A 70,361-nucleotide genomic window follows, 5' to 3' on the forward strand; every position below is an offset into this window, starting at 1 on the left:
TGCAAGTTTGGAGAGAGAACCTTGCAGGCTGTCCTGCACACAGGTGACGAGGGTGTCCTCTGAGACACCTAAGAGGACTTGTAGCGAGTCAGAGTTGGTTGTCTTCTTCTGCACATCAGACAGAGAGGTTAGAGTCCTTGAAAACAGAAATCATCACAGTCAAACAAATAATATGTAAGGCTGTGATGCACATTCAGTGTGTCAAATACATCTGTACCATTGAAAACAATGAGGAAAACACTGCTGTTTCTCTGAGAAAAAACCTTAGTGTGATGTCAGCCTAACTGCTTAATTTCTAAAGCCCAATAAAATGTTTTTTTGTATAAGTCATTTGTATTGAAACTGGCCTGTAGATATCTATCTATCCTGGCAATATCTATCCTCTACAAAAATCCAAATTGCTATAAACTTCAAATACTGTAACTTCTAATAACTTCAAGGACAATCATAAATACAAGGCAGTTTGAAGAAATGTTAAAGGGAAATTTCTAAATGTTTCAACTTCATATTCATCATCTCCAGCACCACCCCAACATCAGCATATGTGAAAAACAGGCATTTTTATGTTTTGTCGTAAAAAAGAAAGAGGAAGATAAGTGTTTTCTATGACATCATCAACCAATTAGTAGGCAATGCCTACTCATAATTGGTTAAAATCACACGATGCACACTGATGATGTCATTAGAATCTAGAGCTGAGCATTTAACCAACATTTTTGTTATTTTTCGTTTTTTAAACAACTAATTGACCGACGTCGGCTCAATTATTTGAATTCCATATAGTAAATTTTTTTCTTCTTCTGTGAGCTCGATGCTCAGTTTCTGTAGAGATAAATCAGATCAACCACGAACTATGCAATGTAGTAGGGAGTTGTAGTTTCCAACAGGCCAATATTCTACATAGTTTAGCACAGAAAATATGGCAATTAATTCCCATAATCCATTGCACGCCCACTTACTTGTCCACTCTGTGTGGAGCAGATACGGAAACCTCATTGACTGAGACGGAGAGACGAGAGAATGCATGAGAGAGATAAAAAGCAGTTTTGTTGCGAGGATTCTCTACCTGGAAATACATGATCTAAGTGATTGACAGTTGGTGTTCAGTGGTCATAAAAGTAGGTCTTATTTACTTAGAAGAACTACTAAAATAGTGATTTTGTCAGGCAGGATAAGCAGCAGCTCTATAGAGATGAGTTGATGACTTGGAATGAAATAATAAAGTCATCAAAAAATATTTTATATGAGAAAGTAAATGATGGTTGATAAGTCATAAACAGTAATGGACAGTCACTACCATCATGGGACTTTTATTCATTGTTTTATTATGTGTTGTTACAGCATTCAACACACATAATCCATAGTGCATTCAATGTCTAAAAAAAGTATTGAAATCCAAAACCGTGATTCTTTTTTAAATATTTAAATCGAAAACAAACCAACCTCAAAAATCCCTAATTTCTCAGCACTATTGGAAACAGTTACGTCCCTCTATATTTTGTTTACTACAAAGCATGGAAATGTGTAATTTTCACATATGGTGATGCTGGAGATGAATATGAAGTTGTTAAATTTCCCTTTAAGAACATACCTCATGGCCCCATTGGGCAGGTAGCTTCCACTGCCCTTAGTCAGGTAAATCTCCTTGAACTTAAGTTGTGATTCCTGCTCTTCTTCCTCTTCCTGCTCCATACAGTTGGAGGAAGGGTAGGGAGTCGGGATGCGAAAGCTATTGTAAGACTTTCGACTGCCTGGCCTCTTAGGTACACCAGCCTCAGTAAATCTCACGCGGGTCTTGGTGTTAGTCTTATCGTCTAACAGACTGGTGAGTGACGCTGTGAGAGATCTCTGTGACAATGGAGAGGAGGCAGCATCTTGGATGCCCAGTAGTTCGTAAAGACCTGGGATGATGATCTGCATCAGCTTGTCCGATAAAAACTGGACAATCCTCAGACACAAGCCGGCAAGCTGTTGTTTTGTCAGCTGTATTCCAGAAACAGAAGAAGTGTTTTAAAATGTTGCATAGTGCGTCTTTCAAAAGCTTATGAACAAGGTTAAACATTAGGCAGAGTTTTCATGGTAATCTAATTAAATTGTCAGTAACATGATCTTACCGGGTCAAACATGCCCTCACGAATCCCCCTCCATTGCCTGAAAACAATATTGTTATAAATGTTGTCATATCAGGATGCGTGGCAGAATTGTTTTTATTTAATTATTTGCCTGATCGTGAAGTTATACTTGCTTTGTGTCAGTTGTTTTGGCAAAATTGCAATGTGACAACTTTTCTAGCAATGAATTTTTTTTTCCCGATTGATCAGTTTCTAATTTGATCTTATTTCCTTGAAGGTGTGATAGTACCAAAGAAAACAGAACATACTTCTCAGTTAGGTTTTGAAGGAAGTCCATAAGTGTCAGATGTTCCACATTGTTGAGCTTCCCCTCTTCTGTAGTTTCCATCACTGAGGTTGCTCTACTCCTGGTAGACTTGCTCTGCTCCTGGTAGAAATGTAATTATATTGCAAATAATACAACTTAATATACAACAAATATCATACTGAAATTATTATTAACTGTTAAAGAGTGGAGGAGCATTGGCAACGTTGGGCCAATTAAACAACTGCAACACAACAGAGATGGTTGTGGTACGTCAACATTGCCAATGATAGCATCACTATAACATTTTATTGGATTAATGTTGTACTATGAAATGACAAGGTCAACTTACCATCTCATTGACAGCTTCAGAGGTCAGGTGGTCATCCATCACACAGACAGGCAGGTCTAGAGACTGGGACAAGGCTCTATGGTCATAACCAGGAGAGAATGGAAACAACATCAGAGCAGTCCCAATGGCAGAATCTAACCACTGTCTTCATGTCAAAGACTCACTCACTCATTTGCTTTGTCAGACCTACCCCTTAGAATGACTTCGATATTAACACTGTTAGTAAGAGATCTCTCAATAATAATTCTCACAATAGCATATTGGTAGTAGTCAGTGACATATTAAAGCTAAGCAGGGCTGGGTGTAGTTAAAACCCTGAATGGGGTTCGATCCCGGGCTGAGGTGCTGCCTATTGTTTTTTTCTGAAAGTGTATATAATGTTGAAAATCTGACATGGTTTCAAAGGTACAAATTCAACCTATTTTATACAAGGTTTGGCTATGCTGAATTTAGTTTACAATGATGACATCATCCTGTGGTTGAAATTTCACCCTCAAAACAACAGTTAGGCCTATACCCCAATATATCCACTACCCCCCCCCCCCCCCCTACACACACACACACACACACTTTATATTTTACCAATATATATGGAGCCACCAGCCCTAAAGCATGAACATGTTTTTTTGGTAGAAAATGTGGATTAAGAGAAGCAAAATGATCTTTTCGCTAGTTTAATCTAAATGGAAGGGCAACATGACATTGACAAACTTTGACATATCTGCTTTCACCGGGATTTAAAAACCCAGGCTTTCCTAAAATGTTTACCTCAGCCAGTCTAGAACCCAGGTGTCTGCATATACCCCATTATCTCCACTACCGAGGTGTGTCTGCAAAACACATGCACTCCTCCATAAGGTTCATGGCTTGCCTATTGTTTTATCCCAGTACAAGAGGGGCAACTGGATTCAGGATTAAACACAAGCAGTCTTTAAGGTATATCTTATTACAGTTTAGGCCTACCTTATTATTTTCTTCCATCTGGCAATATCATTTTAAGGAATGAAATCTGTTTTGTTGCTAGTATTATTATTAACTGTAGGAAAATACAGCTGTAGAGTACAAGAATCAGCTACTTTCTGAAGGGCAGCCAAGCTCATAAGCAATTTAGAACCTACAGGCAATTATGACAAAATTGGAACGCATGAATGTGTCACAAACGCCTTGTGGTCACATGTTATTTTAGGGCGTGGCTCCGCATTCGTGACCGGGTCTCTTATTTCTATTTCCCGGTATCCGTTAGTGCTGGAATTTGCGATTAATACTTATTTATTTCCCGGTATCCGTTAGTGCTGGAATTTGCGATTAATACTTTTCTCATGCCGAAACCGGATTAAATACATACCGGTAGTCAAAAATTATGATATTCGCAATGTCATTAAGCAACAAAAAAAAAAAAAAAAAGCGTCTACAATTTCGAAACATGATTTTGTTATCAGTTCAGTACCATTTGTTTGATTTTGTGGACCCACGACTAGCCTTTATCCATGTTAGCTAGTTGCTAGCGATGCTAGTCAGCATAGGCTGCTACGTGATAAACAGTTCGCGTCAGCGAATTAGCTACCTAGCTAGCCAGCCTAACAAGCTGTCACATCCAGTGGAAACCGATGCAACCCTGCTGCCAAATAAGGGCTAGCTCGATGACCCGTGGCAACAGTGAGGTCCCCATGAGTTTCAAGGCTTTAATAAGTGCTGTCGTGCAGAAAAAGCGAATAAAATACTGGTTGATGAGCTAGCTAAATTAGCTAGCAAGACGGGTATGACCGTTAACAGCTTGCATGCACAAATGCATGACGACACATTGTATCTCAGTGAAGCAGGCATGCAGAACGAGATCGCCCCACCAAGCCAGATAGTAGAGGGGTACAACAACGCCGGGACACAGAGGCATAGCTCATACAATTATATTTTGTTCCAGACAATACATGTTGAAAAATAAATACCTGCGTCAAATACATGGAATCGCATGCTAGTGCAAAGATAGCTTGCATGAATTAAAAATAATAAAATCCGGTGACCACTAGATGGCCTCGTATACCCACATTTAGATCAACTATACTTGATTTTTCATCAGTACTGTGAATGACAAGCCCACTGAATCTAGTTTAATAATCTTTATACTCAGCAGGTAGAGGCCTAGGTACTTCAAATCAGTGCTTAATTTGAGCAGGATCATGCCAGAACAGGATCCGGCACCGTTCCGTTCTGGACTGTTTTGTTCCGGAACCTATTTGGCCGAATCCCGTGCCATGAAAAATAATTTTCACTTTTTTCTATGTAACAATTGTAATAAAAGCGATCAAAGTTCATTTGAGTTGCCTCTTCGTCAATTATCCTACCCACTCATCTCTCCAGAGTTGCACTTCATCATTTGTTTCCTTATAGAATCATAGCTGCATGAAGGGTTCTGGAGGAATTTTCTAAAGTTACGGAATTACTGTTCAGAAATAAATTGAATCATTCAGAATAGCCTAATACGTCATGAGAAACCCTCTAATTTAGCTACAGAGGACCAATGGTCCCTTTTTTAAAATAGCCTAGCTGCGGATTGTAACCCAATAACAAAGAATAGCCTACAGTCGGGAACGCGAGGCAAATCTGTCAGTGAAAAAACAGCACGCAGACAAAACAGGCCTTTTGCAATATTTCAAATACAATCGAGGGAAAACACAGGTTGAAAAGCAATGACTCTTGCTGAAAAGATAAGACTATGCTGTAGACTACCAAAATATTTGATCAACTCCCAAACATTGTTTTACAAAACAGGGAGAGGGAGAGATAGGCTTTTGACAGGAGCGCATCGATAATCTCCAGCGAGTGAACTGCGCATCATTGGGCGAGTCAGTGAAACTGGAAAGCATTTTTAGGACTAATTTCCTCCTCATATTGTAGCCTACTATATGTTTCTCCACAAACCTAGGCCTATAGGCTATTGATGGATTCAAGACAAGGTCGTTTTTATTGATCTCAGACACTAAGTTTGTCAGTGTCAAAGTAGCCTGCCATTTCGATAATTTCTGCGGATTAAAAAAAGATAATGCCAAAGTCTCCAGTCATGTAAAATTATGTAGAATTGCACGAAATGCGGTTTTAAAAAGGCCAACACTTTCCCGGACCCTAGGCTACTAAAAATGTTCTCCATGTTTGCATCTTCTATATGTGTGCACCCAAGTCCATAGGGGAGTTGTAGCAATGGGACAAGATTGTAACTACCAATTGGATACCACTAAATTGAAAAAAAAGAAGTCACCTTGGGGGTTTGTGGTATATGGCCAATATACCTCCGCGTTGCGTTGTGCCTAAGAACAGCCCTTGGCTGTGGTATATTGGCCATATACCACACCTCCTTGGGCCTTATTTCTTAATTGTACACAATTGGACACGTTTACAATTATTGTATGGTAAACATTGACATCTGTCTGGGTGGAACACCCTCCATTACGGCTCCATCAGTGTTGAGCCCCCTCAGTCTGATTGTATGGGACACTCAATTACGGCTACTTGTGTTTCCAATCTTCTTCCTCTGGCAGGATTACTTCCACGTGCAACTGTCAGACGACAAGTAGGTGAGGCACTTCCGGGAGCTGAGCTATGCTGGTGCCATCCTTCGGGACACCTGGGTCCTGACAGACGTTGGCATCACCCCTAGCAGTGCCATCTGCTGCCTGCTGAAGGTACCAGCCGAACACCTAGCTGTTTCTACCCGTGCTTGAAAATGCATATCAAAGTGAGCTGGCTATTGCTTGAAACAGCTTCATACTATCATTAACATAAAGTGTTTCAGATATAGTGTGGTGATATATAGTATGGTTATATATATTATGGTGATATAGAGTGGTAATATATAGCATGGTGATATATATAGTGTGGTGATATATTGTATGGTTAAATAGTATGGTTATATAGTATGATTATATATATTATGGTGATATAGAGTGTGGTAATATATAGTATGGTGATATAGTATGATTAGGTGATTTAGTTCATTCAAACAGATGCCATTAATACAGGTAACGAGTGGACGACAGAGGAGACTCTTAAAGAAGAAGTTACAGGTCTGTGAGAGCCAGAAATCTTGCTTGTTTGTAGGTGACCAAATACTTATTTTCCACCATAATTTGCAAATAAATTCATTAAAAATCCTACAATGTGATTTTTCTGGATTTAGTTTCTCATTTTGTCTGTCATAGTTGAAGTGTACCTATGATGAAAATTACAAGCCTCTCTCATCTTTTTAAGTGGGAGAACTTGCACAATTGGTGGCTGACTAAATACTTTTTTGCCCCACTGTATAGTGTGGTGGTATATAGTATGGTGATATATAGTATGTTGAGGTCACCCTGCTTGAGACATAAAGTAATATTGCCCTTGCTCAACCAAGACCATGGTTATGGTAGAGTGATTGGTTAGTAAGGACACTGCTTTATACTGAGACCATGGTTAAGGTAGAGTGATTGGTTAGTAAGGACACTGCTTCGTGAGTGTGAAGTGTTGTTGTACAGAGGTCCCTGGGTACATGTCCAGAGCCAGACAGGGACAGAACTCACTCTGTTCCACAAGGTTCTGTGGAAGATTTGCTAACAGAGGAGAGTGGTTATGTATCTAAGTACAAATTTAACCATCAGAATAATGTTTATTTGTGTTCCTTACTTACACATCCCTTCATTGACATAGTCAAAGCCAGACCTTCTGTCTGTCTCTCCTTCTTGCTGGTTGACTAGAGTGGAAATCTATAGTATTGTATGGTTGACCTGGGATAGAGCTGAAATGTGGCCCGATGTAGTGTTGCCTTTGTACCAAACACCCTTACAGTCATAAACCTTTTCCCCATGTAATCGCCTCGAGTCTGGTGTTCGCTAACAGTATCTGAAGAGTCTGTATACCCAGTGGTGTATAGTACAGCAGAGTAGAGTACAGCAGAGTAGAGTACAGCAGAGTAGAGTACAGCAGAGTAGAGTACAGCAGAGTAGAGTACAGCAGAGTACAGTAGAGCACAGCAGGCCGTATAGTAGGAGAAGAAGAGGCCCTTTGGGTTCATTGAAATACATATTCATAATATTTCTGTTAACAATTTAATCTGCACCCAGATTAGTCTTCAATTTAATTTTCACCCAGATTAGTGTTCAATTTAATCTGCACCCAGATTAGTGTTCAATGTGATAGAACAAAACTCAGTACAGCACATGAATTAGAAAATGTTGTTACAAATTTGAGCCACGAGATGGTGGTAGATTATAAGTTTAAATAGCATGGACCTTTGATTTGTCTCTGGATAGAAATTGCCCTTGGGCACAGATCTAGGATCAGTTTACTCTCACCAAATCCTAACATTTACCATTAGCAGTAAAAACACAAACCAGACCTAAGACCAGTGCAATGGAGCCACTTCATCTTACCCCTGTAATTATATGACTCCTAACTTATATATACTGAGTGTACCAAACATTAGAAACACCTTCCTAATATTGAGTTGCCTTCTGCCATCAGAACAGCCTCATTTCGTTGGGGCATGGACTCTACAAGGTGTTTGAAAGCGTTCCCCAGGGATGCTGGCCCATGTTGACTCCAATGCTTCCAACAGTTGTGCCAAGTTGGCTGGATGTTCTTTGGGTGGTGGACCATTCATGATACACACAGGAAACTGTTGAGTGTGAAAAACCCCAGCAGCATTGCAGTTCTTGACACAAACCGGTGCACCTGGCACCTACTACCCCGTTCAAAGGCACTTAAATATTTTGTCTTGCCCATTCACCCTCTGAATGACACACATACACAATCTATGCCTCAATTGTCTCAAGGCTTAAAAATCCTTCTTTAACCTGTCCGCTCCCCTTCATCTACACTGAAGTGGATTTAACAAGTGACATCATTCAGGAATCATAGCGTTCACCTGGATTCACCTGGTCAGTCTTTGTCATGGAAAGAACAGGTGTTCATAATGTTTTGTTTACTCGGTGTATAAACACAACATAGGTATTTATGTAAAACAAGTGAATTTACTGTATGTCCATGGTCTTATACTTCAGCGGGAGCCGGTGGTGCGTGTGTTCAGTGCCGTGACGGGGGAGACCCTCTCAGTCTCGGGCACTGTGTTTCTCCTGAGTACGTCTGTGGCCAGGCTCATGACCCTGGTGTCCCAGCAGTGTGGGCTTCCCGTCAGCTCCTTCAGACTGAGCTCTCCCACCGGCCTGCAACTCTACGACTGCAACCGGCTGCACGACTACGCCATTGACCTGGGTATGGCCTTCCTTGTGCAGTAGATCAATGGTCCTCTGGCTCAACACCTTATGGATGTAACACAGAGACAAATGGACTGTATGGAACACATTCTTGGTTCATGGCAACCAGGAGGACAACCTGCATGTGTCTCTGTCTCCCAGGGGCTACTCTACGGTTGGACACCTGGGATGGGTGGGCGGAGTTCCTCAGAGGCTGCTTCCTGGGACACAGACTGACCGTCCAACGACACCATTTCCAGAGACACCAATCTCAGACCTGTGTTTGCCTCACCAAACTCCGCCCAGATCCTCACCACCTCACTGGAGGCCTTTTCTCTCCACTGCGACCGCACACCCAGAGAAAACGCCATATACTGTTTGGCCTTGGCCAGGTTAGTCCAAGTTTAAATGACAGCTACGGTGAATATGAATATTTCTCTGGAGATTTCTTATGGAAGGTGTGAATACTGTCAGAAGAAGCCTCCTATAATCAGTGGTGGTGGGAACACATGTAAAAGCTGTTTACACACTTTTTATTTTATTTTGTTCAAGCATTTAACCACCTTTTGTGGAAGATGCATTGAAAGTAGAGGGAGCGTTACTTCTTTAATCCTGAACGGCAATCAGCATTTACCAGTCAATGGTTTTACCACTACATCACTGCCTATGATATACCCTTATCCTCCCTGAATAGATTTCAGTACAAACAAATCATGAGCCAACCATCATGCTTAGAAGGTACATAGTCAAATCAAATCAACTCAAACTTTATTTGTCACATGCGCTGAATACAACAAGTGTAGATCTTTCCGTGAAATACTTTACTTACAAGCCCTTAACAAACAGTGCAGTTCAAGAAGAGTTAAGAGAATATTTACCCAATAAACTAAAGTAACAAATAATAAAACAGTTGAACTTGTCCGGTGGCCATTTGATTAATTGTTCAGCAGTCTTATGACTTGGGGTTAGAAGCTGTTATTGGTTTACCCTAACAAGTCCTGAAACAAATCATCAGCCAACTATCATGCTTAGAAGGTATATAGTGTCTTATTGGTTCACCCTAACAAGTTGTTTCCGTATGGGGAGAGGATAGGATGTAAGGGCGCTTCATTAATGTATTGAGGCCATTACATATACAGTATTTCACAATGCTAGGACACAGATTTGGTCTCCTAACCTTGTTCTGGTTGATTGACTCTCTAACAGTGCCTTCACAAAGAGACCATGGTTGTAGCAGCTGAATGTAGCGCGGACTCTGGCCAGGAGGAGTGCTCAGCACATTGGGTAGACACCAGGATCCTGGTCATTAGACTGCTGAACAGCTTCTACCCCCAAGCCATACGACTGCTGAACAGCCCCAAGTCATTAGACTGCTGAATAGCTTCTACCCCCAAGTCATTAGACTGCTGAACAGCTTCTACCCCCAAGTCATTAGACTGCTGAACAGCTTCTACCCCCAAGTCATTAGACTGCTGAACAGCTTCTACCCCCAAGTCATCAGACTGCTGAATGTTAATTAAATGGCCACCTGCACTATTTGCATTGACCCCCTTTGTTACTGATGTATTTTTCGAATTGTTTTCCACTGACTCTCTTGAATTGGCTCGATGCACACTCACTACACTCTACCCACACATTCACTGTGACACTGACCGACTTTCACACTAGCTGCTGCTACTGTGTTTATTATCTATCCTGATTGCCTAGTCACTTTTACCCTTACCTACATGGACATACTGTATTACCTCAACTACCTCGCACCCATGCACATTGACTCGGTACTGGTACTCCTTGTATATAGCCTTGTTATTGTTATTGTGTTACTATTTAGAAAATATTTTCTTACTTTTTTAACTCTGCATTGTTGGGAATGTGCTCGTAATAAAGGATCTCACAGTTGTTTTCTGCGTATGTGACCAATACGATTAGATTCTCATCTGAACAAATGAATGCTCTCGTTGTTTATAATGAGGAATTTATTTAAATAATTTGGTTTTCCTTGAAGATTTGAATGGGCTGAGAAAGCCTTTCGTGATGATCTAGACAATCTGGTGAAAAGGGAGGGTTTGTGACTCTTCTCTTCAAGTGGGAAGGACGATGCGATATCATAAATTCCCTCTGGAGAAAAGGAGCCATGAGATGTTGTCATCGTCTCTGCAACGAAAGACCATCCAGCATGCCATCAATTTACATTTTAACTAATTTATCAGACACTGTTATCCAGAGAGACTTACAGGAGCAATTAGGATGAAGTGCCTAGCTCAAGAGCACATTGACAGATTTTGCCTCGTGAACTCAGGGATTCTGAACCAGCAACCTATCGGTTACTGGCCCAACCTCTTAACCCACTAGGCTACCACCCAGCCCACAGTACAGTATGTCATAGGTAACAACTCAGAGGAGTACAATGTCTTTCCAAATGAATTAGTGGAATGGTAAAGGGATAATGTCTCAGTCTTGACTGAGCAGCAGCCTAAACAGCAGCAGGGCTTACCTGTAAAGTACACAGTAGGGGAAATGTTCTGAGGCTGGTACTCCAGAGACTCTTGAGGACAGAGGTTCTTACTAACTTTCTTGGAACCCTGGTTGGTGGGAAAAGGCACATTAAAACAAACTGAAATTTTTGTCGATATCTTAAAGTACAGGATATCAATTGCAAAGAAGCAGTGCAATGCCATGACACAAAGAATCATATTTCTCATAAAAGGTCAACAGCAGTGTTATTCATGAAAGATGTATGTGTACTACACCTTTGTGTTAAAGGTGAGGACCTGCTCTCCAGTACTGCTGATGGTATCCCTTTCCAAATCAAACACGCCTTCTACAATGTCACTGGTGGCCACACTGGTAGTGGACTCAAAATAACATTTAGCAGTGGCTTTGGTGATCATTTGAAGAATGACCATGCAAGTAGTAGTCTTTGGATCGTTCTGGACTGAAACATCAAAGTTTATGTTTTCATACTCATCTGACCACTGTCTCAGGAAGCCCTTCACTGTCTCTTCAGCAAATATCTGGAGAAGCTGAGAGGAGAGCTCCTTGGATATGGCACATTGTTCCTTTCCCCATTTCAGCCTTGAAAGAATGGAGTCTGAAGCACTTTTGGCTGCTTCCAATGTTAAGACCTGTGGAGTGCTGTGGCTGTCCTGAAGGGCTATCACTTTATCCACCAATTCATGACTGAAAATGTGGATGGTCCAAGTGGAAATTATTTTTCTCAATTTCCTAACAGCAGATCGGAGGTCGTCAAGATGAGAAGCACCCTGTCCATCTTCCTGTGTGTTCTCAACACTTTCCACCATAATGTCCACTACCACCCCAGCAGCTTGCCTGACTTTGTCCACAAAGGTTACAGGAAGTAAGTCCTCTGTGTGAAAGAAGTCCTCAATGATTGTGTTTCTAACAATGGGAAAGTCAATCTGAGCAGGAAACTCAGTGGGGATGGGAGTCCCGGGTAAGGCAAAGTGCCATTTCGACTGCCTTAATTTTGAAGTAGGTGTTAGAGAGATGGAGGAGCGTGAAGAAGAGGTATTTCTTGTATTTTGGCTGTCAGCACTCCTACAACGGATCGTGTCAATATCCTCCAGCATGGATCCTGAGAGCTCAGAGGTTTTAGGTAGTAATTTGTGCGGAATGTCCACACAGGCAACGTTTCCTCCAGGTGTAACACTGCTCTGGTTGACCTCAAGATGGCCGAGACTTGCTCTTTGTGATGCAGGACTGCTTTGATATGTAAAGATTTGGATTGAACCAAGTGTTGTGTCTGATCTTTGAAGATCTTTTCTGAGAAACTCCGTAATCTTACTTTCTAGACTGTAGTAGATGTTACGAGCAACAGACCAGATCCTTTTCTCAAAAACCTGTCCAGTGGTGAGCAGGGAGGTTCCAGATACCATGTCAGATGATTGGGTGGTCTGGGTGAGCTCCTGCTGGTCTTTCACCATGGTTTGTATAATATCAGTAGATGTGGTGGATGTAGATACAGACTGGAGGTACTTATCTGTTGTGCCTTCCTCCACAATGTTAAATGATCTAGAGAGGACCTCACTCACTCCTTTCTCAGCTTTGGTTTGGAACTCATGACTAGAGTTTTTGGAGGCTCTTTGTTGAAAGACTGTGGGAAGATGCAATGCCTTTGGAGGCAGCCGTGCTGCAATCTAGACTTACTGGAGAGGTTCGCTCAGTAGAACCTTGGAGACGTTCAAACATGTCTTCACATGGTGTTGGGGACCTTGACAAGGAGATGTCCTTCAGCTGAGACAGAACACCACCTACCAACATGGTGACCTCAAGGGACATATCAGATATTTTCTTTCCTACTGTGGAGAAGCAAGGTGCATTTATTGTCTGATCCTCGCATGAGGTCAAGATTGTTGAAATGACCTGTTTGGTACTATTGTTCATTAGACCCTCGTCTGTTTCAGTCCAGAGAAGTTTTGAACTCTCGCTGACACCCATGTGTAGAGTCACTTCCTGGTTCAAACTGGGCAAGTGAGGCACACTCTTACTAGCTTGCGTCAAGTTCTGGCTTGCCAAACCAAGGTACTCCTCAGTCACAAGATGTCCAGAGTCCTCTGTGGGTGTATGGCTAGACATTCTTCTCTGCACGTCTGACCTCCGCCGGTGAATGGTGAAGCCCTTTAATGTCTTCTTAATATTTTTATATAAACTAGTGGTAGCAGACCAGATCCTGCTCTGTAGCTTTTGTGCATTTTCCTGGAGGTCAGGTTCTCTCTCCTCTACTTCTGCAGGTTGCGCCAAGCTCTGCAGGTCTTCCACAAATGTGTCAATGATGCCAAAGGCAGCAGAATCCGCACAAATATCCTTTGACAAGGTTCTCTGGTTTTGAACGGAACAAGACCTAGATGCTACAGAATAAGCAGGCTGTGCACTAGTTAAGCTACTGGTGGACTTTTTAACTAGGAACTCACTCACTGCTTGAGTGGTGTCACTCTTGAATTCCTCACTTGAGAGTTTTTTCATGCAATCTAACAGACTGGTCAAAGAAGCCGTGGCCTTACTTCTGCTGTCCTCAATTTGACAGGGGAACTCATATACTATTGGTGATGAGGCCCTGGAATGGGAGATATCCCCAAGCTGAGCCAGAACGCCCTCTACAAATTGTTGTCTCTCAATAGAGAAGTCTGATCCTTTTTCTCCAACAGTGTACAGGGGGTCCTCCTTTGACATCTCAGTCTTGTACAAGACCAGAAGCTCTGAGATAACTTCTTTGGTGCAAGTTGTCAGAAGGAGCTTGCTTTCTTCTGACTCAGTTTGTGCCCAAAGAAGTTTTGAGCACTCACTTAGGCCTCTTTGTAAAGTAACTTCACCAGTGGACTCTGGCAACTGAGGCTCACTCTTACTGGGCCTATATTTCATGTCTAAGCAAGGAAGTGGAACTGTCTCCTTAAACTCAGCATTTGTGATGTTGTCATCAGATGTGACCATGCTCTTTAGGGCAAATCTCTGAAGCTTGCCAAAATAATCTTTCAAGCTGTTTTGGATGCTGTGGTAAATGTGAACAGCAGCAGACCAGGCACTCTTCTGTTGGGGACTCTCTTCAGATTCAGCCAAGGACTTCATATCTGACATGAAAGTCTTAACAACTACTGACGCTGCTGAGCCCACAGGGCGAATTGACTCTGTCTTTAAAATGCCAGACAATGTTTGACCTGATACAGCACCTGTTAACTCAGACTGAATGACTGAACTAGGAAAGCTCAAACTACTGACTTTTTTGGCAAGAACTCCACTCACTGCTTGTATTGCTGATGTTTGAAACTCCCGGCTGGAGAGTTTTTGGATGCTCTTAGATGTGAGCGTGCAGGAGGAACCAGATTCTCCAATATTGTAGCTGCTCTCGTATTTCCTTATCAGGGCATCAAGATCCTCAATGAAGCCAACATGCGATGCCAAAAATGTGATCTTGTCCTTCAGATCTTCCAGCAAATTCTGTTCGTTCTCTTCAACAAAAGCTACCATTGTGTCAGAGATTGTGGTCATGACTTGCCCTGTTAGACTCTTGCTCTCTTGGTCAACTTTTTCAAGTTTTGCAGCCAGCTCTCTCACCATGCTCTCAGTCACCTTGGTCTGTGAGTCTCCCTTTACCGGTGTCACTTGAGAGGTTTGGCTAGCGGAGGCACTCTTAACGACCACTGATAAGGCCGACTTGACATCTTTAATCACTCAAGCCATTACAGCAGGGGTCATCTTTGGAGAGCCTGCACTTCCAGATGGAGAATTGGACATGCATGCAAGTTTGGAGAGAGAACCTTGCAGGCTGTCCTGCACACAGGTGACGAGGGTGTCCTCTGAGACACCTAAGAGGACTTGTAGCGTCTCAGAGTTGGTTGTTTTCTTCTGCACATCAGACAGAGAGGTTAGAGTCCTTGAAAACAGAAATCATCACAGTCAAACAAATAATATGTAAGGCTGTGATGCACATTCAGTGTGTCAAATACATCTGTACCATTGAAAACAATGAGGAAAACACTGCTGTTTCTCTGAGAAAAAACCTTAGTGTGATGTCAGCCTAACTGCTTAATTTCTAAAGCCCAATAAAATGTTTTTTTTGTATAAGTCATTTGTATTGAAACTGGCCTGTAGATATCTATCTATCCTGGCAATATCTATCCTCTACAAAAATCCAAATTGCTATAAGCTTCAAATACTGTAACTTCTAATAACTTCAAGGACAATTATAAATACAAGGCAGTTTGAAGAAATGTTAAAGGGAAATTTCTAAATGTTTCAACTTCATATTCACCATCTCCAGCACCACCCCAACATCAGCATATGTGAAAAACGGGCATTTCTATGTTTTGTAGTAAAAAAGAAAGAGGAAGATAAGTGTTTTCTATGACATCATCAACCAATTAGTAGGAAATGCCTACTCATAATTGGTTAAAATCACACGATGCACACTGATGATGTCATTACAATCTAGAGCTGAGCATTTAACCAACATTTTTGTTACACGTCGGTCAATTAGTTTTTAAACAACTAATTGACCGACGTCGGCTCAATTATTTGAATTCCATATAGTTAATTTTTTTCTTCTTCTGTAAGTGATTGACAGTCGGTGTTCAGCGGTCATAAAAGTAGGTCTTATTTACTTAGAAGAACTACTAAAATTGTGATTTTGTCAGACAGGATAAGCAGCAGCTCTATAGAGATGAGTTGATGACTTGGAATGAAATAATAAAGTCATCAAAAAATATTTTATATGAGAAAGTAAATGATGGTTGATAAGTCATAAACAGTAATGGACAGTCACTACCATCATGGGACTTTTATTCATTGTTTTATTATGTGTTGTTACAGCATTCAACACACATAATCCATAGTGCATTCAATGTCTAAAAAAAGTATTGAAATCCAAAACCGTGATTATTTTTTAAATATTTGAATCGAAACCAAACCAACCTCAAAAAGCACTAATTTCTCAGCACTATTGGAAACAGTTTACTACAAAGCATGGAAATGTGTAATTTTCACATATGGTGATGCTGGAGATGAATATGAAGTTGTTAAATTTCCCTTTAAGAACATACCTCATGGCCCCCTTGGGCAGGTAGCTTCCACTGCCCTTAGTCAGGTAAATCTCCTTGAACTTAAGTTGTGATTCCTGCTCTTCTTCCTCTTCCTGCTCCATACAGTTGGAGGAAGGGTAGGGAGTCGGGATGCGAAAGCTATTGTAAGACTTTCGACTGCCTGGCCTCTTAGGTACACCAGCCTCAGTAAATCTCACGCGGGACTTGGTGTTAGTCTTATCGTCTAACAGACTGGTGAGTGACGCTGTGAGAGATCTCTGTGACAATGGAGAGGAGGCAGCATCTTGGATGCCCAGTAGTTCGTAAAGACCTGGGATGATGATCTGCATCAGCTTGTCCGATAAAAACTGGACAATCCTCAGACACAAGCCGGCAAGCTGTTGTTTTGTCAGCTGTATTCCAGAAACAGAAGAAGTGTTTTAAAATGTTGCATAGTGCGTCTTTCAAAAGCTTATGAACAAGGTTAAACATTAGGCAGAGTTTTCATGGTAATCTGATTAAATTTTCAGTAACATGATCTTACCGGGTCAAACATGCCCTCACGAATCCCCCTCCATTGCCTGAAAACAATATTGTTATAAATGTTGTCATATCAGGATGCGTGGCAGAATTGTTTTTATTTAATTATTTGCCTGATCGTGAAGTTATACTTGCTTTGTGTCAGTTGTTTTGGCAAAATTGCAATGTGACAACTTTTCTAGCAATGAATTTTTTTTTCCCGATTGATCAGTTTCTAATTTGATCTTATTTCCTTGAAGGTGTGATAGTACCAAAGAAAACAGAACATACTTCTCAGTTAGGTTTTGAAGGAAGTCCATAAGTGTCAGATGTTCCACATTGTTGAGCTTCCCCTCTTCTGTGGTTTCCATCACTGAGGTTGCTCTACTCCTGGTAGAATTGCTCTGCTCCTGGTAGAAATGTAATTATATTGCAAATAATACAACTTAATATACAACAAATATCATACTGAAATTATTATTAACTGTTAAAGAGTGGAGGAGCATTGGCAACGTTGGGCCAATTAAACAACTGCAACACAACAGAGATGGTTGTGGTACGTCAACATTGCCAATGATAGCATCACTATAACATTTTATTGGATTAATGTTGTAATATGAAATGACATGGTCAACTTACCATCTCATTGACAGCTTCAGAGGTCAGGTGGTCATCCATCACACAGACAGGCAGGTCTAGAGACTGGGACAAGGCTCTATGGTCATAACCAGGAGAGAATGGAAACAACATCAGAGCAGGTCCCCATGGCAGAATCTAACCACTGTCTTCATGTCAAAGACTCACTTAGTAGTTAATACATGGCCACAAATAATGAGCGGTTCAAATAGATTGGCTGGGGACTTGACCCTACAAATGACTCCATGAATGACGCCTGACCTGCCCCATAACAAGTTCTCTCTTATTAGTCTCTCTCTCTTAATCTCCACACAAATATCTAACTGGACAGAGTGTAAGTGGCCTTACCTGACTCTCTCAGTGTCAGAAACATCATAGTCTTGTTGTTCTATGTCCTCCAGGGACATCTCAGCTACACCAGACGGGGCAAAGCCCGGGATGATCTCTCAAACTGAAAATAATGACTGTTTATGTGAACTGAACCATTTACAGTGGCTTGCGAAAGTATTCACCCCCCTTGGCATTTTCCCTATTTTGTTGCCTTATAACCTGGAATTAAAATAGATTTTTGCACTGTCAACTGTGGGACTGTAGGTATGTGCCTTTCCAATAGATGTCCAATCAATTGAATTTACCACAGGTGGACTCCAATCATGTTGTAGAAATACCTCAAGGATGATCAAGGGAAACAGGATGCACCGGTGCTCAATTTCGAGTCTCATAGCAAAGGTTTTGAATACTTATGTAAATAAGGTATTTCTGGTTTTTTCCGTTTTAAATTGCAAAAATGTCTAAACTGTTTTTGCTTTGTCATTATAGGATATTGTGTGTAGATTGATGAGGAAAATGTTGTATGTAATCCATTTTAGAATAAGGCTGTAACGTAAAAAATGAAATGTGTAAAAAGTAAAGGGGTCTGAATACTTTCCAAATGCACTGAAGCAGTCTATAAGATATATCTTATTACAGTTTAGGCCTACCTTGTTATTTTCTTCCATCTGGCAATATCATATTAATGGATTAAATCTATTTAGTTTGTTTTGTTGCTAGTATTTTTATTAATCGTTTGAAAATACAAGTATTATCTACTTTCTGAAGGACAGCCAAGTTGATAGGCAACATAGAACCTACAGACAATTATGACATCATTGGAACGCATGCACGTGTCACAAACACCTTTAGCCCAAAAAATCAGTGTAGCAGTGCTGCCCAAGCTGGGGGCGATACACTTTTATTAGGCTTTTATTCAGATTCATAAACAATGCTCTACTTGAAGTCAATGAGTAAACATGTAGCAACATGCCTGAGCTTTAACATTAAGTAGAAGTTGACACTAACCATATGTATAATCCTAAAATGCTTGCCCTAAATACCAGTCTAGAACCCAGGTATGTCTCCTGCTATTTATAGTATCTTTCAAGTACATCTTATTACAGTTTAGGCCTATCTTATTATTTTCTTCCATCTAGCAATATCATTTTAAGGGCAAATACACACACATATGTTGTAGGCCAATGAACTCCATAGTTTTAATCAGAGTTTATAATAAGGAAGGGGAATTCTGTAACAGTTTATGACATCAAAGGTATGGCAGCTATGGAGAATCATTTTCAAAACAATGTCCAAAACGGGAAATCATTGGATGTGATTCATTCGATTCTATGCAATTTCATCTTTGAGGACTGACATGGAAGCAACCATTACACAACCCTGAACTCAATAACCCCACCCCAGTTTCAGAAGAGATATCAAACCATATCTTGTCATTCTGTATTACTACATCCATCAGCCTGGACAGTGATGGATGGCTATATGGAGCATCCTTGTCCATCATGTTCAGTGTGTTAGTGCTCTCACCACAGCGAGGCAGCAGAGTACCAGTTGAGGTAGGTGCAGGCAGAGCGTAGTAATTAAAGGCAGTGGTAGCCTATCCATCCCCATATCAACACCTGCAGCATCTCATGACACGCGCTCACACTCCCCCATTTACCACAACTTCCAAACTAACTGGACCATAAACAACGTGTAACTTCGTGGCCATTCCAAGTCAGGATCACACCTAATAACAAATAGCTAAAGAGGATAAACCACAAATAAATTCATGTTTCCTAAAACAATGTGTAACTTCGTGGCCATTCCAAGTCAGGATCACACCTAATACCAAATAGCTAAGAGGATAAACCACAAATCAATTCATGTTTTGTAGGGGGGAGTTCACGATTATGTGGTGGTTGTTTCACTATCGATGATGAAATTGCATTAAATCAAAAGAGTCAGACCCAATGATTTACTGTTCGTAAGGACAGAGTGCCACTAGTAATATTGAACATTAAGTCGAAATGTAGCTAGGGGAGTTCAAGATCCAAGATCACATTTTCTTTCTATGGATTAGCCCATCTGTCAAGTGTTGGTTGTCCAGTAAAAAACTCAAACTTCGAATTAAGATTATCAATCAGATTCTGTGATCAATGTGAATCTGTGAACAGTCTTGTGAATCTTTACTAGAGTCCCCATTAGCTAACGCTATAACGTTAGCTAATCTTCCTGTGGTCCAACACCAATTGATAAGACATTACAAACAATTACAAATGAAGACTTTACAAACATTTAACAAGTAGACAATACAGACAATTAAAATACCTGACATTCAACATTCAGTTGATGCTTTGTAGGTGATGCAATAGCTGTAAACTATAGAGCTCGTGGCCAAGGTGAGTTAAGCGGCTAGAGTGGTTTCCTGTATGCCCATGCTGCACATAGCCCACCCCAATGCACTAGATAGCCTAGTAAACAAGCCTATACACCGCGGGTAAATGCCACTATCCACTGTTACAGTGGTCAGAGATCACAGCCAGAAGCCTACCACTACCAACGGGCTACAACTGTTCAGTATTGTTGTCTAATTTATGGACATCGTCTATGTGACTTTTTTTAAATTATCAAGTAGGCCCAACACAGCTTCAGAAGATGTAGGTACATTTGACCAATATTCATGTATCCATGTTTCAGTTAGCATGGTCATGTTTCCTTTCACGTGAGAAATATTAACCAAAGCATCATTTTCCCTTGCTTATCTCCTTCAAAATACTGCAAGCTACAGAGCTATATAAATAATGACTGTATTGGCATGATTCCATACCTTATTATTGACTTCAATTGGAGGTGCAATTCACTCCTTTTGACGAGTAGGTTTGGTCCTCATTTCCAGAGCAAATGTGCAACAGTTCTACACAAACATATTTAACTGTCTGTTTTCATTACATCATCAGCTACCTTTGTTACATCACAAAGCCAGCTGGCTAAATCTGGCACATTTACAGAAATACAGTAGATTGTCCCTGTCAAATACATTTGATAAAAAATAAATGTCCAAACAAACAGTGGTGGAAAAAGTCCTCAATCAGTCAGTTGCAAACAGTATGACTCAAGTAAATGTGAAAGTTGCCCAGTAAAATACTACTTGGGTAGTATTTGGTTTGAAATATTCTCAAGTATCAAAAGTAAAAATAATTAAAAAAATTAAGCAAAGCAGACATCACCATTGTATTGCTTTTTTTGAATGTAACAATAGCCAGGGGCACACTCCAACACTTAAGACATAATTTATAAACTAAGCATTTGTGTTTATTGAGTCTTCCAGATCAGAGGTTCTCTTGATAAGTGTGTGAATTGGACCATTTTCCTGTCATACAAAGCATTCAAAATGTACTTTTGTGTATCAGGGAAAGTGGATGGAGTCAAAAGTACATTTTTGTCCTTTATGAATGTACTGAAGTTGTCAAAAATATAAATAGTTAAGGTACAGATACCCTCAAAACGATTTAAATCATTTTTACTTAAGTACTTTGCACCACTGAAAACAAACCTTTTCTAATGTCTCTATATCACTGGCTTGCAGGGTTTTCACCATTGACCCTTCATGTAATGGTATCGAAGTTCAAGATCCATCTTGGCTTAATGTAGGTAACAAGTATTGAAGGTGTATAACTTCAACTTTTGTTAGTCAACGTTCACGTTCGTAATGATAGTTTATTACACTTGTCTGAGCAGTCAAACTGGTATGAAAAATATCCCATTCATAATAGAAAAGACAATGTTCAGAATACCTGGAGTGACAATTGATGGAAAGGGTTTACAGCATTACAAAAGTTTGATTAAAAACGGAATATTTATTCACCCACAATTTATTCTTGGCGCACTCTTTCAACTTGAAAATTAAGTTATGTTCAAGGATATTTAGATTTGTGTGGCTTAAAAATAGAGTACAAACTCAGTCTGTACATCACTTTAATATTAATAACCAATGTCAAGGCATCATGATACAGAGAAAGACATACAAATGCTAGTCTACCAACATCAAATAAATGCTGATTACAGACATATTTATGCAAAAAAACAGGGGGTAAATTAATTTAGATACAGTCACAAGCTCCAATCTAAATGGCAGCAGGGAGAATATGATGTGGACACCAAGGAACTTAATTCTCAATCCGCTCCAATACAGCCCTGTTGATGTGAATGGGGGAGTGTTCTGCCCTCCTTTTCCTGTAGTCCACGATCATCTCCTTTGTTTTGCTCATGTTGAGGGAGAGGTTGTTGTTCTGGCACCACACTGCCAGGTCTCTGACCTCCTTCCTATAGGCTGTCTCATCATTGTCGGTGATCAGGCCCACCCCTGTTGTGTCGTCAGCAAACTGAATGATGGTGTTGGAGTCATGCTGGCCATGCAGGAGGGGACTATGCACGCACCCCTGAGGGGCCCCCATGTTGAGGATCAGTGTGGCAGATGTGCTGTTGCCTATCTTTACCACCTGGGGGAGGCCCTTCAGGAAGTCCAGGATCCAGTTGCAGAGGGAGGTGTTCAGTTCCAGGGTCCTTAGCTTAGTGATGAGCTTTGTGGGCACTGTGGTGTTGAATGCTGAGCTGTAGTCAATGAACAGCATTCTCACATAGGTGTTCCTTTTGACCAGGTGTAAAAGGGCAGTATAGATCACGATTGATATTGCATCATCTGTGAAGCTGTTGGGGCGGTATGCAAATTGAAGTGGATATATAGGGTTTCTGGGATGATGGTGTTGATGTGAGCCTTGACCAGCCTTTCAAAGGCTATGGGGTAATAGTAATTTAGGCAGGTTACCTTCACTTTCTTGGGCACAGGGACTATGGTGGTCTGTTTGAAACATGTAGGTATTACAGAGGTTGAAAATGTCAGTGAAGACACTTGCCAGTTGGTCCGCGCATGCTCGGAGCACACGTCCTGGTAATCCATCTGACCCCTTGTGAATGTTGACCTTTTTAAAGGTTTTGCTCTCATTGGCTACGGAGAGTGTTATCACAGTTGTACCGAACAGCTGATGCTCTCATGCATGCCTCAGTGTTGCTTGCCTTGAAGCGAGCATAAAAGGCACCTAGCCCGTCTGGCAGACTTGTGTCACTGGGCAGCTTGAGGCTGGGTTTCCCTTTGTTGTCCGTAATAGTTTGCAAGCCTTGCCACATCCAACGAGCATCAGAACCGGTGTAGTAGGATTCAATCTTAGTCCTGTATTTACGCTTTGTGTTACGCTCGTCGTTGGAATGAGGAGGCCAAGGTGCAGCGTGTTAAGTGTACATCTTACTTTATTAGATGAACACCAAAAAAATATATATATATAAACAAACATAATGTTCATAAGTATGATCCCCAATCAGAGACAACGATAGATAGCTGTCTCTGATTGGGAACCATACCAGTCCAAACAAAGAAATAGATCACCTAGATTGCCCACCCTAGTCACACCCTGACCTAACCAACCACTTTGCCTATTTGATGGTTAGTCTGAGGGCATAGCAGGATTTCATATAAGTGTCTGGATTAGTGTCCCGCTCATTGAAAGAAGCAGCTCTAGCCTTTAGCGCGGTGTGGATGTTGCCTGTAATCCATGGCTTCTGTCCGGGATATGTACATACGGTCACTGTGGGCACGACGTTGTCAATCCACTTATTGATGTAGCCTGTGACTGAGGTGGTATACTCCTCAATGCATGTGGATGATTTGCAGAACATATTACAGTCTGTGCTAGCAAAACAGTCAACATATGACAACAAATGAATGCAATCTCATTTAATGAGGAAAATTATCTTGGGTTGGAGAAGCTTCTAGTGATGGCTCTATACATTCTGGTGAAAAGGGAGGGTTTGCGACTCTTCTCTTCAGGTGGGAAGGAATATGCGATGTCATTTCCCTCTGGAGCAAAGGAGCCATGAGAATTTGTCCTCGACTCTGCAAAGAAAGACCATCCAGTATGTCATGGGTAACAATTCAGAGCAGAGTGCAATGTCTTTCCAAATTAATTAGTTGAACGCTAAAGTAATAATATCTTAGTCTTGAATGAGCAGCAGCAGGGCTTACCTGTAAAGTACACAGTAGGGGAAGTGTTCTGAGGCTGGTACTCCATAGACTTTTGAGGACAGTGGTCCTTTCTAACTTTCTTAGAACCCTGTTTGGTGGGAAAAGGCACATTAAAACAAACTGTTAAATATCTTAAAGTACAGTATATCAACTGGAAAAAGGCAACACAATGCTAAAATACTGAATTATATAAACAAATAATATCTCATACATTCAAAAGCAGTGTTATTCATGAAAAATCTGTACTTGTACTATACCTTTATGTTAAAGCATATCTTGCTGAACATGGTTTTCTTGCTTTTCTTGGACTTGAAGATGGGGATCTGCTCTCCAGTACTGCTGGTGCTATCCCTTACCAAATCCAACATCCCTTCTACAATGTCACTGGTGGCCATGCTGGTACCGGACTCAAAAGAACATTTGGCATTGGCTTTGGTGATCATTTGATGACTTGAGCCAACTGATAAGGCATCCATCATTTTGTTGACCATGACCTTCGTGAGCTGATTCATTGTGTCACTATCCTCTGGCTTGCTCTGATTGAGCTGGATAGGAAAGACCATGCAAGTAGAGGTGCTTGGTTCATTCTGGACTGAAACATCAATGTTTATATTTTCATTCTCATCTAACCACTGTTTTAGGAAGCCCTTCACTGTCTCTTCAGCAAATATCTGGAGAAGCTGGGAGGAGAGCTTCCTGGATATGGCACATTGTTCCGTTCCCCATTTCATCCTTGACAGAATGGAGTCTGAAGCACTTCTGACTGCTGCCAATGTTAAGACCTGTGGAGTGCTGTGGCTGTCCTGAAGGGCTATCACTTTATCCACAAATTCATGACTGAAAATGTGGATGGTCCCAGTGGAAATGATTTTTCTCAATTTCCTAACAGCAGATCGGAGGTTGTCAGGATGAGAAGCACCCTGTCCATCTTCCTGTGTGTTCTCAACACTTTCCACCATTTCGTCCACTACCACCCCAGCAGCTTGCCTGACTTTGTCCACAAAGGATGGGGGAAATAAGTTCTCTGTGTGAAACAAGTCCTGAATGATTATGTTTCTTACAATGGGAAAGTCACTCTGAGCAGATAATTCAGTGGGGATGGGAGTACCGGGCAAGGTGATGTCCCATTCTGACTGCTTTGATTTTGAAGTAGGTGTTAGAGAGATGGAGGAGCGTGAAGAAGAGGTATTTCTTGTATTTTGGCTGTCAGCACTCCTACAACGGATCGTGCCAATATCCTCCAGCATGGATCCTGAAAGCTTAGTGGTTTTAGGTAGTAATTTGTGCGGAATGTGCACACAGGCATCGTTTCCACCAGGTGTAAAACTGCTCTGGTTGACCTCAAGATGGCAGAGACTTGCTCTTTGTGAAGCAGGACTACTTTGATATGTAAATATTTGGATTGAACCAAGTGTTGTGTCTGACATTTGAAGATCTTTTCTGAGAAACTCCGTAATCTTACTTTGCAGACTGTAGTAGATGTTACGAGCAACAGACCAGATTCTTTTCTCAGAAACCTGTCCAGTGGTGAGCAGGGAGGTTCCAGATACCATGTCAGATGATTGGGTGGTCTGGGTGAGCTCCTGCAGATCTTTCACTATGGTTTGTATAATATCAGTAGATGTGGTGGATGTAGATACAGACTGGAGGTACTTATCTGTTGTACCTTCCTCCACAATGTTAAATGATCTAGAGAGGACCTCACTCACTCCTTTCTCAGCTTTGGTTTGGAACTCATGACTAGAAAGTTTTTGGAGGCTCTTTGTTGAAAGACTGTGGGAAGATGCAATGCCTTTGGAGGCAGCCGTGCTGCAATCTAGACTTACTGGAGAGGTTCGCTCAGTAGAACCTTGGAGACGTTCAAACATGTCTTCACATGGTGTTGGGGACCTTGACAAGGAGATGTCCTTCAGCTGAGACAGAACACCACCTACCAATATGTTGACCTCAAGGGACATATCAGATATTTTCTTTCCTACTGTGGAGAAGCAAGGTGCATTTGATGTCTGATCCTCGCATGAGGTCAAGATTGTTGAAATGACCTGTTTGGTACTATTGTTCATTAGACCCTCGTCTGTTTCAGTCCAGAGAAGTTTTGAACTCTCGCTGACACCCATGTGTAGAGTCACTTCCTGGTTCAAACTGGGCAAGTGAGGCACACTCTTACTAGCTTGCGTCAAGTTCTGGCTTGCCAAACCAAGGTACTCCTTAGTCACAAGATGTCCAGAGTCCTCTGTGGGTGTATGGCTAGACATTCTTCTCTGCACATCTGACCTCCGCCGGTGAATGGTGAAGCCCTTTAATGTCTTCTTAATATTTTTATATAAACTAGTGGTAGCAGACCAGATCCTGCTCTGTAGCTTTTGTGCATTTTCCTGGAGGTCAGGTTCTCTCTCCTCTACTTCTGCAGGTTGCGCTGAGCTCTGAAGGTCTTCCACAAATGTGTCAATGATGCCAAAGGCAGCAGAATCCTTTGACAAGGTTCTCTGGTTTTGAACGGAACAAGACCTGGATGCTACAGAATAAGCAGGCTGTGCACTAGTTAAGCTACTGGTGGACTTTTTAACTAGGAACTCACTCACTGCTTGAGTGGTGTCTGTCTTGAATGACTGGTCAAAGAAGCTGTGGCCTTACTTCTGCTGTCCTCAATTTGACAGGGGAACTCATATACTATTGGTGATGAGGCCCTGGAATGGGAGATATCCCCAAGCTGAGCCAGAACGCCCTCTACAAATTGTTGTCTCTCAATAGAGAAGTCTGATCCTTTTTCTCCAACAGTGTACAGGGGGTCCTCCTTTGACATCTCAGTGTTGTACAAGACCAGAAGCTCTGAGATGACTTCTTTGGTGCAAGTTGTCAGAAGGAGCTTGCTTTCTTCTGACTCAGTTTGTGCCCAAAGAAGTTTTGAGCACTCACTTAGGCCTCTTTGTAAAGTAACTTCACCAGTGGACTCTGGCAACTGAGGCTCACTCTTACTGGGCCTATATTTCATGTCTAAGCAAGGAAGTGGAACTGTCTCCTTAAACTCAGCATTTGTGATGTTGTCATCAGATGTGGAAATGCTCTTTAGGGCAAATCTCTGAAGCTTGTCGAAATAATCTTTCAAGTTGTTTTGGATGCTGTGGTAAATGTGAACAGCAGCAGACCAGGCACTCTTCTGTTGGGGACTCTCTTCAGATTCAGCCAAGGACTTTATATCTGATACGAAAGTCTTAACAACTACTGACGCTGCTGAGCCCACTGGGTGAATTGACTCTGTCTTTACAATTCCAGACAATGTTTGACCTGATACAGCACCTGTTAACTCAGACTGAACGACTGAACTAGGAAAGCTCAAACTACTGACTTTTTTGGCAAGAACTCCACTCACTGCTTGTATTGCTGATGTTTGAAATTCCCGGCTGGAGAGTTTTTGGATGCTCTTAGATGTAAGCGTGCAGGAGGAACCAGATTCACCAATATTGTAGCTGCTCTCGTATTTCCTTATCAGGGCATTAAGATCATCAATGAAGCCAACATGCGATGCCAAAAACGTGATCTTGTCCTTCAGATCTTTCAGCAAATTCTGTTCGTTCTCGTCAACAAAAGCCACCATTGTGTCAGAGATCATGGTCATGACTTGCCCTGTTAGACTCTTGCTCTCTTGGTCAACTTTTTCAAGTTTAGCAGCCAGCACTCTCACCATGCTCTCAGTCACCTTGGTCTGCGAGTCTCCCCTTACCGGTGTCACTTGAGAGGTTTGGCTAGCGGAGGCACTCTTAACGACCACTGATACGGCCGACTTGACATCTTTAATCACTTCTGCCATTACAGCAGGGGTCATCTTCGGAGAGCCTGCACTTCCAGATGGAGAATTGGACATGCATGCAAGTTTGGAGAGAGAACCTTGCAGGCTGTCCTGCACACAGGTGACGAGGGTGTCCTCTGAGACACCTAAGAGGACTTGTAGCGAGTCAGAGTTGGTTGTCTTCTTCTGCACATCAGACAGAGAGGTTCTTGAAAAAAAAACAGAAATCATCACAGTCAAACAAATAATATGTAAGGCTGTGAGGAACGTCGCTCTGGTGGAGGTGTGTCAAACACATCTGCACCGTTGAAAATAGTGAGGGACTCGTTGCTTTTGCTCTGGGAAAACACCTTAGTGTGGTGGAGGTGTGTCAACCACATCTAATAATAAAAAATAATAATTTATTCAACTTCTATAGTTCTTTTCATTACAGAAAGAGAAAAGAGAAAAGCTTCTGCCGGTTTGGAGAAGAAAAAAAAGACTATTACTATTATTCTGTTTTAAAGTCAAATAATATGATAAATTAGAGTACTTTTTTGTATAAGTAATTTGTATTGAAACTGGCTTGTACAGTTGAAGTCGGAAGTTTACATACACTTAGGTTGGAGTCATTAAAAGTCGTTTTTCAACCACTCCACAAATTCCTTGTTAACAAACTCTAGTTTTGGCAAGTCGGTTAGGACATCTACTTTGTGCATGACACAAGTCATTTTTCCAACAATTGTTTACAGACAGATTAGTTAACTTATAATTCACTGTATCTCAATTCCAGTGGGTCAGAGGTTTACATGCATTAAGTTGACTGTGCCTTTAAACAGCTTGGAACATTCCAGAAAAGGATGTCATGGCTTTAGAAGCTTATGTTAGGCTAATTGACATCATCTGAGTCTGTGGATGTATTTCAAGGCCAACCTTCAAACTCAGTGCCTCTTCGCTTGACATCATGAGAAAATCAAAAGAAATCAGCCAAGACCTCAGAAAAAAATTGGTTCATCCTTGGGAGCAATTTCCAAACGGCTGAAGGTACCACGTTCATCTGTACAAACAATAGTACGCAAGTATAAACACCATGGGACCACGCCGCCGTCATACCACTCAGGAAGGAGACGCGTTCTGTCTCCTAGAGATGAACGTACTTGGGTGCGAAAAGTGCAAATCAATCCCAGAACAACAGCAAAGGACCGTGTGAAGATGCTGGAGGAAACAGGTACAAAAGTATCTATATCCACAGTAAAACGAGTCCTATATCGACATAACCTGAAAGGCCGCTCAGCAGGGAAGAAGGCACTGCTCCGGAAGCCGCCATAAAAAACCCAGACTACGGTTTGCAACTGCACATGGGGACAAAGATCGTACTTTTTGGAGAAATGTCCTCTGGTCTGATGAAACAAAAATAGAACTGTTTGGGCATAATGACCATCATTATGTTTGGAGGAAAAAGGGTGAGGCTTGCAAGCCAAAGAACACCATCCCAACCGTGAAGCACGGGGGTAGCAGAATCATGTTGTGGGGGTGCTTTGCTGCAGGAGGGTCTAGTGCACTCCACAAAATAGATAGCATCATGAGGATGGAAAATTATGTGCATATATTGAAGCAACATCTCAAGACTTCAGTCAGGAAGTTAAAGCTTGGTCGCAAATGGGTCTTCCAAATGGACATGACCCCAAGCATACTTCCAAAGTTGTGGCAAAATGACTTAAGAACAACAAAGTCAAGGTATTGGAGTGGCCATCACAAAGCCCTGACCTCAATCCTATAGAACATTTGTGGGCAGAACTGAAAAAGCTTGTGCGAGCAAGGAGGCCTACAAACCTGACTCGGTCATACCAGCTCTGTCAGGAGGAATGGGCCAAAATTCTCCCAACTTATTGTGGGAAGCTTGTGGAAGGCTACCCAAAACATTTGACCCAAGTTAAACAATTTAAAGGCAATGCTACCAAATACTATTTGAGTGTATGTAAACTTCTGACCCACTGGAAATGTGAAGAAAGAAATAAAAGCTGAAATAAATTATTCTTTCTTATTCTATTATTCTGACATTTCACATTGTTAAAATAAAGTGGTGAGCCTATCTGACCTAAAACAGGGAATTTTTACTAGGATTAAAATGTCAGGAATTCTGAAAAACTGAGTTTAAATGTACTTGGCTAAGGTGTATGTAAACTCCGAATTCAACTGTAAATGGCCATATCTATCCTCTAAAAAAAAAGTGAAATTGCTATAAACATCAAATACTGTTTAAGGACAATCATAAATAAAAGGCAGTATTGAAGAATGGTTACAGACATACCTCATGGCTGGCTTGGGCAATGGTTTTGGACAGTAGCTTCTACTGCCCAGACTGCCCATCTCCTTAGTCAGGTAAATCTCCTTGAACTTAAGTTGTTGTGATTCCTGCTCTTCTTCCTCTTCCTGATCCATACAGTTGGAGGAAGGGTAGGGAGTCGGGATGCGAAAGCTATTGTAAGACTTTCGACTGCCTGGCCTCTTAGGTACACCAGCCTCAGTAAATCTCACGCGGGACTTGGTGTTAACCTTATCGTCTAACAGACTGGTGAGTGACGCTGTGAGAGATCTCTGTGACAATGGAGAGGAGGCAGCATCTTGGATGCCCAGTAGTTCGTAAAGACCTGGGATGATGATCTGCATCAGCTTGTCCGATAAAAACTGGACAATCCTCAGACACAAGCCAGCAAGCTGTTGTTTTGTCAGCTGTATTCCAGAAACAGAAGAAGTGTTTTAAAATGTTGCATAGTGCGTCTTTCAAAAGCTTATGAACAAGGCTAAACATTCAGTGATCATTGTATTCTAAATAAGCTTTCAGATCTTACCGGGTCAGAAATGCCATTACGAATCCTACTCCATTGCCTGAAAATTATTCATATGAATTATTCATATTAATAGTATTAATATTGTCAGAAATGTCGGTCAGTAGAGTCATCAGATTAGACAGTATTTTACACATGCTTTGTAGCAATTGTTTTGACAACATTGTGGTGTGATGTAACTTTTTCCGCAATGGAAATGTAGTTGATGAATCTGCTTTCATACAATCCTTTACAGGTTTGATAGTAGTACTGTACCAAAGAAAATAGAACATACTCCTCAGTTAGGTTCTGCAGGAAGTTGATCATCAGTGAAAAAGACTCCAGATTTTTCACACTGTTGAGGCTCTCTTCTTCTGTGGTTTCCACAGTGCTGCTTTGCTTCTGGTAGAAATAAACATGAGTCTCAAATAATGGCACCAACAGAGTCAAACTTAACATATACAACAAATATCATACTGAAAGAACTTATGAACCGTTAGAGAGTGGAGGAGCATTGGCAACGTTGGACAAATTTAAACAACTGAAACACAACAGAGATGGTTGTGGTACGTCAACATTGCCAATGATAGCATCACTATAACATTTTATTGGATTAATGTTGTAATATGAAATGACAAGGTCAACTTACCATCTCATTGACAGCTTCAGAGGTCAGGTGGTCATCCACCACACAGACAGGCAGGTCTAGAGACTGGGACAAGGCTCTATGGTCATAACCAGGAGAGAATGGAAACAACATCAGAGCAGGTCCCCATGGCAGAATCTAACCACTGTCTTCATGTCAAAGACTCACTTAGTAGTTAATACATGGCCACAAATAATGATGGGTTCAAATAGATCGGCTGGGGACTTGACCCTACAAATGACTCCATGAATGACGCCTGACCTGCCCCATAACAAGTTCTCTCTTATTAGTCTCTCTCTCTTAATCTCAATTTCCATCTCTCTTAATCTCATCCCCGGGATGATCTCTCAAACTGAAAATAATGACTGTTTATGTGAACTGAACCATTTACAGTGGCTTGCGAAAGTATTCACCCCCTTTAGCATTTTTCCTATTTTGTTGCCTTATAACCTGGAATTAAAATAGATTTTTGGGCGGTTTGTATAATTTGATTTACACAACACCACTTTGAAGATGCAAAATATTTTTTATTGTGAAACAAACATGAAATAAGACACAAAAAAAACCAGAAAATTTGAGCGTGAATAACTATTCACCTCCCAAAGTCAATACTTTGTAGAGCCACATTTTGCAGCAATTACAGCTGCAAGTCTCTTGGGGTACGTCTCTATAAGCTTGGCACATCTAGACACTGGGACTTGTCCATTCTTCAAGGCAAAACTGCTCCAGCTCCTTCAAGTTGGATGGGTTCCGCTGGTGTACAACAATCTTTAAGTCATACCCCAGATTCTCAAGTCTCCCAGTCCCTGCTGCTGAAAAACATCCCCACAGCATGATGCACCATCACCAGGCTTCACCGTAGGGATGGTGCCAGGTTTCCTCTAGACGTGACGCTTGGCATTCAGGCCAAAGAGTTACATTTTGGTTTCATCAGACCAGAGAATCTTGTTTCTCATGTCTGAGTCCTTTAGGTGCCTTTTACTGAGGAGTGGCTTCCGTCTGGCCACTCTACCATAAAGGTATGATTGGTGGAGTGCTGCAGAGATGGTTGTCCTTCTGGAAGGTTCTCCCATCTCTACAGAGGAACTGGAGCTCTGTCAAGGTGACTATCAGGTTCATACAGGGGGACTCCAATCATGTTGTAGAAACATCTCAAGGATGATCAAGGGAAACAGGATGCACCGGAGCTCAATTTCGAGTCTCATAGCAAAGGGTTTGAATACTTATGTAAATAAGGTATCTGTTTTTTTCCATTTTAAATTGCAAAGATTTCTAAAAAACTGTTTTTGCTTAGTCATTATAGGATATTGTGTGTAAATTGATGAGGAAAATGTTGTATGTAATCCATTTTAGAATAAGGCTGTAATGTAAAAAATGAAATGTGTAAAAAGTCAAGGGGTCTGAATACTTTCCAAATGCACTGAAGCAGTCTATAAGATATATCTTATTACAGTTTAGGCCTACCTTGTTCTTTTCTTCCATCTGGCAATATCATATTAATTGATTAAATCTATTTAGTTTGCTTTGTTGCTAGTATTTTTATTAATTGTTTGAAAACACAAGTATTATCTACTTTCTGAAGGACAGCCAATGAAGTTGAGGCCAATGAACTCCATAGTTTTAATCGAAGGGGAATTCTGTAACACTTTATGACATCACAAAGGTATGGCAGCTATGGAGAATCATTTTCAAAACAATGTCCAAAGCGGGAAATCATTGGATGTGATTCATTCGATTCTATGCAATTTCATCTTTGAGGACTGACATGGAAGCAACCATTACACAACCCTGAACTCAATAAACCCACCAGAGTTTCAGAAGAGATATCAAACCATATCTGGTCATATTGTTTTACATACACCCAGGCTGTGCCTGGACAGTGATGGATGGCTATATGGAGCATCCTTGTCCATCATGTTCAGTGTGTTATTGCTCTCACCACAGAGAGGCAGCAGCCTCCACTAAGCAGCTCAGCAGCCTCGCTTCTGGTCACTTGCACACTATGATTTGTCTATTTGTTTTGGGATTTGTGTGTTGGCCTGTTTTGAAATAGTTTGATAATAACCTATTACTTTGACCTAATGCACATCATCAATGATGGTGGTTGTATTGTTTTGGATTTGTACTGATAAGCATCATGTTGTCTTACTCTAGGGAACTTTCCAGCAAATGTGGATCTCAAAACATGAGTTTGAAGAGGGCGGGAAGCAGTGCGAAGACAGGAAGTGCCCTTGATCGACCACCAACAGCATCTGCTGCCTCCAGAACTCACAATAACATGTTTAACCTTTAACTGTGAGCTCAGGAACACCCAAGGACGGTAGTTCTGTCGATAAAAAAAAAACCTTTTTAACTGGATAATCGAATCTGCCTTTATAATTTTTTGTAGAAAACATGAACTATAACGAACCGTGTCACATATTCCATTGCTATGAAAAGGGTGAAAGGCTGAGTTCCTTTTGACTCCATCTTCAGTATGCCATTTTCAGTTTGTTTATGGACCTTATATTCTGATCTCAACCTTCTTGACAGGAAAGAAACGCTTGGTTAGTGTTTGTGTCTTATCCAATGGGTTGTCAGGTGAACGTTGAAGATGCTTCTTGGAGGTGATCTAATGATGTCATTGAATCGCTGTCATTGAGTTGCTCACTGGACAAGACAATTATTCACTGAAAATGAAATCTGTCTTTCATTTCACTTATGTTGATACTTGATTGGCTATTTGCTGTCTTTTGAAAATACAAAAATAAATATAACTGTTTTATGAAGCACTTGTAGACATTCATTGTTTTCAAAATCATATTTTCAGCAAAACAGATACATACGTTTACAATATGACATCAAATCAAATAAAAATAAAGTAAGTGATATGTAAATGATTGGCAAAAGGCTCCAACCATCCAAGTCATAGACTGTTCACTCTGCTACCACACGGCAAGCGATACGAGAGCACCAAGTCTGGGACAAAAGGCTCCTTAACAGCTTCTACCCCCAAGTCATTAGACTGCTGAACAGCTTCTACCCCCAAGTCATTAGACTGCTGAATGTTAATTAAATGGCCACCTGCACTATTTGCATTGACCCCCTTTGTTATTGATGTATTTTTCTAATTGTTTTCCACTGACTCTCTTGAATTGGCTCGATGCACACTCACTACACTCTACCCACACATTCACTGTGACACTGACCGACTTTCACATTAGCTGCTGCTACTGTGTTTATTATCTATCCTGATTGCCTAGTCACTTTTACCCTTACCTACATGGACATACTGTATTACCTCAACTACCTCGCACCCATGCACATCGACTCGGTACTGGTACTCCTTGTATATAGCCTTGTTATTGTTATTGTGTTACTATTTAGAAAATATTTTTACTTTTTTAACTCTGCATTGTTGGGAATGTGCTCGTAATAAAGCATCTCACAGTTGTTTTCTGCGTATGTGACCAATACGATTAGATTCTCATCTGAACAAATGAATGCTCTCGTTGTTATAATGAGGAATTTAATTAAATAATTTGGTTTTCCTTGAAGATTTGAATGGGCTGAGAAAGCCTTTCGTGATGGATGTAGACAATCTGGTGAAAAGGGAGGGTCTGCGACTCTTCTCTTCAAGTGGGAAGGACGATGCGATATCATAAATTCCCTCTGGAGAAAAGGAGCCATGAGATGTTGTCATCGTCTCTGCAACGAAAGACCATCCAGCATGCCATCAATTTACATTTTAACTCATTTATCAGACACTGTTATCCAGAGAGACTTACAGGAGCAATTAGGATGAAGTGCCTTGCTCAAGAGCACATTGACAGATTTTGCCTCGTGAACTCAGGGATTCTGAACCAGCAACCTATTGGTTACTGGCCCAACCTCTTAACCCACTAGGCTACCACCCAGCCCACAGTACAGTATGTCATATGTAACAACTGAGAGGAGTACAATGTCTTTCCAAATGAATTAATGGAATGGTAAAGGGATAATGTCTCCGTCTTGACTGAGCAGCAGCCTAAACAGCAGCAGGGCTTACCTGTAAAGTACACCGTAGGGGAAATGTTCTGAGGCTGGTACTCCAGAGACTCTTGAGGACAGAGGTTCTTACTAACTTTCTTGGAACCCTGGTTTGTGGGAAAAGGCACATTAAAACAAACTGAATTTTTTTCGATATCTTAAAGTACAGCATATCAATTGCAAAGAAGCAGTGCAATGCCATGACACAAATAATCATATATCTCACAAAAGGTCAACAGCAGTGTTATTCATGAAAGATGTATGTGTACTATACCTTTGTGTTAAAGGTGAGGACCTGCTCTCCAGTACTGCTGATGGTATCCCTTTCCAAATCAAACACGCCTTCTACAATGTCACTGGTGGCCACGCTGGTAGTGGACTCAAAATAACATTTAGCAGTGGCTTTGGTGATCATTTGAAGAATGACCATGCAAGTAGAAGTCTTTGGATCGTTCTGGACTGAAACATCAAAGTTTATGTTTTCATACTCATCTGACCACTGTCTCAGGAAGCCCTTCACTGTCTCTTCAGCAAATATCTGGAGAAGCTGAGAGGAGAGCTCCTTGGATATGGCACATTGTTCCTTTCTCCATTTCAGCCTTGAAAGAATGGAGTCTGAAGCACTTTTGGCTGCTTCCAATGTTAAGACCTGTGGAGTGCTGTGGCTGTCCTGAAGGGCTATCACTTTATCCACCAATTCATGACTGAAAATGTGGATGGTCCAAGTGGAAATTATTTTTCTCAATTTCCTAACAGCAGATCGGAGGTCGTCAAGATGAGAAGCACCCTGTCCATCTTCCTGTGTGTTCTCAACACTTTCCACCATAATGTCCACTACCACCCCAGCAGCTTGCCTGACTTTGTCCACAAAGGTTACAGGAAGTAAGTCCTCTGTGTGAAAGAAGTCCTCAATGATTGTGTTTCTAACAATGGGAAAGTCAATCTGAGCAGGAAACTCAGTGGGGATGGGAGTCCCGGGTAAGGCAAAGTGCCATTTCGACTGCCTTAATTTTGAAGTAGATGTTAGAGAGATGGAGGAGCGTGAAGAGGTATTTCTTGTATTTTGGCTGTCAGCACTCCTACAACGGATCGTGTCAATATCCTCCAGCATGGATCCTGAGAGCTCAGAGGTTTTAGGTAGTAATTTGTGCGGAATGTCCACACAGGCAACGTTTCCTCCAGGTGTAACACTGCTCTGGTTGATCTCAAGATGGCCGAGACTTGCTCTTTGTGATGCAGGACTGCTTTGATATGTAAAGATTTGGATTGAACCAAGTGTTGTGTCTGATCTTTGAAGATCTTTTCTGAGAAACTCCGTAATCTTACTTTGCAGACTGTAGTAGATGTTACGAGCAACAGACCAGATCCTTTTCTCAGAAACCTGTCCAGTGGTGAGCAGGGAGGTTCCAGATACCATGTCCGATGATTGGGTGGTCTGGGTGAGCTCCTGCTGGTCTTTCACCATGGTTTGTATAATATCAGTAGATGTGGTGGATGTAGATACAGGCTGGAGGTACTTATCTGTTGTGCCTTCCTCCACAATGTTAAATGATCTAGAGAGGACCTCACTCACTCCTTTCTCAGCTTTGGTTTGGAACTCATGACTAGAGAGTTTTTGAAGGATCTTTGTTGAAAGACTGTGGGAAGATGCAGTGCCTTTGGAGGCAGCCGTGCTGCAATCTAGACTTACTGGAGAGGTTCGCTCAGGAGAACCTTGGAGACGTTCAAACATGTCTTCACATGGTGTTGGGGACCTTGACAAGGAGATGTCCTTCAGCTGAGACAGAACACCACCTACCAACATGTTGACCTCAAGGGACATATCAGATATTTTCTTTCCTACTGTGGAGAAGCAAGGTGCATTTGATGCCTGATCCTCGCATGAGGTCAAGATTGTTGAAATGACCTCTTTGGTACTATTGGTCAGTAGAGCCTCGTCTGTTTCAGTCCAGAGAAGTTTTGAACTCTCGCTGACACCCATGTGTAGAGCCACTTCAAGGTTCAAACTGTGCAAGTGAGGCACACTCTTACTAGCTTGCCTCAAGTCCTGGCTTGCCAAACAAATGTGCTCCTTAGTCCCAAGATGTCCAGAGTCCTCTGTGGGTATATGACTAGACATTCTGCTCAGCATGTCTGACCTCCGCTGATGAATGATGAAGTCCTTTAAGGTCTTCTGAATATTGTTATATAAACTAGTGGTAGCAGACCAGATCCTGCTCTGTAGCTTTTGTGCATTTTCCTGGAGGTCAGGTTCTCTCTCCTCTACTTCTGCAGGTTGCGCCGAGCTCTGCAGGTCTTCCACAAATGTTTCAATGATGCCAAAGGCAGCAGAATCCGCACAAATATCCTTTGACCATGTGTACTGGTTTTGAATGGAACAAGACCTGGATGCTACAGAATAAGCAGGCTGTGCACTAGTTAAGCTACTGGTGGACTTTTTAACTAGGAACTCACTCACTGCTTGAGTGGCATTTCTCTTAAATTCCTCACTTGAGAGTTTTCTAATACAATTGAACAGACTGGTCAAAGAAGCTGTGGCCTTACTTCTGCTGTCCTCATTTTGACAGGAGAACTCATATACTATTGGTGATGAGGCCCTGGAATGGGAGATATCCCCAAGCTGAGCCAGAACACCCTCTACAAATTTCTCTCTCTCAATAGAGAAGCCTGATCCTTTTTCTCCAACAGTGTACAGGGGGTCCTCCTTTGACATCTCAGTGTTGTACAAGACCAGAAGCGCTGAGATGACTTCTTTGGTGCAAGTTGTCAGAAGGAGCTTGCTTTCTTCTGACTCTGTTTTTGCCCAAAGAAGTTTTGAGCTCTCACTTAGGCCTCTTTGTAAAGTAACTGCACCAGTGGACTCTGGCAACTGAGGCTCACTCTTACTGGGCCTATATTTCATGTTTAAGCAAGGAAGTGGAACTGTCTCCTTAAACTCAGCATTTGTGATGTTATCATCAGATGTGACAATGCTCTTTAAGGCACATCGCTGAAGCTTGCCGAAATAATCTTTCAAGTTGTTTTGGATGCTGTGGTAAATGTGAACAGCAGCAGACCAGGCACTCTTCTGTTGAGGACTCTCTTCAGATTCAGCCAAGGACTTCATATCTGACACAAAAGTCTTAACAACTACTGACGCTGCTGAGCCCACTGGTTGAATTGACTCTGTCTTTACAATGCCAGAGAATGTTTGACCTGATACAGCACCTGTTAACTCAGACTGAATGACTGAACTAGGAAAGCTCAAACTACTGACTTTTTTGGCAAGAACTCCACTCACTGCTTGTATTGCTGATGTTTGAAACTCCCGGCTGGAGAGTTTTTGGATGCTCTTAGATGTGAGCGTGCAGGAGGAACCAGATTCACCAATATTGTAGCTGCTCTCGTATTACCTTATCAGGGCATCAAGATCCTCAATGAAGCCAACATGCGATGCCAAAAACGTGATCTTGTCCTTCAGATCTTCCAGCAAATTCTGTTCGTTCTCGTCAACAAAAGCCACCATTGTGTCAGAGATCGTGGTCATGACTTGCCCTGTTAGACTCTTGCTCTCTTGGTCAACTTTTTCAAGTTTAGCAGCCAGCTCTCTCACCATGCTCTCAGTCACCTTGGTCTGTGAGTCTCCCCTTACCGGTGTCACTAGAGAGGTTTGGCTAGCGGAGGCACTCTTAACGACCACTGATAAGGCCGACTTGACATCTTTAGCCAACTCTGCCATTACAGCAGGGGTTAGCATCATAGAGCCTGCACTTCCAGATGGAGAATTGGACATGCATGCAAGTTTGGAGAGAGAACCTTGCAGGCTGTCCTGCACACAGGTGACGAGGGTGTCCTCTGAGACACCTAAGAGGACTTGTAGCGTCTCAGATTTGGTTGTTTTCTTTTGCACATCAGACAGAAAGGTTAGAGTCCTTGGGAAAAAAACAACAGAAATCATCAAAGTCAAACAAATAATATGTAAGGCTGTGATGCACATTCAGTGTGTCAAATACATCTGCACCATTGAAAACAATGAGGAAAACGCTGCTGTTTCTCTGAGAAAAAACCTTAGTGTGATGTCAGCCTAACTGCTTAATTTCTAAAGCCCAATAAAATGTATTTTGTATAAGTCATTTTTATTGAAACTGTAGATATCTATCTATCCTGGCAATATCTATCCTCTACAAAAATCAAAATTGCTATAAACTTCAAATACTGTAACTTCTAATAACTTCAAGGACAATCATAAATACAAGGCAGTTTGAAGAAATGTTAAAGGGAAATTTCTAAATGTTTCAACTTCATATTCATCATCTCCAGCACCACCCCAACATCAGCATATGTGAAAAACGGGCATTTCTATGTTTTGTAGTAAAAAAGAAAGAGGAAGATAAGTGTTTTCTATGACATCATCAACCAATTAGTAGGCAATGCCTACTCATAATTGGTTAAAAATCAAACGATGCACACTGATGATGTCATTAGAATCTAGAGCTGAGCATTTAACCAACATTTTTGTTATTTTTCGGTTTTTACACAACTAATTGACTGACGTCGGCTCAATTACTTGAATTCCATATAGTTAATTTTTTTCTTATTCTGTGAGCTCGATGCTCAGTTTCTGTAGAGATAAATCAGATCAAGCACAAACTATGCTATGTAGTAGGGAGTTGTAGTTCCAACAGGCCAATATTCTACATAGTTTAGCACAGAAAATATGGCAATTAATTCCCATAATCCATTGCACACCCACTTGCTTGTCCACTCTGTGTGGAGCAGATACGGAAACCTCATTGACTGAGACGGAGAGACGAGAGAATGCATGAGAGAGATAAAAAGCAGTTGCGTTGCGAGGATTCTCTACCTGGAAATACATGATCTAAGTGATTGACAGTTGGTGTTCAGCGGTCATAAAAGTAGGTCTTATTTAATTTGAAGAACTACTAAAATAGTGATTTTGTCAGACAGGATAAGCAGCAGCTCTATAGAGATGAGTTGATGACTTGGAATGAAATAATAAAGTCATCAAATAAATATTTTATATGAGAAAGTAAATGATGGTTGATAAGTCATAAACAGTAATGGACAGTCACTACCATCATGGGACTTTTATTCATTGTTTTATTATGTGTTGTTACAGCATTCAACACACATAATCCATAGTGCATTCAATGTCTAAAAAACCAACCTCAAAAAGCACTAATTTCTCAGCACTATTGGAAACAGTTACATCCCTCTATATTTTTTTTACTACAAAGCACGGAAATGTGTAATTTTCACATATGGTGATGCTGGAGATGAATATGAAGTTGTTAAATTTCCCTTTAAGAACATACCTCATGGCCCCCTTGGGCAGGTAGCTTCCACTGCCCTTAGTCAGGTAAATCTCCTTGAACTTAAGTTGTGATTCCTGCTCTTCTTCCTCTTCCTGCTCCATACAGTTGGAGGAAGGGTAGGGAGTCGGGATGCGAAAGCTATTGTAAAGCTTTCGACTGCCTGGCCTCTTAGGTACACCAGCCTCAGTAAATCTCACGCGGGACTTGGTGTTAGTCTTATCGTCTAACAGACTGGTGAGTGACGCTGTGAGAGATCTCTGTGACAATGGAGAGGAGGCAGCATCTTGGATGCCCAGTAGTTCGTAAAGACCTGGGATGATGATCTGCATCAGCTTGTCCGATAAAAACTGGACAATCCTCAGACACAAGCCGGCAAGCTGTTGTTTTGTCAGCTGTATTCCAGAAACAGAAGAAGTGTTTTAAAATGTTGCATAGTGCATCTTTCAAAAGCTTATGAACAAGGTTAAACATTAGGCAGAGTTTTCATGGTAATCTGATTAAATTGTCAGTAACATGATCTTACCGGGTCAAACATGCCCTCACGAATCCCCCTCCATTGCCTGAAAACAATATTGTTATAAATGTTGTCATATCAGGATGCGTGGCAGAATTGTTTTTATTTAATTATTTGCCTGATCGTGAAGTTATACTTGCTTTGTGTCAGTTGTTTTGGCAAAATTGCAATGTGACAACTTTTCTAGCAATGAATTTTTTTTCCCGTTTGATCAGTTTCTAATTTGATCTTATTTCCTTGAAGGTGTGATAGTACCAAAGAAAACAGAACATACTTCTCAGTTAGGTTTTGAAGGAAGTCCATAAGTGTCAGATGTTCCACATTGTTGAGCTTCCCCTCTTCTGTGGTTTCCATCACTGAGGTTGCTCTGCTCCTGGTAGAATTGCTCTGCTCCTGGTAGAAATGTAATTATATTGCAAATAATCAAACTTAATATACAACAATTATCATACTGAAATTATTATTAACTGTTAAAGAGTGGAGGAGCATTGGCAACGTTGGGCCAATTAAACAACTGCAACACAACAGAGATGGTTGTGGTACGTCAACATTGCCAATGATAGCATCACTATAACATTTTATTGGATTAATGTTGTAATATGAAATGACAAGGTCAACTTACCATCTCATTGACAGCTTCAGAGGTCAGGTGGTCATCCATCACATAGACAGGCAGGTCTAGAGACTGGGACAAGGCTCTATGGTCATAACCAGGAGAGAATGGAAACAACATCAGAGCAGGTCCCCATGGCAGAATCTAACCACTGTCTTCATGTCAAAGACTCACTTAGTAGTTAATACATGGCCACAAATAATGAGCGGTTCAAATAGATTGGCTGGGGACTTGACCCTACAAATGACTCCATGAATGACGCCTGACCTGCCCCATAACAAGTTCTCTCTTATTAGTCTCTCTCTCTTAATCTCCACACAAATATTTAACTGGACAGAGTGTAAGTGGCCTTACCTGACTCTCTCAGTGTCAGAAACATCATAGTCTTGTTGTTCTATGTCCTCCAGGGACATCTCAGCTACAGCAGACGGGGCAAAGCCCGGGATGATCTCTCAAACTGAAAATAATGACTGTTTATGTGAACTGAACCATTTACAGTGGCTTGCGTATTCCCTATTTTGTTGCCTTATAACCTGGAATTAAAATAGATTTTTGCACTGTCAACTGTGGGACCGTAGGTATGTGCCTTTCCAATAGATGTCCAATCAATTGAATTTACCACAGGTGGACTCCAATCATGTTGTAGAAATACCTCAAGGATGATCAAGGGAAACAGGATGCACCGGTGCTCAATTTCGAGTCTCATAGCAAAGGGTTTGAATACTTATGTAAATAAGGTATTTCTGTTTTTAAATTGCAAAAATGTCTAAACTGTTTTTGCTTTGTCATTATAGGATATTGTGTGTAGATTGATGAGGAAAATGTTGTATGTTAATCCATTTTAGAATAAGGCTGTAATGTAAAAAATGAAATGTGTAAAAAGTCAAGGGGTCTGAATACTTTCCAAATGCACTGAAGCAGTCTATAAGATATATCTTATTACAGTTTAGGCCTACCTTGTTATTTTCTTCCATCTGGCAATATCATATTAATTGATTAAATCTATTTAGTTTGTTTTGTTGCTAGTATTTTTATTAATCGTTTGAAAATACAAGTATTATCTACTTTCTGAAGGACAGCCAAGTTGATAGGCAACATAGAACCTACAGACAATTATGACATCATTGGAACACATGCACGTGTCACAAACACCTTTAGCCCAAAAAAGCAGTGTAGCAGTGCTGCCCAAGCTGGGGGCGATACACTTTTATTAGGCTTTTATTCAGATTCACAAACAATGCTCTACTTGAAGTCAATGAGTAAACATGTAGCAACATGGCTGAGCTTTAACATTAAGTAGAAGTTGACACTAACCATATGTATAATCCTAAAATGCTTGCCCTAAATACCAGTCTAGAACCCAGGTATGTCTCCTGCTATTTATAGTATCTTTCAAGTACATCTTATTACAGTTTAGGCCTATCTTATTATTTTCTTCCATCTAGCAATATCATTTTAAGGGCAAATACACACACATGTGTTGTAGGCCAATGAACTCCATAGTTTTAATCAGAGTTTATAATAAGGAAGGGGAATTCTGTAACAGTTTATGACATCAAAGGTATGGCAGCTATGGAGAATCATTTTCAAAACAATGTCCAAAGCGGGAAATCATTGGATGTGATTCATTCGATTCTATGCAATTTCATCTTTGCGGACTGACATGGAAGCAACCATTACACAACCCTGAACTCAATAACCTCACCCCAGTTTCAGAAGAGATATCAAACCATATCTTGTCATTCTGTATTACATCCTGTATTACATCCATCAGCCTGGACAGTGATGGATGGCTATATGGAGCATCCTTGTCCATCATGTTCAGTGTGTTAGTGCTCTCACCACAGCGAGGCAGCAGAGTACCAGTTGAGGTAGGTGCAGGCAGAGCGTAGTAATTAAAGGCAGTGGTAGCCTATCCATCCCCATATCAACACCTGCAGCATCTCATGACACGCGCTCACACTCCCCCATTTACCACAACTTCCAAACTAACTGGACCTAAAACAACGTGTAACTTCGTGGCCATTCCAAGTCAGGATCACACCTAATACCAAATAGCTAAAGAGGATAAACCACAAATAAATTCATGTTTCCTAAAACAATGTGTAACTTCGTGGCCATTCCAAGTCAGGATCACACCTATTACCAAATAGCTAGAGGATAAACCACAAATAAATTCATGTTTTGTAGGGGGGAGTTGACGATTATGTGGTGGTTGTTTCACTATCGATGATGAAATTGCATTAAATCAAAAGAGTCAGACCCAATGATTTACTGTTCGTAAGGACAGAGTGCCACTAGTAATATTGAACATTAAGTCGAAATGTAGCTAGGGGAGTTCAAGATCCAAGATCACATTTTCTTTCTATGGATTAGCCCATCTGTCAAGTGTTGGTTGTCCAGTAGAAAACTCAAACTTCGAATTAAGATTATCAATCAGATTCTGTGATCAATGTGAATCTGTGAACAGTCTTGTGAATCTTTACTAGAGTCCCCATTAGCTAACGCTATAACGTTAGCTAATCTTCCTGTGGTCCAACACCAATTGATAAGACATTACAAACAATTACAAATGAAGACTTTACAAACATTTAACAAGTAGACAATACAGACAATTAAAATACCTGACATTCAACATTCAGTTGATGCTTTGTAGGTGATGCAATAGCTGTAAACTATAGAGCTCGTGGCCAAGGTGAGTTAAGCGGCTAGAGTGGTTTCCTGTATGCCCATGCTGCACATAGCCCACCCCAATGCACTAGTTAGCCTAGTAAACAAGCCTATACACCGCGGGTAAATTGCCACTATTCACTGTTACAGTGGTCAGAGATCACAGCCAGAAGCCTACCACTACCAACGGTCTACAACTGTTCAGTATTGTTGTCTAATTTATGGACATCGTCTATGTGACTTTTTTTTAAATGATCAAGTAGCCCCAACACAGCTTCAGAAGATGTAGGTACATTTGACCAATATTCATGTATCCATTTTTCAGTTAGCATGGTCATGTTTCCTTTCACGTGAGAAATATTAACCAAAGCATAATTTTCCCTTGCTTATCTCCTTCAAAATACTGCAAGCTACAGAGCTATATAAATAATGACTGTATTGGCATGAATCCATACCTTATTATTGACTTCAATTGGAGGTGCAATTCACTCCTTTTGACGAGTAGGTTTGGTCCTCATTTCCAGAGCAAATGTGCAACAGTTCTACACAAACATATTTAACTGTCTGTTTTCATTACATCATCAGCTACCTTTGTTACATCACAAAGCCAGCTGGCTAAATCTGGCACATTTACAGAAATACAGTAGATTGTCCCTGTCAAATACATTTGATAAAAAATAAATGTCCAAATCAAACAGTGGTTTAAAAAGTCCTCAATCAATCAGTTACAAACAGTATGACTCAAGTAAATGTGAAAGTTGCCCAGTAAAATACTACTTGGGAAGTATTTGGTTTGAAATATTCTCAAGTATCAAAAGTAAAAATAATTTAAAAAATTAAGCAAAGCAGACATCACCATTGTATTGCTTTTTTTGAATGTAAGAATAGCCAGGGGCACACTCCAACACTTAGACATAATTGATAAACTAAGCATATGTGTTTATTGAGTCTGCCAGATCAGAGGTTCTCTTGATAAGTGTGTAAATTGGACCATTTTCCTGTCATACAAAGCATTCAAAATGTACTTTTGTGTATCAGGGAAAGTGGATGGAGTCAAAAGTACATTTTTGTCCTTTATGAATGTACTGAAGTGCTTAATTTCTAAAGCCCAATAAAATGTATTTTGTATAAGTCATTTTTATTGAAACTGTAGATATCTATCTATCCTGGCAATATCTATCCTCTACAAAAATCAAAATTGCTATAAACTTCAAATACTGTAACTTCTAATAACTTCAAGGACAATCATAAATACAAGGCAGTTTGAAGAAATGTTAAAGGGAAATTTCTAAATGTTTCAACTTCATATTCATCATCTCCAGCACCACCCCAACATCAGCATATGTGAAAAACGGGCATTTCTATGTTTTGTAGTAAAAAAGAAAGAGGAAGATAAGTGTTTTCTATGACATCATCAACCAATTAGTAGGCAATGCCTACTCATAATTGGTTAAAAATCACACGATGCACACTGATGATGTCATTAGAATCTAGAGCTGAGCATTTAACCAACATTTTTGTTATTTTTCGGTTTTTACACAACTAATTGACTGACGTCGGCTCAATTACTTGAATTCCATATAGTTAATTTTTTTCTTATTCTGTGAGCTCGATGCTCAGTTTCTGTAGAGATAAATCAGATCAAGCACAAACTATGCTATGTAGTAGGGAGTTGTAGTTCCAACAGGCCAATATTCTACATAGTTTAGCACAGAAAATATGGCAATTAATTCCCATAATCCATTGCACACCCACTTGCTTGTCCACTCTGTGTGGAGCAGATACGGAAACCTCATTGACTGAGACGGAGAGACGAGAGAATGCATGAGAGAGATAAAAAGCAGTTGCGTTGCGAGGATTCTCTACCTGGAAATACATGATCTAAGTGATTGACAGTTGGTGTTCAGCGGTCATAAAAGTAGGTCTTATTTAATTTGAAGAACTACTAAAATAGTGATTTTGTCAGACAGGATAAGCAGCAGCTCTATAGAGATGAGTTGATGACTTGGAATGAAATAATAAAGTCATCAAATAAATATTTTATATGAGAAAGTAAATGATGGTTGATAAGTCATAAACAGTAATGGACAGTCACTACCATCATGGGACTTTTATTCATTGTTTTATTATGTGTTGTTACAGCATTCAACACACATAATCCATAGTGCATTCAATGTCTAAAAAACCAACCTCAAAAAGCACTAATTTCTCAGCACTATTGGAAACAGTTACATCCCTCTATATTTTTTTTACTACAAAGCACGGAAATGTGTAATTTTCACATATGGTGATGCTGGAGATGAATATGAAGTTGTTAAATTTCCCTTTAAGAACATACCTCATGGCCCCCTTGGGCAGGTAGCTTCCACTGCCCTTAGTCAGGTAAATCTCCTTGAACTTAAGTTGTGATTCCTGCTCTTCTTCCTCTTCCTGCTCCATACAGTTGGAGGAAGGGTAGGGAGTCGGGATGCGAAAGCTATTGTAAAGCTTTCGACTGCCTGGCCTCTTAGGTACACCAGCCTCAGTAAATCTCACGCGGGACTTGGTGTTAGTCTTATCGTCTAACAGACTGGTGAGTGACGCTGTGAGAGATCTCTGTGACAATGGAGAGGAGGCAGCATCTTGGATGCCCAGTAGTTCGTAAAGACCTGGGATGATGATCTGCATCAGCTTGTCCGATAAAAACTGGACAATCCTCAGACACAAGCCGGCAAGCTGTTGTTTTGTCAGCTGTATTCCAGAAACAGAAGAAGTGTTTTAAAATGTTGCATAGTGCATCTTTCAAAAGCTTATGAACAAGGTTAAACATTAGGCAGAGTTTTCATGGTAATCTGATTAAATTGTCAGTAACATGATCTTACCGGGTCAAACATGCCCTCACGAATCCCCCTCCATTGCCTGAAAACAATATTGTTATAAATGTTGTCATATCAGGATGCGTGGCAGAATTGTTTTTATTTAATTATTTGCCTGATCGTGAAGTTATACTTGCTTTGTGTCAGTTGTTTTGGCAAAATTGCAATGTGACAACTTTTCTAGCAATGAATTTTTTTTCCCGTTTGATCAGTTTCTAATTTGATCTTATTTCCTTGAAGGTGTGATAGTACCAAAGAAAACAGAACATACTTCTCAGTTAGGTTTTGAAGGAAGTCCATAAGTGTCAGATGTTCCACATTGTTGAGCTTCCCCTCTTCTGTGGTTTCCATCACTGAGGTTGCTCTGCTCCTGGTAGAATTGCTCTGCTCCTGGTAGAAATGTAATTATATTGCAAATAATCAAACTTAATATACAACAATTATCATACTGAAATTATTATTAACTGTTAAAGAGTGGAGGAGCATTGGCAACGTTGGGCCAATTAAACAACTGCAACACAACAGAGATGGTTGTGGTACGTCAACATTGCCAATGATAGCATCACTATAACATTTTATTGGATTAATGTTGTAATATGAAATGACAAGGTCAACTTACCATCTCATTGACAGCTTCAGAGGTCAGGTGGTCATCCATCACATAGACAGGCAGGTCTAGAGACTGGGACAAGGCTCTATGGTCATAACCAGGAGAGAATGGAAACAACATCAGAGCAGGTCCCCATGGCAGAATCTAACCACTGTCTTCATGTCAAAGACTCACTTAGTAGTTAATACATGGCCACAAATAATGAGCGGTTCAAATAGATTGGCTGGGGACTTGACCCTACAAATGACTCCATGAATGACGCCTGACCTGCCCCATAACAAGTTCTCTCTTATTAGTCTCTCTCTCTTAATCTCCACACAAATATTTAACTGGACAGAGTGTAAGTGGCCTTACCTGACTCTCTCAGTGTCAGAAACATCATAGTCTTGTTGTTCTATGTCCTCCAGGGACATCTCAGCTACAGCAGACGGGGCAAAGCCCGGGATGATCTCTCAAACTGAAAATAATGACTGTTTATGTGAACTGAACCATTTACAGTGGCTTGCGTTTTCCCTATTTTGTTGCCTTATAACCTGGAATTAAAATAGATTTTTGCACTGTCAACTGTGGGACCGTAGGTATGTGCCTTTCCAATAGATGTCCAATCAATTGAATTTACCACAGGTGGACTCCAATCATGTTGTAGAAATACCTCAAGGATGATCAAGGGAAACAGGATGCACCGGTGCTCAATTTCGAGTCTCATAGCAAAGGGTTTGAATACTTATGTAAATAAGGTATTTCTGTTTTTAAATTGCAAAAATGTCTAAACTGTTTTTGCTTTGTCATTATAGGATATTGTGTGTAGATTGATGAGGAAAATGTTGTATGTTAATCCATTTTAGAATAAGGCTGTAATGTAAAAAATGAAATGTGTAAAAAGTCAAGGGGTCTGAATACTTTCCAAATGCACTGAAGCAGTCTATAAGATATATCTTATTACAGTTTAGGCCTACCTTGTTATTTTCTTCCATCTGGCAATATCATATTAATTGATTAAATCTATTTAGTTTGTTTTGTTGCTAGTATTTTTATTAATCGTTTGAAAATACAAGTATTATCTACTTTCTGAAGGACAGCCAAGTTGATAGGCAACATAGAACCTACAGACAATTATGACATCATTGGAACACATGCACGTGTCACAAACACCTTTAGCCCAAAAAAGCAGTGTAGCAGTGCTGCCCAAGCTGGGGGCGATACACTTTTATTAGGCTTTTATTCAGATTCACAAACAATGCTCTACTTGAAGTCAATGAGTAAACATGTAGCAACATGGCTGAGCTTTAACATTAAGTAGAAGTTGACACTAACCATATGTATAATCCTAAAATGCTTGCCCTAAATACCAGTCTAGAACCCAGGTATGTCTCCTGCTATTTATAGTATCTTTCAAGTACATCTTATTACAGTTTAGGCCTATCTTATTATTTTCTTCCATCTAGCAATATCATTTTAAGGGCAAATACACACACATATGTTGTAGGCCAATGAACTCCATAGTTTTAATCAGAGTTTATAATAAGGAAGGGGAATTCTGTAACAGTTTATGACATCAAAGGTATGGCAGCTATGGAGAATCATTTTCAAAACAATGTCCAAAACGGGAAATCATTGGATGTGATTCATTCGATTCCATGCAATTTCATCTTTGAGGACTGACATGGAAGCAACCATTACACAACCCTGAACTCAATAACCTCACCCCAGTTTCAGAAGAGATATCAAACCATATCTTGTCATTCTGTATTACATCCATCAGCCTGGACAGTGATGGATGGCTATATGGAGCATCCTTGTCCATCATGTTCAGTGTGTTAGTGCTCTCACCACAGCGAGGCAGCAGAGTACCAGTTGAGGTAGGTGCAGGCAGAGCGTAGTAATTAAAGGCAGTGGTAGCCTATCCATCCCCATATCAACACCTGCAGCATCTCATGACACGCGCTCACACTCCCCCATTTACCACAACTTCCAAACTAACTGGACCATAAACAATGTGTAACTTCGTGGCCATTCCAAGTCAGGATCACACCTAATAACAAATAGCTAAAGAGGATAAACCACAAATAAATTCATGTTTCCTAAAACAATGTGTAACTTCGTGGCCATTCCAAGTCAGGATCACACCTATTACCAAATAGCTAGAGGATAAACCACAAATAAATTCATGTTTTGTAGGGGGGAGTTGACGATTATGTGGTGGTTGTTTCACTATCGATGATGAAATTGCATTAAATCAAAAGAGTCAGACCCATTGATTTACTGTTCGTAAGGACAGAGTGCCACTAGTAATATTGAACATTAAGTCGAAATGTAGCTAGGGGAGTTCAAGATCCAAGATCACATTTTCTTTCTATGGATTAGCCCATCTGTCAAGTGTTGGTTGTCCAGTAAAAAACTCAAACTTTGAATTAAGATTATCAATCAGATTCTGTGATCAATGTGAATCTGTGAACAGTCTTGTGAATCTTTACTAGAGTCCCCATTAGCTAACGCTATAACGTTAGCTAATCTTCCTGTGGTCCAACACCAATTGATAAGACATTACAAACAATTACAAATGAAGACTTTACAAACATTTAACAAGTAGACAATACAGACAATTAAAATACCTGACATTCAACATTCAGTTGATGCTTTGTAGGTGATGCAATAGCTGTAAACTATAGAGCTCGTGGCCAAGGTGAGTTAAGCGGCTAGAGTGGTTTCCTGTATGCCCATGCTGCACATAGCCCACCCCAATGCACTAGTTAGCCTAGTAAACAAGCCTATACACCGCGGGTAAATTGCCACTATTCACTGTTACAGTGGTCAGAGATCACAGCCAGAAGCCTACCACTACCAACGGGCACCAACTGTTCAGTATTGTTGTCAAATGTATGGACATCGTCTGTGACTTTTTTTTTTTTAATTATCAAGTAGGCCCAACACCGCTTCGGAAGATGTAGGTACATTTGACCAATATTCATGTATGCATTTTTCAGTTAGCATGGTCATGTTTCCTTTCACGTGAGAAATATTAACCAGATTTTCCCTTGCTTATCTCCTTCAAAATACTGCAAGCTACAGAGCTATATAAATAATGACTGTATTGGCATGATTCCATACCTTATTATTGACTTCAATTGGAGGTGCAATTCACTCCTTTTGACGAGTAGGTTTGGTCCTCATTTCCAGAGCAAATGTGCAACAGTTCTACACACACATATTTAACTGTCTGTTTTCATTACATCATCAGCTACCTTTGTTACATCACAAAGCCAGCTGGCTAAATCTGGCACATTTACAGAAATACAGTAGATTGTCCCTGTCAAATACATTTGATAAAAAATAAATGTCCAAATCAAACAGTGGTGGAAAAAGTCCTCAATCAGTCAGTTACAAACAGTATGACTCAAGTAAATGTGAAAGTTGCCCAGTAAAATACTAATTGGGAAGTATTTGGTTTGAAATATTCTCAAGTATCAAAAGTAAAAATAATTTTACAAATTAAGCAAAGCAGACAACACTATTGTATTGCTTTTTTTGAATGTAAGAATAGCCAGGGGCACACTCCAACACTTAGACATAATTTATAAACTAAGCATTTGTGTTTATTGAGTCTGCCAGATCAGAGGTTCTCTTGATAAGTGTGTGAATTGGACCAATTTCCTGTCATACAAAGCATTCAAAATGTACTTTTGTGTATCAGGGAAAGTGGATGGAGTCAAAAGTACATTTTTGTCCTTTATGAATGTACTGAAGTTGTCAAAAATATAAATACTTAAAGTACAGATACCCCCAAAACGATTTAAATCATTTTTACTTCAGTACTTTGCACCACTGAAAACAAACCTTTTCTAATGTCTCTATATCACTGGCTTGCAGGGTTTTCACCATTGACCCTTCATGTAATGGTATCGAAGTTCAAGATCCATCTTGGCTTAATGTAGGTAACAAGTATTGAAGGTGTATAACTTCAACTTTTGTTAGTCAACGTTCACGTTCGTAATGATAGTTTATTACACTTGTCTGAGCAGTCAAACTGGTATGAAAAATATCCCATTCATAATAGAAAAGACAATGTTCAGAATACCTGGAGTGACAATTGATGGAAAGGGTTTAAAGCATTACAAAAGTTTGATTAAAAACGGAATATTTATTCACCCACAATTTATTCTTGGCGCACTCTTTCAACTTGAAAATTAAGTTATGTTCAAGGATATTTAGATTTGTGTGGCTTAAAAATAAGAGTACAAACTCAGATATTGCATCATCTGTGAAGCTGTTGGGGCGGTATGCAAATTGAAGTGGATATATAGGGTTTCTGGGATGATGGTGTTGATGTGAGCCTTGACCAGCCTTTCAAAGGCTATGGGGTAATAGTAATTTAGGCAGGTTACCTTCACTTTCTTGGGCACAGGGACTATGGTGGTCTGTTTGAAACATGTAGGTATTACAGAGGTTGAAAATGTCAGTGAAGACTAATGCTAGTCTACCAACATCAAATAAATGCTGATTACAGACATATTTATGCAAAAAAACAGGGGGTAAATTAATTTAGATACAGTCACAAGCTCCAATCTGAATGGCAGCAGGGAGAATATGATGTGGACACCAAGGAACTTAATTCTCAATCCGCTCCAATACAGCCCTGTTGATGTGAATGGGGGAGTGTTCTGCCCTCCTTTTCCTGTAGTCCACGATCATCTCCTTTGTTTTGCTCATGTTGAGGGAGAGGATGTTGTTCTGGCACCACACTGCCAGGTCTCTGACCTCCTCCCTATAGGCTGTCTCATCATTGTCGGTGATCAGGCCCACCCCTGTTGTGTCGTCAGCAAACTGAATGATGGTGTTGGAGTCATGCTGGCCATGCAGGAGGGTACTATGCACACACCCCTGAGGGGCCCCCATGTTGAGGATCAGTGTGGCAGATGTGGTGTTGCCTACCTTTACCACCTGGGGGAGGCCGTTCAGGAAGTCCAGGATCCAGTTGCAGAGGGAGGTGTTCAGTTCCAGGGTCCTTAGCTTAGTGATGAGCTTTGTGGGCACTGTGGTGTTGAATGCTGAGCTGTAGTCAATATACAGCATTCTCACATAGGTGTTCCTTTTGACCAGGTGGAAAAGGGCAGTATAGATCACGATTGATATTGCATCATCTGTGAAGCTGTTGGGGCGGTATGCAAATTGAAGTGGATATATAGGGTTTCTGGGATGATGGTGTTGATGTGAGCCTTGACCAGCCTTTCAAAGGCTATGGGGTAATAGTAATTTAGGCAGGTTACCTTCACTTTCTTGGGCACAGGGACTATGGTGGTCTGTTTGAAACATGTAGGTATTACAGAGGTTGAAAATGTCAGTGAAGACACTTGCCAGTTGGTCCGCGCATGCTCGGAGCACACGTCCTGGTAATCCATCTGACCCCTTGTGAATGTTGACCTTTTTAAAGGTTTTGCTCTCATTGGCTACGGAGAGTGTTATCACAGTTGTACCGAACAGCTGATGCTCTCATGCATGCCTCAGTGTTGCTTGCCTTGAAGCGAGCATAAAAGGCACCTAGCCCGTCTGGCAGACTTGTGTCACTGGGCAGCTTGCGGCTGGGTTTCCCTTTGTTGTCCGTAATAGTTTGCAAGCCTTGCCACATCCAACGAGCATCAGAACCGGTGTAGTAGGATTCAATCTTAGTCCTGTATTTACGCTTTGTGTTACGCTCGTCGTCGGAATGAGGAGGCCAAGGTGCAGCGTGTTAAGTGTACATCTTACTTTATTAGATGAACACCAAAAAAACAACAAAATATAAACAAACATAATGTTCATAAGTATGCCCAGGTATCCCCAATCAGAGACAACGATAGATAGCTGTCTCTGATTGGGAACCATACCAGTCCAAACAAAGAAATAGATCACCTAGATTGCCCACCCTAGTCACACCCTGACCTAACCAACCACTTTGCCTATTTGATGGTTAGTCTGAGGGCATAGCAGGATTTCATATAAGTGTCTGGATTAGTGTCCCGCTCATTGAAAGAAGCAGCTCTAGCCTTTAGCGCGGTGTGGATGTTGCCTGTAATCCATGGCTTCTGTCGGGGATATGTACATACGGTCACTGTGGGCACGACGTTGTCAATCCACTTATTGATGTAGCCTGTGACTGAGGTGGTATACTCCTCAATGCATGTGGATGAATCGCAGAACATATTACAGTCTGTGCTAGCAAAACAGTCAACATATGACAACAAATGACTGCAATCTCATTTAATGAGGAAAATTATCTTGGGTTGGAGAAGCTTCTAGTGATGGCTCTATACATTCTGGTGAAAAGGGAGGGTTTGCGACTTTTCTCTTCAGGTGGGAAGGAATATGCGATGTCATTTCCCTCTGGAGCAAAGGAGCCATGCGAATGTGTCCTCGACTCTGCAAAGAAAGACCATCCAGTATGTCATGGGTAACAATTCAGAGCAGAGTGCAATGTCTTTCCAAATGAATTAGTTGAACGCTAAAGTAATAATATCTTAGTCTTGAATGAGCAGCAGCAGGGCTTACCTGTAAAGTACACAGTAGGGGAAGTGTTCTGAGGCTGGTACTCCATAGACTTTTGAGGACAGTGGTCCTTTCTAACTTTCTTGGAACCCTATTTGGTGGGAAAATGCACATTAAAACAAACTGTTATATATCTTAAAGTACAGTATATCAACTGGAAAAAGGCAACACAATGCTAAAATACTGAATTATATAAACAAATAATATCTCATACATTCAAAAGCAGTGTTATTCATGAAAAATCTGTACTTGTACTATACCTTTATGTTAAAGCATATCTTGCTGAACATGGTTTTCTTGCTTTTCTTGGACTCGAAGATGGGGATCTGCTCTCCAGTACTGCTGGTGCTATCCCTTACCAAATCCAACATCCCTACAATGTCACTGGTGGCCATGCTGGTACCGGACTCAAAAGAACATTTGGCATTGGCTTTGGTGATCATTTGATGACTTGAGCCAACTGATAAGGCATCCATCATTTTGTTGACCATGACCTTCGTGAGCTGATTCATTGTGTCACTATCCTCTGGCTTGCTCTGATTGAGCTGGATAGGAAATACCATGCAAGTAGAGGTGCTTGGTTCATTCTGGACTGAAACATCAATGTTTATATTTTCATTCTCATCTAACCACTGTTTTAGGAAGCCCTTCACTGTCTCTTCAGCAAATATCTGGAGAAGCTGGGAGGAGAGCTTCCTGGATATGGCACATTGTTCCGTTCCCCATTTCATCCTTGACAGAATGGAGTCTGAAGCACTTCTGACTGCTGCCAATGTTAAGACCTGTGGAGTGCTGTGGCTGTCCTGAAGGGCTATCACTTTATCCACAAATTCATGACTGAAAATGTGGATGGTCCCAGTGGAAATTATTTTTCTCAATTTCCTAATAGCAGATCGGAGGTCGTCAGGATGAGAAGCACCCTGTCCATCTTCCTGTGTGTTCTCAACACTTTCCACCATTTCGTCCACTACCACCCCAGCAGCTTGCCTGACTTTGTCCACAAAGGATGGGGGAAATAAGTTCTCTGTGTGAAACAAGTCCTGAATGATTATGTTTCTTACAATGGGAAAGTCACTCTGAGCAGATAATTCAGTGGGGATGGGAGTACCGGGCAAGGTGATGTCCCATTCTGACTGCTTTGATTTTGAAGTAGGTGTTAGAGAGATGGAGGAGCGTGAAGAAGAGGTATTTCTTGTATTTTGGCTGGCAGCACTCCTACAACGGATCGTGCCAATATCCTCCAGCATGGATCCTGAAAGCTTAGTGGTTTTAGGTAGTAATTTGTGCGGAATGTGCACACAGGCATCGTTTCCACCAGGTGTAAAACTGCTCTGGTTGACCTCAAGATGGCAGAGACTTGCTCTTTGTGAAGCAGGACTACTTTGATATGTAAATATTTGGATTGAACCAAGTGTTGTGTCTGACATTTGAAGATCTTTTCTGAGAAACTCTGTAATCTTACTTTGCAGACTATAGTAGATGTTACGAGCAACAGACCAGATTCTTTTCTCAGAAACCTGTCCAGTGGTGAGCAGGGAGGTTCCAGATACCATGTCAGATGATTGGGTGGTCTGGGTGATCTCCTGCAGATCTTTCACTATGGTTTGTATAATATCAGTAGATGTGGTGGATGTAGATACAGACTGGAGGTACTTATCTGTTGTACCTTCCTCCACAATGTTAAATGATCTAGAGAGGACCTCACTCACTCCTTTCTCAGCTTTGGTTTGGAACTCATGACTAGAAAGTTTTTGGAGGCTCTTTGTTGAAAGACTGTGGGAAGATGCAATGCCTTTGGAGGCAGCCGTGCTGCAATCTAGACTTGCTGGAGAGGTTCGCTCAGTAGAACCTTGGAGACGTTCAAACATGTCTTCACATGGTGTTGGGGACCTTGACAAGGAGATGTCCTTCAGCTGAGACAGAACACCACCTACCAATATGTTGACCTCAAGGGACATATCAGATATTTTCTTTCCTACTGTGGAGAAGCAAGGTGCATTTGATGTCTGATCCTCGCATGAGGTCAAGATTGTTGAAATGACCTGTTTGGTACTATTGTTCATTAGACCCTCGTCTGTTTCAATCCAGAGAAGTTTTGAACTCTCGCTGACACCCATGTGTAGAGTCACTTCCTGGTTCAAACTGGGCAAGTGAGGCACACTCTTACTAGCTTGCGTCAAGTTCTGGCTTGCCAAACCAAGGTACTCCTTAGTCACAAGATGTCCAGAGTCCTCTGTGGGTGTATGGCTAGACATTCTTCTCTGCACGTCTGACCTCCGCCGGTGAATGGTGAAGCCCTTTAATGTCTTCTTAATATTTTTATATAAACTAGTGGTAGCAGACCAGATCCTGCTCTGTAGCTTTTGTGCATTTTCCTGGAGGTCAGGTTCTCTCTCCTCTACTTCTGCAGGTTGCGCTGAGCTCTGCAGGTCTTCCACAAATGTGTCAATGATGCCAAAGGCAGCAGAATCCGCACAAATATCCTTTGACAAGGTTCTCTGGTTTTGAACGGAACAAGACCTGGATGCTACAGAATAAGCAGGCTGTGCACTAGTTAAGCTACTGGTGGACTTTTTAACTAGGAACTCCCTCACTGCTTGAGTGGTGTCTGTCTTGAATTCCTCACTTGAGAGTTTTTTCATGCAATCTAACAGACTGGTCAAAGAAGCTGTGGCCTTACTTCTGCTGTCCTCAATTTGACAGGGGAACTCATATACTATTGGTGATGAGGCCCTGGAATGGGAGATATCCCCAAGCTGAGCCAGAACGCCCTCTACAAATTGTTGTCTCTCAATAGAGAAGTCTGATCCTTTTTCTCCAACAGTGTACAGGGGGTCCTCCTTTGACATCTCAGTGTTGTACAAGACCAGAAGCTCTGAGATGACTTCTTTGGTGCAAGTTGTCAGAAGGAGCTTGCTTTCTTCTGACTCAGTTTGTGCCCAAAGAAGTTTTGAGCACTCACTTAGGCCTCTTTGTAAAGTAACTTCACCAGTGGACTCTGGCAACTGAGGCTCACTCTTACTGGGCCTATATTTCATGTCTAAGCAAGGAAGTGGAACTGTCTCCTTAAACTCAGCATTTGTGATGTTGTCATCAGATGTGGAAATGCTCTTTAGGGCAAATCTCTGAAGCTTGCCGAAATAATCTTTCAAGTTGTTTTGGATGCTGTGGTAAATGTGAACAGCAGCAGACCAGGCACTCTTCTGTTGGGGACTCTCTTCAGATTCAGCCAAGGACTTTATATCTGATACGAAAGTCTTAACAACTACTGACGCTGCTGAGCCCACTGGGTGAATTGACTCTGTCTTTACAATTCCAGACAATGTTTGACCTGATACAGCACCTGTTAACTCAGACTGAACGACTGAACTAGGAAAGCTCAAACTACTGACTTTTTTGGCAAGAACTCCACTCACTGTTTGTATTGCTGATGTTTGAAATTCCCGGCTGGAGAGTTTTTGGATGCTCTTAGATGTAAGCGTGCAGGAGGAACCAGATTCACCAATATTGTAGCTGCTCTCGTATTTCCTTATCAGGGCATTAAGATCATCAATGAAGCCAACATGCGATGCCAAAAACGTGATCTTGTCCTTCAGATCTTTCAGCAAATTCTGTTCGTTCTCGTCAACAAAAGCCATCATTGTGTCAGAGATCATGGTCATGACTTGCCCTGTTAGACTCTTGCTCTCTTGGTCAACTTTTTCAAGTTTAGCAGCCAGCACTCTCACCATGCTCTCAGTCACCTTGGTCTGCGAGTCTCCCCTTACCGGTGTCACTTGAGAGGTTTGGCTAGCGGAGGCACTCTTAACGACCACTGATACGGCCGACTTGACATCTTTAATCACTTCTGCCATTACAGCAGGGGTCATCTTCGGGGAGCCTGCACTTCCAGATGGAGAATTGGACTTGCATGCAAGTTTGGAGAGAGAACCTTGCAGGCTGTCCTGCACACAGGTGACGAGGGTGTCCTCTGAGACACCTAAGAGGACTTGTAGCGAGTCAGAGTTGGTTGTCTTCTTCTGCACATCAGACAGAGAGGTTCTTGAAAAAAAAACAGAAATCATCACAGTCAAACAAATAATATGTAAGGCTGTGAGGAACGTCGCTCTGGTGGAGGTGTGTCAAACACATCTGCACCGTTGAAAATAGTGAGGGACTCGTTGCTTTTGCTCTGGGAAAACACCTTAGTGTGGTGGAGGTGTGTCAACCACATCTAATAATAAAAAATAATAATTTATTCAACTTCTATAGTTCTTTTCATTACAGAAAGAGAAAAGAGAAAAGCTTCGATTTGGAGAAGAAAAAAGACTATTACTATTACTATTATTCTGTTTTAAAGTCAAATAATATGATAAATTAGAGTACTTTTTTGTAGAAGTAATTTGTATTGAAACTGGCTTGTACAGTTGAAGTCGGAAGTTTACATACACTTAGGTTGGAGTCATTAAAAGTCGTTTTTCAACCACTCCACAAATTCCTTGTTAACAAACTCTAGTTTTGGCAAGTCGGTTAGGACATCTACTTTGTGCATGACACAAGTCATTTTTCCAACAATTGTTTACAGACAGATTAGTTAACTTATAATTCACTGTATCTTAATTCCAGTGGGTCAGAAGTTTACATGCATTAAGTTGACTGTGCCGTTAAACAGCTTGGAACATTCCAGAAAAGGATGTCATGGCTTTAGAAGCTTATGTTAGGCTAATTGACATCATCTGAGTCTGTGGATGTATTTCAAGGCCAACCTTCAAACTCAGTGCCTCTTCGCTTGACATCATGAGAAAATCAAAAGAAATCAGCCAAGACCTCAGAAAAAAAATTGGTTCATCCTTGATAATCAGTGAAAAAGACTCAAGATTTTTTGCACTGTTGAGGCTCTCTTCTTCTGTGGTTTCCACAGTGCTGCTTTGCTTCTGGTAGAAATAAACATTATGATTCTCAAATAATGGCACCAACAGAGTCAAACTTAACATATACAACAAATATCATACTGAAAGAACTTATGAACCGTTAGAGAGTGGAGGAGCATTGGCAACGTTGGACAAATTTAAACAACTGAAACACAACAGAGATGGTTGTGGTACGTCAACATTGCCAATGATAGCATCACTATAACATTTTATTGGATTTATGTTGTAATATGAAATGACAAGGTCAACTTACCATCTCATTGACAGCTTCAGAGGTCAGGTGGTCATCCACCAAACAGACAGGCAGGTCTAGAGACTGGGACAAGGCTCTATGGTCATAACCAGGAGAGAATGGAAACAACATCAGAGCAGGTCCCCATGGCAGAATCTAACCACTGTCTTCATGTCAAAGACTCACTTAGTAGTTAATACATGGCCACAAATAATGATGGGTTCAAATAGATCGGCTGGGGACTTGACCCTACAAATGACTCCATGAATGACGCCTGACCTGCCCCATAACAAGTTCTCTCTTATTAGTCTCTCTCTCTTAATCTCAATTTCCATCTCTCTTAATCTCATCCCCGGGATGATCTCTCAAACTGAAAATAATGACTGTTTATGTGAACTGAACCATTTACAGTGGCTTGCGAAAGTATTCACCCCCTTTGGCATTTTTCCTATTTTGTTGCCTTATAACCTGGAATTAAAATAGATTTTTGGGCGGTTTGTATAATTTGATTTACACAACACCACTTTGAAGATGCAAAATATTTTTTATTGTGAAACAAACATGAAATAAGACACACAAAAAAACAGAACATTTGAGCGTGAATAACTATTCACCTCCCAAAGTCAATACTTTGTAGAGCCACATTTTGCAGCAATTACAGCTGCAAGTCTCTTGGGGTACGTCTCTATAAGCTTGGCACATCTAGACACTGGGACTTGTCCATTCTTCAAGGCAAAACTGCTCCAGCTCCTTCAAGTTGGATGGGTTCCGCTGGTGTACAACAATCTTTAAGTCATACCCCAGATTCTCAAGTCTCCCAGTCCCTGCTGCTGAAAAACATCCCCACAGCATGATGCACCATCACCAGGCTTCACCGTAGGGATGGTGCCAGGTTTCCTCTAGACGTGACGCTTGGCATTCAGGCCAAAGAGTTACATTTTGGTTTCATCAGACCAGAGAATCTTGTTTCTCATGTCTGAGTCCTTTAGGTGCCTTTTACTGAGGAGTGGCTTCCGTCTGGCCACTCTACCATAAAGGTATGATTGGTGGAGTGCTGCAGAGATGGTTGTCCTTCTGGAAGGTTCTCCCATCTCTACAGAGGAACTGGAGCTCTGTCAGAGTGACTATCAGGTTCATACAGGGGGACTCCAATCATGTTGTAGAAACATCTCAAGGATGATCAAGGGAAACAGGATGCACCGGAGCTCAATTTCGAGTCTCATAGCAAAGGGTTTGAATACTTATGTAAATAAGGTATCTGTTTTTTTCCATTTTAAATTGCAAAAATTTCTAAAAAACTGTTTTTGCTTTGTCATTATAGGATATTGTGTGTAGATTGATGAGGAAAATGTTGTATGTAATCCATTTTAGAATAAGGCTGTAATGTAAAAAATGAAATGTGTAAAAAGTCAAGGGGTCTGAATACTTTCCAAATGCACTGAAGCAGTCTATAAGATATATCTTATTACAGTTTAGGCCTACCTTGTTCTTTTCTTCCATCTGGCAATATCATATTAATGGATTAAATCTATTTAGTTTGCTTTGTTGCTAGTATTTTTATTAATTGTTTGAAAACACAAGTATTATCTACTTTCTGAAGGACAGCCAATGAAGTTGAGGCCAATGAACTCCATAGTTTTAATCGAAGGGGAATTCTGTAACACTTTATGACATCACAAAGGTATGGCAGCTATGGAGAATCATTTTCAAAACAATGTCCAAAGCGGGAAATCATTGGATGTGATTCATTCGATTCTATGCAATTTCATCTTTGAGGACTGACATGGAAGCAACCATTACACAACCCTGAACTCAATAAACCCACCAGAGTTTCAGAAGAGATATCAAACCATATCTGGTCATATTGTTTTACATACACCCAGGCTGTGCCTGGACAGTGATGGATGGCTATATGGAGCATCCTTGTCCATCATGTTCAGTGTGTTATTGCTCTCACCACAGAGGCAGCAGCCTCCACTAAGCAGCTCAGCAGCCTCGCTTCTGGTCACTTGCACACTATGATTTGTCTATTTGTTTTGGGATTTGTGTGTTGGCCTGTTTTGAAATAGTTTGATAATAACCTATTACTTTGACCTAATGCACTTCATCAATGATGGTGGTTGTATTGTTTTGGATTTGTACTGATAAGCATCATGTTGTCTTACTCTAGGGAACTTTCCAGCAAATGTGGATCTCAAAACATGAGTTTGAAGAGGGCGGGAAGCAGTGCGAAGACAGGAAGTGCCCTTGATCGACCACCAACAGCATCTGCTGCCTCCAGAACTCACAATAACATGTTTAACCTTTAACTGTGAGCTCAGGAACACCCAAGGACGGTAGTTCTGTCGATTAAAAAAAAAACTTTTTAACTGGATAATCAAATCTGCCTTTATAATTTTTTGTAGAAAACATGAACTATAACGAACCGTGTCACATATTCCATTGCTATGAAAAGGGTGAAAGGCTGAGTTCCTTTTGACTCCATCTTCAGTATGCCATTTTCAGTTTGTTTATGGACCTTATATTCTGATCTCAACCTTCTTGACAGGAAAGAAACGCTTGGTTAGTGTTTGTGTCTTATCCAATGGGTTGTCAGGTGAACGTTGAAGATGCTTCTTGGAGGTGATCTAATGATGTCATTGAATCGCTGTCATTGAGTTGCTCACTGGACAAGACAATTATTCACTGAAAATTAAATCTGTCTTTCATTTCACTTATGTTGATACTTGATTGGCTATTTGCTGTCTTTTGAAAATACAAAAATAAATATAACTGTTTTATGAAGCACTTGTAGACATTCATTGTTTTCAAAATCATATTTTCAGCAAAACAGATACATACGTTTACAATATGACATCAAATCAAATAAAAATAAAGTAAGTGATATGTAAATGATTGGCAAAAGGCTCCAACCATCCAAGTCATAGACTGTTCACTCTGCTACCACACGGCAAGCGATACGAGAGCACCAAGTCTGGGACAAAAGGCTCCTTAACAGCTTCTACCCCCAAGTCATTAGACTGCTGAACAGCTTCTACCCCCAAGTCATTAGACTGCTGAACAGCTTCTACCCCCAAGTCATTAGACTGCTGAACAGCTTCTACCCCCAAGTCATTAGACTGCTGAACGTTAATTAAATGGCCACCTGCACTATTTGCATTGACCCCCTTTGTTATTGATGTATTTTTCTAATTGTTTTCCACTGACTCTCTTGAATTGGCTCGATGCACACTCACTACACTCTACCCACACATTCACTGTGACACTGACCGACTTTCACACTAGCTGCTGCTACTGTGTTTATTATCTATCCTGATTGCCTAGTCACTTTTACCCTTACCTACATGGACATACTGTATTACCTCAACTACCTCGCACCCATGCACATTGACTCGGTACTGGTACTCCTTGTATATAGCCTTGTTATTGTTATTGTGTTACTATTTAGAAAATATTTTTACTTTTTTAACTCTGCATTGTTGGGAATGTGCTCGTAATAAAGCATCTCACAGTTATTTTCTGCGTATGTGACCAATACGATTAGATTCTCATCTGAACAAATGAATGCTCTCGTTGTTTATAATGAGGAATTTAATTAAATTATTTGGTTTTCCTAGAAGATTTGAATGGGCTGAGAAAGCCTTTCGTGATGGATCTAGACAATCTGGTGAAAAGGGAGGGTTTGCGACTCTTCTCTTCAAGTGGGAAGGACGATGCGATATCATAAATTCCCTCTGGAGAAAAGGAGCCATGAGATGTTGTCATCGTCTCTGCAACAAAAGACCATTAGGATGAAGTGCCTTGCTCAAGAGCACATTGACAGATTTTGCCTCGTGAACTCAGGGATTCTGAACCAGCAACCTATCGGTTACTGGCCCAACCTCTTAACCCACTAGGCTACCACCCAGCCCACAGTACAGTATGTCATATGTAACAACTCAGAGGAGTACAATGTCTTTCCAAATGAATTAATGGATTGGTAAAGGGATAATGTCTCAGTCTTGACTGAGCAGCAGCCTAAACAGCAGCAGGGCTTACCTGTAAAGTACACAGTAGGGGAAATGTTCTGAGGCTGGTACTCCAGAGACTCTTGAGGACAGAGGTTCTTACTAACTTTCTTGGAACCCTGGTTTGTGGGAAAAGGCACATTAAAACAAACTGAAATGTTTTCGATATCTTAAAGTACAGCATATCAATTGCAAAGAAGCAGTGCAATGCCATGACACAAATAATCATATATCTCACAAAAGGTCAACAGCAGTGTTATTCATGAAAGATGCATGTGTACTATACCGTTGTGTTAAAGGTGAGGACCTGCTCTCCAGTACTGCTGATGGTATCCCTTTCCAAATCAAACACGCCTTCTACAATGTCACTGGTGGCCACGCTGGTAGTGGACTCAAAATAACATTTAGCAGTGGCTTTGGTGATCATTTGAAGAATGACCATGCAAGTAGAAGTCTTTGGATCGTTCTGGACTGAAACATCAAAGTTTATGTTTTCATACTCATCTGACCACTGTCTCAGGAAGCCCTTCACTGTCTCTTCAGCAAATATCTGGAGAAGCTGAGAGGAGAGCTCCTTGGATATGGCACATTGTTCCTTTCTCCATTTCAGCCTTGAAAGAATGGAGTCTGAAGCACTTTTGGCTGCTTCCAATGTTAAGACCTGTGGAGTGCTGTGGCTGTCCTGAAGGGCTATCACTTTATCCACCAATTCATGACTGAAAATGTGGATGGTCCAAGTGGAAATTATTTTTCTCAATTTCCTAACAGCAGATCGGAGGTCGTCAAGATGAGAAGCACCCTGTCCATCTTCCTGTGTGTTCTCAACACTTTCCACCATAATGTCCACTACCACCCCAGCAGCTTGCCTGACTTTGTCCACAAAGGTTACAGGAAGTAAGTCCTCTGTGTGAAAGAAGTCCTCAATGATTGTGTTTCTAACAATGGGAAAGTCAATCTGAGCAGGAAACTCAGTGGGGATGGGAGTCCCGGGTAAGGTAGAGTGCCATTTCGACTGCCTTCCTTTTGAAGTAGGTGTTAGAGAGATGGAGGAGCGTGAAGAAGAGGTATTTCTTGTATTTTGGCTGTCAGCACTCCTACAACGGATCGTGCCAATATCCTCCAGCATGGATCCTGAGAGCTCAGTGGTTTTAGATAATAATTTGTGCGGAATGTCCACACAGGCATCGTTTCCACCAGGTGTAACACTGCTCTGGTTGACCTCAAGATGGCCGAGACTTGCTCTTTGTGATGCAGGACTGCTTTGATATGTAAAGATTTGGATTGAACCAAGTGTTGTGTCTGATCTTTGAAGATCTTTTCTGAGAAACTCCGTAATCTTACTTTGCAGACTGTAGTAGATGTTACGAGCAACAGACCAGATTTTTTTCTCAGAAACCTGTCCAGTGGTGAGCAGGGAGGTTCCAGATACCATGTCAGATGATTGGGTGGTCTGGGTGAGCTCCTGCAGATCTTTCACTATGGTTTGTATAATATCAGTAGATGTGGTGGATGTAGATACAGACTGGAGGTACTTATCTGTTGTACCTTCCTCCACAATGTTAAATGATCTAGAGAGGACCTCACTCACTCCTTTCTCAGCTTTGGTTTGGAACTCATGACTAGAAAGTTTTTGGAGGCTCTTTGTTGAAAGACTGTGGGAAGATGCAATGCCTTTGGAGGCAGCCGTGCTGCAATCTAGACTTACTGGAGAGGTTCGCTCAGTAGAACCTTGGAGACGTTCAAACATGTCTTCACATGGTGTTGGGGACCTTGACAAGGAGATGTCCTTCAGCTGAGGCAGAACACCACCTACCAACATGTTGACCTCAAGGGACATATCAGATATTTTCTTTCCTACTGTGGAGAAGCAAGGTGCATTTGATGCCTGATCCTCGCATGAGGTCAAGATTGTTGAAATGACCTCTTTGGTACTATTGGTCAGTAGAGCCTCGTCTGTTTCAGTCCAGAGAAGTTTTGAACTCTCGCTGACACCCATGTGTAGAGCCACTTCAAGGTTAAAACTGGGCAAGTGAGGCACACTCTTACTAGCTTGCCTCAAGTCCTGGCTTGCCAAACAAATGTGCTCCTTAGTCCCAAGATGTCCAGAGTCCTCTGTGGGTATATGACTAGACATTCTGCTCAGCATGTCTGACCTCCGCTGATGAATGATGAAGTCCTTTAATGTCTTCTTAATATTTTTATATAAACTAGTAGTAGCAGACCAGATCCTGCTCTTTCGCTTTTGTGCATTTTCCTGGAGGTCAGGTTCTCTCTCCTCTACTTCTGCAGGTTGCGCCAAGCTCTGCAGGTCTTCCACAAACCTGTCAATGATGCCAAAGGCAGCAGAATCCACACAAATATCCTTTGACAAGGTTCTCTGGTTTTGAACGGAACAAGACCTGGATGCTACAGAATAACCAGGCTGTGTACTAGTTAAGCTACTGTTGGACTTTTTAACTAGGAACTCACTCACTGCTTGAGTGGTGTCTCTCTTGAATTCCTCACTTGAGAGTTTTTTCATGCAATCTAACAGACTGGTCAAAGAAGCTGTGGCCTTACTTCTGCTGTCCTCAATTTGACAGGGGAACTCATATACTATTGGTGATGAGGCCCTGGAATGGGAGATATCCCCAAGCTGAGCCAGAACGCCCTCTACAAATTGTTGTCTCTCAATAGAGAAGTCTGATCCTTTTTCTCCAACAGTGTACAGGGGGTCCTCCTTTGACATCTCAGTCTTGTACAAGACCAGAAGCTCTGAGATGACTTCTTTGGTGCAAGTTGTCAGAAGGTGCTTGCTTTCTTCTGACTCAGTTTGTGCCCAAAGAAGTTTTGAGCACTCACTTAGGCCTCTTTGTAAAGTAACTTCACCAGTGGACTCTGGAAACTGAGGCTCACTCTTACTGGGCCTATATTTCATGTCTAAGCAAGGAAGTGGAACTGTCTCCTTAAACTCAGCATTTGTGATGTTGTCATCAGATGTGACCATGCTCTTTAGGGCAAATCTCTGAAGCTTGCCGAAACAATCTTTCAAGTTGTTTTGGATGCTGTGGTAAATGTGAACAGCAGCAGACCAGGCACTCTTCTGTTGGGGACTCTCTTCAGATTCAGCCAATGACTTCATATCTGACACGAAAGTCTTAACAACTACTGACGCTGCTGAGCCAGCTGGGTGAATTGACTCTGTCTTTACAATGCCAGACAATGTTTGACCTGATACAGCACCTGTTAACTCAGACTGAACGACTGAACTAGGAAAGCTCAAACTACTGACTTTTTTGTCAAGAACTCCACTCACTGCTTGTATTGCTGATGTTTGAATCTCCCGGCTGGAGAGTTTTTGGATGCTCTTAGATGTGAGCGTGCAGGAGGAACCAGATTCACCAATATTGTAGCTGCTCTCGTATTTCCTTATCAGGGCATCAAGATCGTCAATGAAGTCAACATGAAACGTGATCTTGTCCTTCAGATCTTTCAGCAAATTCTGTTCGTTCTCGTCAACAAAAGCCACCATTGTGTCAGAGATCATGGTCATGACTTGCCCTGTTAGACTCTTGCTCTCTTGGTCAACTTTTTCAAGTTTAGCAGCCAGCTCTCTCACCATGCTCTCAGTCACCTTGGTCTGTGAGTCTCCCCTTACCGGTGTCACTTGAGGGGTTTGGCTAGCGGAGGCACTCTTAACGACCACTGATACGGCCGACTTGACATCTTTAATCACTTCTGCCATTACAGCAGGGGTCATCTTCGGAGAGCCTGCACTTCCAGATGGAGAATTGGACATGCATGCAAGTTTGGAGAGAGATCCTTGCAGGCTGTCCTGCACACAGGTGACGAGGGTGTCTAACAGACTGGTGAGTGACGCTGTGAGAGATCTCTGTGACAATGGAGAGGAGGCAGCATCTTGGATGCCCAGTAGTTCGTAAAGACCTGGGATGATGATCTGCATCAGCTTGTCCGATAAAAACTGGACAATCCTCAGACCTTGTGTTTGTCAGCTGTATTCCAGAAACAGAAGATGTGTTTTAAAATGTTGCATAGTGCGTCTTTCAAAAGCTTATTTATTTATTAACTTGTCCGGTGGCCATTTGATTAATTGTTCAGCAGTCTTATGACTTGGGGTTAGAAGCTGTTATTGGTTTACCCTAACAAGTCCTGAAACAAATCATGAGCCAACTATCATGCTTAAGAAGGTATATAGTGTCAGTCTTATTGGTTCACCCTAACAAGTTGTTTCATTATGGGGAGAGGATAGGATGTAAGGGCGCTTCATTAATGTATTGAGGCCATTACATATACAGTATTTCACAATGCTAGGACACAGATTTGGTCTCCTAACCTTGTTCTGGTTGATTGACTCTCTAACAGTGCCTTCACACAGAGACCATGGTTGCAGCAGCTGAATGTAGCGCGGACTCTGTCCAGGAGGAGTGCTCAGCACATTGGGTAGACACCAGGATCCTGGTCATTAGGCAGATTAAACATACTGAAACAAGGAGGGACAACCTGGAATTGTCCAAAAAGGAACTCTTATTTGAGTTTTTATTTATATTTTTTACAGTGAACAAGATGAGACTTTGGAACGGATGATGCCTGAAACAATGCGGACGACTTAGAATTTCGTTCCTTTGGATGAGGCTTATAGATATAGTCAGTACTGTGTTTGATTTGTGTGCAGAAAGTTTACAAAGGCAGGCAGTGGATTCTCAGTCATTCCTATTCTCAAGTAACAAAAAACGTATCATATTTCACTGGCTATTTGTAGTAGCCAAATGTGAATGGAATTATTATTATTCTAGAATCATTCAGTTGACTATGTGGTTGTACTGTATGTGATTGTACTGAATGTGGCTGTACTGTACGTGATTGTAAGTGTTTGACATGGGTCTCATTGAGGCTCCAACCCCCCCCACACACACACTTAACACCAGTTTTTATCCATAGAAATCCTCACTTGCTGATGAAGACCTATAGTGGTTGAAATCAATGTAAAATACAGTATGAACACTGCTGCCTTAAATCTCTTTTATTAAGATGTGAATCATTATTGCTCATTTAAATGAGTCTGTGCAGTGTCAAAATAATACATCTGATACATAAGGGGGGAAAAATGCTAAAAATACCACAAGACATGAAATAATGGCATTATGGGAAAACAATACATACTGTATTTCACATTTATTTACGCTACAAAACTGACAACTACTGTAACGATGTGTTAGCACAGCATGAGTCATCATTCGCCTGCAGTGTGTGGATTTACACAGCAACATAGCAGACAGCTTAAATAGTTTATTTTTATTTAACCTTTATTTCACTAGACAAGTCAGTTAAGAACAAATTCTTATTTACAATGATGGCCAAACCCGGACGACGCTGGGCCAATTATGCGGCACCCTATGGGACTCCCAATCACTTGGGAGTGGGAAGAATACCAAATCCAATATCACACACTTCTTCCTTAGTATTCTGAGTACTGTCAGATAGCTGTGAGAGCTATGAGTGGATCGTGGACCCATGCATAAATGATAACTTTGCTGTAACTCAGTGGGGCAAGTAGAACATCCGGGTTAGTGTATGTGCATTATCTGGACAGTTGATTGTCTTTGTCTCAAAGCCTTTCCATTTCTGGGGTATTGAAGAAGCTTCTGATCTCAACCTTCTTGACAGGTAAGAAACACTTGGTTAGTGTTTGTGTCTTATCCAATGGGTTGTCAGGTGAACGTTGAAGATGCCTCTTGGAGGTGATATAATGATGTCATTGAATCGCTGTCATTGAGTTGCTTACTGGACAAGACAATTATTCACTGAAAATGAAATCTGTCTTTCATTTCACTTATGTTGATACTTGATTGGCTATTTGCTGTCTTTTGAAAATACAAAAATAAATATAACTGTTTTATGAAGCACTTGTAGACATTCATTGTTTTCAAAATCATATTTTCAGCAAAACAGATACATACTTTTACAATATGACATCAAATCAAATAAAAATAAAGTAAGTGATATGTAAATGATTGGCAAAAGGCTCCAACCACCCAAGTCATAGACTGTTCACTCTGCTACCACACGGCAAGCGATACGAGAGCACCAAGTCTGGGACAAAAGGCTCCTTAACAGCTTCTACCCCCAAGTCATTAGACTGCTGAACAGCTTCTACCCCCAAGTCATTAGACTGCTGAACAGCTTCTACCCCCAAGTCATTAGACTGCTGAACAGCTTCTACCCCCAAGTCATTAGACTGCTGAACGTTAATTAAATGGCCACCTGCACTATTTGCATTGACCCCCTTTGTTATTGATGTATTTTTCTAATTGTTTTCCACTGACTCTCTTGAATTGGCTCGATGCACACTCACTACACTCTACCCACACATTCACTGTGACACTGACCGACTTTCACACTAGCTGCTGCTACTGTGTTTATTATCTATCCTGATTGCCTAGTCACTTTTACCCTTACCTACATGGACATACTGTATTACCTCAACTACCTCGCACCCATGCACATTGACTCGGTACTGGTACTCCTTGTATATAGCCTTGTTATTGTTATTGTGTTACTATTTAGAAAATATTTTTACTTTTTTAACTCTGCATTGTTGGGAATGTGCTCGTAATAAAGCATCTCACAGTTGTTTTCTGCGTATGTGACCAATACGATTAGATTCTCATCTGAACAAATGAATGCTCTCGTTGTTTATAATGAGGAATTTAATTAAATAATTTGGTTTTCCTTGAAGATTTGAATGGGCTGAGAAAGCCTTTCGTGATGGATCTAGACAATCTGGTGAAAAGGGAGGGTCTGCGACTCTTCTCTTCAAGTGGGAAGGACGCTGCGATATCATACATTT

At 41.0% G+C, this 70,361-nt stretch overlaps 7 protein-coding genes and 1 long non-coding RNA gene across 8 annotated transcripts in view; 1 reads left to right on the forward strand and 7 right to left on the reverse strand.

Moving 5' to 3' along the window:
- Positions 1–1,462: 1,462 nt before the first annotated feature.
- Positions 1,463–2,491, reverse strand: LOC116361830 (uncharacterized). The gene is made up of 3 exons (XM_031816120.1): positions 2,381–2,491; positions 2,115–2,151; positions 1,463–1,983 (listed from the first exon to the last, which is right to left on the reverse strand). The coding sequence occupies exons 1-3, from the start codon at positions 2,458–2,460 to the stop codon at positions 1,492–1,494; spliced, it is 609 nt and encodes a 202-aa protein (XP_031671980.1). The 5' UTR covers positions 2,461–2,491; the 3' UTR covers positions 1,463–1,491.
- A 3,529-nt stretch (positions 2,492–6,020) lies between these two features.
- Positions 6,021–34,029, forward strand: LOC116361836 (protein ANKUB1-like). The gene is made up of 4 exons (XM_031816131.1): positions 6,021–6,455; positions 8,755–8,965; positions 9,109–9,338; positions 33,416–34,029. The coding sequence occupies exons 1-4, from the start codon at positions 6,444–6,446 to the stop codon at positions 33,494–33,496; spliced, it is 534 nt and encodes a 177-aa protein (XP_031671991.1). The 5' UTR covers positions 6,021–6,443; the 3' UTR covers positions 33,497–34,029.
- On the reverse strand, positions 10,802–13,632 carry LOC116361835 (uncharacterized). Its single transcript, XM_031816130.1, has 3 exons — positions 11,697–13,632; positions 11,441–11,528; positions 10,802–11,100 (listed from the first exon to the last, which is right to left on the reverse strand). The coding sequence occupies exons 1-3, from the start codon at positions 12,888–12,890 to the stop codon at positions 10,880–10,882; spliced, it is 1,503 nt and encodes a 500-aa protein (XP_031671990.1). The 5' UTR covers positions 12,891–13,632; the 3' UTR covers positions 10,802–10,879.
- LOC116361837 (uncharacterized) lies at positions 16,409–18,046 on the reverse strand. The gene is made up of 4 exons (XR_004207654.1): positions 17,982–18,046; positions 17,637–17,712; positions 17,023–17,407; positions 16,409–16,891 (listed from the first exon to the last, which is right to left on the reverse strand). It is a non-coding gene; the product is annotated as an uncharacterized LOC116361837 (long non-coding RNA).
- Positions 34,030–34,993: 964 nt separating the features above from the next.
- On the reverse strand, positions 34,994–38,647 carry LOC116361841 (uncharacterized). The gene is made up of 3 exons (XM_031816135.1): positions 35,544–38,647; positions 35,289–35,376; positions 34,994–35,007 (listed from the first exon to the last, which is right to left on the reverse strand). Exons 1-3 carry the CDS (start codon positions 38,373–38,375, stop codon positions 34,994–34,996), a joined length of 2,934 nt encoding a protein of 977 aa, XP_031671995.1. The 5' UTR covers positions 38,376–38,647.
- Positions 38,648–40,484: 1,837 nt separating this feature from the next.
- On the reverse strand, positions 40,485–44,596 carry LOC116361839 (uncharacterized). The gene is made up of 6 exons (XM_031816133.1): positions 44,336–44,596; positions 42,066–42,168; positions 41,721–41,796; positions 41,373–41,491; positions 41,108–41,144; positions 40,485–40,976 (listed from the first exon to the last, which is right to left on the reverse strand). Exons 2-6 carry the CDS (start codon positions 42,122–42,124, stop codon positions 40,485–40,487), a joined length of 783 nt encoding a protein of 260 aa, XP_031671993.1. The 5' UTR covers positions 42,125–42,168; positions 44,336–44,596.
- Positions 44,597–46,619: 2,023 nt separating this feature from the next.
- Positions 46,620–50,621, reverse strand: LOC116361838 (uncharacterized). Its single transcript, XM_031816132.1, has 6 exons — positions 50,459–50,621; positions 48,201–48,303; positions 47,856–47,931; positions 47,508–47,626; positions 47,243–47,279; positions 46,620–47,111 (listed from the first exon to the last, which is right to left on the reverse strand). Exons 2-6 carry the CDS (start codon positions 48,257–48,259, stop codon positions 46,620–46,622), a joined length of 783 nt encoding a protein of 260 aa, XP_031671992.1. The 5' UTR covers positions 48,260–48,303; positions 50,459–50,621.
- Positions 50,622–63,794: 13,173 nt separating this feature from the next.
- The window catches only part of LOC116361842 (uncharacterized), a 19,256-nt gene continuing 12,689 nt past the window's right edge, over positions 63,795–70,361 (reverse strand). The window contains exons 6-7 of the mRNA XM_031816136.1: positions 66,810–67,492; positions 63,795–64,064 (exon numbers count right to left, since the gene is read on the reverse strand). Coding sequence (XP_031671996.1) covers positions 63,795–64,064; positions 66,810–67,492 — 953 coding nt within the window. The remainder of the gene's footprint in view (positions 64,065–66,809; positions 67,493–70,361) is intronic.

The sequence above is a fragment of the Oncorhynchus kisutch genome, unplaced genomic scaffold (genome assembly GCF_002021735.2).
Source record: "Oncorhynchus kisutch isolate 150728-3 unplaced genomic scaffold, Okis_V2 scaffold748, whole genome shotgun sequence".
Taxonomy (NCBI): Eukaryota; Metazoa; Chordata; class Actinopteri; order Salmoniformes; family Salmonidae; genus Oncorhynchus; species Oncorhynchus kisutch.

What these genes read in the sequence shown, in the direction of transcription:
- LOC116361830 (XM_031816120.1), bottom strand. Translation starts at nt 2,460, where the DNA reads ATGGAAACTACAGAAGAGGGGAAGCTCAACAATGTGGAACATCTGACA. An exon ending in CTTCAAAACCTAACTGAGAA is followed by an intron (nt 2,152 to 2,380) that starts GTATGTTCTGTT and finishes TATTGTTTTCAG; the next exon opens with GCAATGGAGGGGGATTCGTG. An exon ending in GTGAGGGCATGTTTGACCCG is followed by an intron (nt 1,984 to 2,114) that starts GTAAGATCATGT and finishes TCTGGAATACAG; the next exon opens with CTGACAAAACAACAGCTTGC.
- LOC116361836 (XM_031816131.1), top strand. An exon ending in CGACTACGCCATTGACCTGG is followed by an intron (nt 8,966 to 9,108) that starts GTATGGCCTTCC and finishes TCTGTCTCCCAG; the next exon opens with GGGCTACTCTACGGTTGGAC. An exon ending in TACTGTTTGGCCTTGGCCAG is followed by an intron (nt 9,339 to 33,415) that starts GTTAGTCCAAGT and finishes GTCTTACTCTAG; the next exon opens with GGAACTTTCCAGCAAATGTG.
- LOC116361835 (XM_031816130.1), bottom strand. Translation starts at nt 12,890, where the DNA reads ATGGTGAAAGACCAGCAGGAGCTCACCCAGACCACCCAATCATCTGAC. An exon ending in TCCTCACCTTTAACACAAAG is followed by an intron (nt 11,529 to 11,696) that starts GTGTAGTACACA and finishes CCCACCAACCAG; the next exon opens with GGTTCCAAGAAAGTTAGTAA. An exon ending in CCCTACTGTGTACTTTACAG is followed by an intron (nt 11,101 to 11,440) that starts GTAAGCCCTGCT and finishes CTTTCGTTGCAG; the next exon opens with AGACGATGACAACATCTCAT.
- LOC116361841 (XM_031816135.1), bottom strand. Translation starts at nt 38,375, where the DNA reads ATGAAGTCCTTGGCTGAATCTGAAGAGAGTCCTCAACAGAAGAGTGCC. An exon ending in TCCTCACCTTTAACACAAAG is followed by an intron (nt 35,377 to 35,543) that starts GTATAGTACACA and finishes CCCACAAACCAG; the next exon opens with GGTTCCAAGAAAGTTAGTAA.
- LOC116361839 (XM_031816133.1), bottom strand. Translation starts at nt 42,124, where the DNA reads ATGTCCCTGGAGGACATAGAACAACAAGACTATGATGTTTCTGACACT. An exon ending in CTTCAAAACCTAACTGAGAA is followed by an intron (nt 41,145 to 41,372) that starts GTATGTTCTGTT and finishes TATTGTTTTCAG; the next exon opens with GCAATGGAGGGGGATTCGTG. An exon ending in GTGAGGGCATGTTTGACCCG is followed by an intron (nt 40,977 to 41,107) that starts GTAAGATCATGT and finishes TCTGGAATACAG; the next exon opens with CTGACAAAACAACAGCTTGC.
- LOC116361838 (XM_031816132.1), bottom strand. Translation starts at nt 48,259, where the DNA reads ATGTCCCTGGAGGACATAGAACAACAAGACTATGATGTTTCTGACACT. An exon ending in CTGAAGCTGTCAATGAGATG is followed by an intron (nt 47,627 to 47,855) that starts GTAAGTTGACCT and finishes CATTTCTACCAG; the next exon opens with GAGCAGAGCAATTCTACCAG. An exon ending in GTGAGGGCATGTTTGACCCG is followed by an intron (nt 47,112 to 47,242) that starts GTAAGATCATGT and finishes TCTGGAATACAG; the next exon opens with CTGACAAAACAACAGCTTGC.